The sequence below is a fragment of the Cololabis saira genome, chromosome 24 (genome assembly GCF_033807715.1).
Source record: "Cololabis saira isolate AMF1-May2022 chromosome 24, fColSai1.1, whole genome shotgun sequence".
Classification (NCBI taxonomy): Eukaryota; Metazoa; Chordata; class Actinopteri; order Beloniformes; family Belonidae; genus Cololabis; species Cololabis saira.
The window spans coordinates 422,185-493,716 of NC_084610.1; the positions used below are offsets into that span (position 1 = coordinate 422,185).

Genomic DNA, 71,532 nt, shown 5'->3' on the forward strand with positions numbered 1-71,532 from the left:
AAATAAATAGCAACAGTTGAGAAAAAAAAAATCAAAAAGCCCAAAGTGACTCAGTCATTGGTCATAGTTCAGAGTTCAGTTCAGAGTTCAGAGTTCATATGCTCCCTTGGCTTAGCTTAGCTCCAATGTGTTGGTTGGAGTGGTGATGGAGGGGCTGTGTGGGTTATGGAGCTGAGGGCCTACCGTCCTGGTAGGTAAGCAACTGGCACATGCTCTCCGGGCTAGCTTAGCTCCCTGGGCTTAGCTCGCCATTGTGTTTTAAGTCATCCAAGATCATTCAGGTCTGACAAGAAACCTGGCCTGAACACAAAAAAGGCCAATAATAAATAAAGATATTTCCAAAACAATAATTTCAAAAAAGTCGTTCTATAAATCATGCAAATCAAACAGTGGTATTTACAAATCAAAATAGTCTTCAAAACCACGATCAAAATAACCAAAATCAAACAAACAAAACATTTCAAAACAGAGTAACTCACCAATTCTCTATAGCTCATCAGCTCATCAGTAATATCAGCGGGTCCTTACGAGTAAATGGAGTCTAAAATGTGAATATTTGATAGTTAGGATTTTTAGTTCAAATGATTAAATGTTTGTAGAGAGAAAGCATACAGACCTGCCACAGCCAGTGATGTGCACCTCACTGTCTGTGGCAAAGTGATGGCTTTAAACTATTGGTGTGGTGTAGTGGCAATCACTGATTGGAACCTGGTGTGAGTGATTAAGTGAGTGAGTGAGCTGGTGAGTGTAGTAGAGCAACCACACAGTTTTTGTAGTAGTGCAGTGGCACAACCACATTTTAACACTGGGTTACATCCTCCCCCCCTAAATCCATGCACGTCCCGTTGCATGTTACACTACATGGATTTCGGGATGGGAAAAAAACACTCCTATTAGTTAATGCATCAGTGTAAGCTGTAGACAAACTTTGGAATAAAGATTGAACAACATTTATCAAAGGGTTGCCCAGCTGAGGATACTGAAGCCTTTTAGGCGCCTGTCTGCTTCTATCTGAACGCCTAAGTGATCTCTCTGCATCAGGTTGAGTTGAAATGACTGTAGGTTCAGTAGATTTCAGGTTCTTCTGATATTTCTCTATCAGGTGAGTTTGCATCAGGTAAGTTTCCATCCAGTTCAATATTGAAAGCTTGGTTTTCCTCCACAGTTTCTGGTAAGTTGGTCCTTTCCTCAGGTATGTCAGGCAAGTGTTCTATTCCGATAGGTTCAGGTAAGTGTGTTTCAATAGATTCAGGTAAGTTTATTTCAATAGGTTCCAGTGAATGTTCCACCCCAGCAGATTAAGATGTGTCCTCCATTTTAATGGATTCGGGTAAGTTCTCATCTTCAGTGGGCTCAGGTGGGTCCTCCACAGTACTGCGTTCACAATATTGCTCCTCAACACTTGTGCAAGTCTTTGTATCAGGATGGCGTCCTGCAGTGAGCTTAGTTATTGGCTGAACATAGCTTGGTGAGGCCCAATAATCTGAATTCTCCTCCGCTGGAAAGTCGACATCGACAGGGTCGCTTACGATGTCACTAGGGTGATGACGGGTTCGTGGCCTACGGACAGAAACAAGCTGAGGGCATTCTTCTTCCACTGATGTCACAGGAAGAAACTGTTAGGTCCAAATCAACATTACATAAATTCATAACGAGTAAGCACAGAGACTACTTTGGAATGGGTTTTTAGCGCACTCCTGCAGGATGGGGGAGAGCAACAGGAGTGCAGGGCAACGTGTGGCCCTCATTGAGAACTCCTGAGCTTCCCCAAGATTCTCCTCCCAGAAGATGCTTTTATTAAGAAACTTTGACAGGAAATGATCATATAAGGACAATGCATAGTAAACAGTAGACAGTAGACAATGGGTAGTGGACAATGGGTGGAATTGATAACGTATGATTGAGTCCTGACATTACAGTGGTCACAAGTCTTTCCCTGACCCTGCACCCCAACCTGGGACTTGCTGATTGGGCCGGAGCTTCGGGAGCTGCGTGGTGGCCTGCGGTCCCCACCCCTGGTCATCTCGCTGCTGGCCCCCCCTTCTCCTCCCTTTTCTCTCTTTTTTCCTGCAGGTGGTCGTGGGTGGCTTGTAGCTTGCATTACGGAGCACAAGTCTTTCCCCGACCCTGCACCCCAACCTGGGACTTGCTGATTGGGCCGGAGCTTCGGGAGCTGCGTGCCGGCCTGCGGCCCCCACCCCTGGTCATCCCGTTGCTGCTTCCACCTGCCTGCTGTGCTGTTGCCGTCCCTGACCCACCAGTCTGGCCCTCGGCAGGAGGGTCCCCCCTTATGAGCCTGGTCCTGCTCAAGGTTTCTTCCCTCCTAAAGGGGAGTTTTTCCTTGCCACTGTTTGGCTTAAGGTTTTTCTCCCACTAGGGGAGTTTTTACCTGCCATTGTTTATGTAATAACTGCTCGGGGGTCATGTTCTGGGTATGGGTCTCTGTAAAGCGTCTAGAGACAACTCTGTTGTATTAGACGCTATATAAATAAAATTGAATTGAATTGAAAACCTGTCACCAGGACAGTCCAAAACCTGAGTAGATCAGGAAGTGGCTGATGTGGCTTCTGTTAGCCAAGCATGTGACAGTTTCACAATGACAAAACAAGTTAAACGGTTGATTTACCTGACAGAAACCCACAAGGGAGGAGCAGATCTCTATGAAGGGTGCGTTTTGGCCCATCTTTGTTCTCTGGCCTTACGGTGTATACCGGAAGATCTTTTGCACGACTGACCACTGCATAGACATCGGCTTCCCATTTATCCTCAAGTTTATGTTTCCCACGAATGCGTACGTATCTGACAAGGACTCTATCGCCTACCTCGAGGTCTGAGGTAGTTATCCTTTTGTCAAAACGAACTTTATTCCTTTCTGCCAGAACACAACGCAGAGCCCAATCCAGTTACAATAGCATTGCAGATCCTGAGGCATATTCAACAACCATATAGTGATTCAATTGTGATTGAGTGTCCTTGATAATTTCAGTCCTATTAATGAAACCGTATTGTTTCAGAAAATCCACAACCTCATCATAATCATCCATTTCCTCCACTCCATTTACTAACACTGCATTTGGAATTTTGAAATTTTCAAATATCTCCATCTTTAAGTTGATGGTACCTTTACATTAATCAATAACCTTCTCCTGGCTGGCTCGCCAAAATTATGTAACATATACCGTATGGGAATAAGTAGTTTGACTGCTATCAGAAGTAGTGGTTTATGAGAAGGAATTACATTGAACGTAAAGAACCTCAGACACTGTAAATATGCTTGAACCGATGTTATTATTAAATAAACCAAAATAAAATAAATAGCAACAGTTGAGAAAAAAAAAATCAAAAAGCCCAAAGTGACTCAGTCAGTCATTGGTCATAGTTCAGAGTTCAGTTCAGAGTTCAGAGTTCATATGCTCCCTGGGCTTAGCTTAGCTCCAATGTGTTGGTTGGAGTGGTGATGGAGGGGCTGTGTGGGTTATGGAGCTGAGGGCCTACCGTCCTGGTAGGTAAGCAACTGGCACATGCTCTCCGGGCTAGCTTAGCTCCCTGGGCTTAGCTCTCTGGGCTTGGCTCGCCATTGTGTTTTAAGTCATCCAAGATCATTCAGGTCTGACAAGAAACCTGGCCTGAACACAAAAAAGGCCAATAATAAATAAAGATATTTCCAAAACAATAATTTCAAAACAGTCGTTCTATAAATCATGCAAATCAAACAGTGGTATTTACAAATCAAAATAGTCTTCAAAACCACGATCAAAATAACCAAAATCAAACAAACAAAACATTTCAAAACAGAGTAACTTACCAATTCTCTATAGCTCATCTGCTCATCAGTAATATCAGCGGGTCCTTACGAGTAAATGGAGTCTAAAATGTGAATATTTGATAGTTAGGATTTTTAGTTCAAATGATTAAATGTTTGTATAGAGAAAGCATATAGACCTGCCACAGCCAGTGATGTGCACCTCACTGTCTGTGGCAAAGTGATGGCTTTAAACTATGGGTGTGGTGTAGTGGCAATCACTGATTGGAACCTGGTGTGAGTGAGTGAGCTGGTGAGCTGGTGAGTGTAGTAGAGCAACCACACAGTTTTTGTAGTAGTGCAGTGGCACAACCACATTATAACACTGGGTTACATTCAGATTATTGGCATCAAGAAAAACATCTCAGGATTAAATAAAACGTTCATTCAACAACATAAAATGAAACTAATGACGGTTTGTTTCTTAACGCCACAAAAGCTGCAGGAAAGTAGTTTATTTTCTGGGTGAGGCTTCCTGTAATTATCTTTGCATAGGTTGCTAGGCAACTGTATCTTTGTCCATCTTTGGTTGATTTTGGGTTACATGAATCAGATACATGATGTACTACAGATATGAAGCAGAGCAGCACTGTTGTGGTTTCTGGTCTTTATTTCCTTTTATATTTGGAAAGTCAGTTTTCTGGGCGTTAAAGTCTTCTTCTAATGGCTATAATAATTCTGAATCATCTATTAGACATGAATAAAAAATACAAATTCCTTTGTTTTGATTAAAAGGGTGGAGCTCCCCCCACGGATGGAGGAAGCAGCTCTCTCAGACAGTTGAACCGACTACAGTGATCTGGGCTCCAGAGCCGTCTGTCTCAGGGCCCGGAGGCCGACTCGATTGCCAAGCAGCCGACGTGGAGCGGTTTGGAGACGAGGTCACGTGTTCTCGTCATCTCACAAGTACCTCCACCCACGAGACATAAAAACTGATCTACAGGGGGTTTTGGGCTCAAATGTCGCCTACGAGCTGAAACCTCTGATCCTGTTCAACAATAATAAACCTCCAACAGTTCCTAGAAGGACCGGACAGTCAAAGTTTAGGTAGGTTTATGGGATATTTAAATGAAACAAACCAGAATGACAGCATGATGACATCCCACCAGCAAGGAGGAAGTTAGCTGCTAGAAAGTTTCCCACGAAGGACAAATATCGGAGTAAATGTAGTGACGAACATGAAGATAACTGGATATGTGAGTAAACGTGGTTTTGGCAACTTTTGGAACTTATGAGTGAACTTATGAGTGCTTATGGACATTTTGAATATGTGTATTCAAATATGTGTATTCGACTTTAAAGCCGGCTCAACCCGAAATCAGTTTTAATGTGCCTCTCAAAACCCTGATCAGCACCTGGAAAGCCCGGGAGGCGTGAGTTTTATGGTTCTTGGTGATAAGTTTCATTTAGAGCGGTTCAGAGCTAAATTTGTGTTTAAGGAAGTTCCTGTTCGTATTACTGTGCATTATCATCATTATTGTGTTCGTTTATTTTGTGGCGCCATTTTCCGCCAGTTATTCACGTTTTAATCGCCGTGTTTGCCATCCGGTCTAATTGCACGTGGCGTGGCGAGGGCGCCGCCATCTTTAAATACCATAGAGCCCCGCCATCTTTAAATACCGCAGCCATCTTTGGTCGGCCACGTGCAGCCACGTTGTTTTGAACCATAGATGATTGTTTTGTATGTTTATTGTTTTGATTTCTTTTTCCATTCATGCAGTTAATGTTTCATTTTTATTATTGTTGTTTTTCTTGTTAGTTGAGTGTCTTATGTTTTAACGCAGTGTGCCATCAGGATTTATTCAATGGTGTCCTTTCCATCTGCTTGACACCTGGATGTGAATAAATGCTGATTGATTTTAATGAGAAGTTGTTTGTGTTGTTTTATACAAATTCTGGTCACAATGGCTGTTTGACAGAGCTAGAGCCGAACTGTAATTGCCTTCAACCGTTATTCTGTAAGTGATAATAGTAAGATTTGCTACTCTGCAGAATAATATCTATTTTTGTGACTGATTTCCGCTGTGAAAGTTATCATTTTTCCTGGAAAACCAGGTGGTGCCCCACGAGGATTAAATCATTTTGATAATTCAATTTGATAAATAATTTACTTTATTAATTATTAATAATTGTCGAATAAAATTATTAATAACTCTTGATAACTGTAACAGCGGCTACCTGTGTTGCACAACATTCATCAGCGTTAGACCTGAAACAGGAAAACAGAACCCCCACCTCCACCGGTCCCAGCTCTACCTCCACCTGCAGCGGTCCCACCTCCACCTCCAACCGGGACGTGTCGGCTCACTTTAGGTCTGTGAAGCTGCATCTGAACAAATCACCATATTTCTGAAGGAACATTTACTTTCAGTGGTTCAAAGTTAAAGTCCGGACCGGACCCAGACTGAAATGCTCGGCAGGACTTTAACAGAAACGCACATCAACCTATGGAAACAAATCTCAAGGAACTGAGGTAACTTTGGAAAGAAGAGCCGACCAGAACGGCTCAAAGATGGATGAACTTTACTAAATGATCTTAGACCACACGGGGGGAAATGAAGAGTAAAACAATGACCATCACAAACGTGACACTTCTACACGCCGGAGATCAACGACCAGGTGAAACGCCTGGAGGACTCCGGTCCGGCTGCTTCTGGTCTCCGTTCATCAGATTTCTAACCAACATCCTCGGTCATTAAACCTACCACCTCAACGCGCTGCGACAGTGAAATGTCTCACTGTGTTCTGACCTGTGAAGGCAACGCTGATGACATCGGACCGGCCTTCCTATTCCTGGAAGCTCGATGACAAGATAAGAAAAGATAAGATAATCCTTTAATAGTCCCACAGAGGGGAAATTTGCAGTTTACAGCAGCAAAGGGGATAGTGCAAAAGCAAGAGGCATCAGTAGAAAAGTAATAACACAGTAATAATAACACACTATAAACAGTAAACTGGTATATACAATAATAATAATAATAATAAGAAAAATAAATAATAAGAAATACTAGTATATAAATAAATAACAGACGGATATTTACAGATGGATATTTACATAATTGCACGTTGCAGTGAATGATATTGCACATTATTTCCCTTTATGTACATTTATTGTCAGGTTGTTATGTGGTCTACTGTGAGCAGTGCTGGTTGTGTAGTCTCACAGCTGCATGGAGGAAGGACCTTGGCTTTGACCTTGACCTTGACGCGTCTCATCCTGGAAATAAGACATTGACCTGAACTCAGGTTTGAGCAGGATGACGATGTCGGTGGATCAATAACTGTCAGCAGTCTTGCAACTGGTCTCATGATTCAAACTCTCGTCTCTTTTTCGATTCCGAGTCATGTATACTTTTACTTATCAGTCCAACTAGTTCAACATTCGCTGTTGTATGAACACAAATGATGTCGACCGCATTCCAACGAACAGAGGAAACATTTCAGTCTGAGTGTTCAAATTGAACAATATATGAAATTACAATCTAATTTATAATCATGATTATTTTTTTCAGAACAAGCTGACTTGGATCTGCTGAGTGACGACGTCCTCAACCTGTTCTCTAGTAGGTCCTCATGAACCCGCCCTGATAATTAACGACGTCATCAGTTATCATAACGTGAACTAACACTTAACTACACTTTTAATTATGTAACTCCATTCTTTTTATTTTAAAGTTGATAAAAAATGAGGAAAGTAGAATAATTCACCCCTAGTTATGCAATATTCTGTGCAATAGTCCACCGCATGTGTAAATATGTGTAATTATCTGTAGATAGGATCTCAGGTCTCGATTTGACTATTTAAAAATGCACCTTAACCTTTTTATATTATTTATATTTCTTGTATCTGTTGGCACTGTCTTGCACTGGAAAAGTGATGCTGTTTTAATCTCACTGTACCCATGCATAGTGACAATAAAGTATAAGTTCTATTATGGATGGATTTGTGGTTAAACCACAAATCCATCCATAATTAGGGGTGCATTCGTCTTTTGTGGTGGAGACGGGATCATCAGGCTTGTTTTCCTGCCTCGTTACCATCATCGATGTTTACCAGAATATTATACGCCCGACTGAAGCTCGGTTAAAAATGGCTGCTGAAACACTTAAAATTAAATAATCGGGACTTTAACAGCGCTGCGGGTAAACAGGTATTTAATCTTTTGAATGAACAATAACCATGAAAAATAACAGAAAAATGCACCGAAACTCCTTAATAAAGGCACATCCCTCTTGTTTTCAGCTCTCTGCGGGTTGAATCAGTCGGCTGGAGAAACTGACGCTGGTTCTGGTTCTGCAACCTGGTTCAAAATCCCAGGGCGGTTCACGGGTCTTGTGAGGCTTGTGACCCGCTAAGACTACATCCAAGGAAACGTTCACCTGGCGTTCTCTCTCTACCGCTTCAGGAGTCGCAGTTTTACTCCTGAGGTGGGACTTGGAAGTGGAGAACTCCTTCAGCCTTGGGACGGGTCTACAATAAAGGTAGAAGAAGTAAAGCGTTCGTACAGTTTCCTCCAGGACAGTTCTTCCTCTTGTTCTCGAAGACGTCTCTCCTAACATCTGGAGGTGTTTGGTTGTTTGGTGCAACGTGTTGCTTTGCAATGAAAACTGAAAACTGCTCATGAAGCCTAAGAGCTGCAGACCGTGTAGCTCAATGTGTTCAAGTAAAAATTGTTGTAGGTTCAGTTCTTGCAAGACTGATTCCTCTCATCCTTCAGCACCTGAACTATGGTACAATTTTTAGAGTTCAATGTCATCGTGCCCAGCTAGAAGATGCTCCTGGCATCATGGAGAGGACGACGAGAATGAAGAAACCCCACAAATTCTTGATGGGACTTTGAGAATCTGGACCTGACTGACTGATTACCACAGTTCCCTCCTCCCAGACAAGCTATGCTAGGTTTGACAGCCCTGGATTCCCGTGGACCCCCTCCTTCCTGCCTGGCTTAGCTATCAGTCCAAACTAAGTAATCCCGACAGATTGTCCAAGTTAGCAACAGTAACTACGGGGGAGGCACTCACTGAAAAGTACATTTGCCAACTAGTTAAGGTGCAAGATAGAGCTTTGTGTCATCAGCATAGAGGCGAAAGGAGATGCTCCGTCTTCTAATAAAGTTACCTGGTGGTAGTTTATGAAGGCAGAACTGTTGTGATCCCAGAATGGGGCCCTGAGGAACCCCATAAGAGTCAGGAAATGTCTTTACGCTGAAGTGTATGAGAAAGTCAATGAAAATGTCCTCTGAAATTTCACCCGTTCAACTCCATGAGCATCCGATCACAGGTGTTCCTCTGATTGAAACGCAGGGTTGTCCCTCCCACAGGAGACGGCTACAGCCCCCTGGGTGTCCGGCGTTGCCGAGGACCCGTCCCAGTGCAGCTGCTCTCTCAGAGGCAGAGTCCTCGGCCGGAGCATCACCGGTAACTTGTACGAGCAGAAAATGATCCCAGACACGATGGACAGGGCCGAGCCCATCACCCCCACCCAAATGCCCCAACCCACGCTCTGCGATTGCGGCGCCGTGGGCAGTTTGAACTCGGGCGGGAAGGTGATGGTCTGGTTGGTCACGACCGAGCTCAGATTCCACAGGAGAGGCACTAGTGACATCACAGCGGCCAGCAGGCACAGCGCCCCGGTGGTGACGAACCTCAGGTTGATCTTTGAGCTCCTCCCCAGGCCGAAGTAAGCGTTTCTCATGGCGTAAACGCCGCTGGCGTTCCCACAAAGGCCCACCAGCAACGACAGCATCATCAGAACCTGCCCGGCCGCGATCTCCGGGGGGGTGAAGGTCTCCGTCAGCCGGATGGACCTGCAGTACATGACCCTGAGGCCGTCGCTCACCTCCGTGTGGCTGTTGAAGCAGGCTCTCCAGAGCCCCACCCAGGCCACGCCCGAGGTGACCACGCCCCGGTCCGACACCTGCCACACCCGCCACTGGACCAGCCCCAGCGCCATGGTGGTGAGCGTCCAGCCAATGAAGGACAGCCAGAGGGCGCCGAACTGGGAGTGGGCCGTGTGAGCCAGGTAGGTCATGGCTGGAGACGCAGCGGGACCTCAGGCCATCAAGGACGTTCCTCCGACCCCAACCGGAGCTCAGGACCACGGGTTTAGTGCCACATTTGTAAGACTGGAACGTCAGATCACTCCACCCTCCTGCTCCAGGTTAGTCCCTCTCTCCGTCAGCAGGTCACCTTTTCTGGTCGTAGTCTTTGGTTGCCAGGGTTACCTGGTGGACAAGGAACAGCCGGACACACACACACACACACACACACACACACACACACACACACACACACACACACACACACACACACACACACACACACACACACACACACACACACACACACTCATTAGCAGCAGAAAAACACACCTCTGACCGAGTCAGAGGTATCAGAGTAGTGCTGGGCGATATGGACCAAAAGTCATATCTGGATATTTTCTAGCTAAATGGCGATACTCGATATATATCGATATTTTTTCTGTGCCATCTTCTGTGGGGTCTGCACAATATCAAAATGTATAAAACAAATGAAATAAAAATAAACTGCCTGCATATATAAAATAAAAATGCTTCTTGAATAAAATAAAGCAAATATCCCTTTCCTGCATAACAATTAACTGAAAATACACTGTGCAATTAATACAATGTAGACAGTAACAGGCAGACTTTTCCACTGAGGTTGACAGTTGTGCAAATAACAAAACATTTGTGCAAATCTCAAATAAGACATTCAAGTCAATTTGTCACAAAATAAGCTATATCAAAATCATAATAAAAAAAAATATATATATTTTTTTTAATCGATATAAACGATATTGTCACGTTTGAAAATATATCGATATATATTAAAATCTCGATATATCGCCCAGCCCTATATCAGAGCATCATAATCCAGCTAGTTTGTGTTCTTCCCTCTTTAATTTCGTTACAACTAAGAGTTTAAATTCTTTATAACTGAACTATACACCGGGTGAAGGAAATGGTAAAGGAAAAAACAGGCCCAAATGTGACAAAAGGAATAAAAAAAATAAGAAAGAACCTCCAGGAAGTAAAATATTCACCGAGACATGCATAAAGCATTACTCACAATGGAAAACAAGGTGCAATAAAATGTCCTGAAAGGAACAGAAAACCCCACCTTAAATGCTTGAAATGGATAATCGATAAACACAGAAGTGAAGTTAGTTTCGTGTCAGAGAAGTTAAGCCCTTAAAGCTTTGCTTGGTTGTGTGACGGACTTTAAAGTTCAAGAATGAACCATTTACATGAAGATTAGATGAAATCTACAAAACAAACTACCGCGCTCCCGAAGCTGTGGTTTTACGATGTTTGGACTAAATCAATCATTTCCCAGCACGCCCACTGATCTGTTTGACTTGGTTTGAATTTCATAACTCTGACGGTAAAAAGGTATAAAACTCTACATCATCCATCAGTTTTTATTTGATCTTTTTAAAGTCAAAAGACAGGAAGGTTTCCGCTGATTTGGCTCCAAACGTGGAGGTAAACCTGAATGAATACAATAAATATGAATCCATTCCAAGCAGCTTTAAAAAGGAAAAGAAGTTATAATTTCATCCTTATCGCTGACTTAAAATCCATCAGCTTGTCCCTTCAGGGGGGATTTGCGGACCTGGGTTAATTTTTACAAACCGAAACAGGAACAAGATATAAACTCACTTTTGACAAAGTTAAACGTACCTGAGAGCCGTTCTGCCGTCTCCGAACACAGACCTGGAGCTGACGCGCCGAACGGGAAGGTTTTAACACTTCCTCATCCTGCAAACACGAACACAACTTCCCCGTCAATCATTGACAGGATACGGGCGGCGATGGCTGCAGCCACTTCTGCACACCTTTACCGCACTTCTTCTTCTTCATGTTGGGTGGAGACTGTCCGATGCATCAAGAGGACTCAGCAGAGCAAACGGAAATCTGTTTTAACTTAATTTGTCATGACAGAAATAATAAATCACACGTGTGGATGAGAGAAAACGTGACGAGTACGATCCTCATCCTTCCTCCTTCAGGACGATAAACGACAGCGGTGGCTGCCAGATCCAGTAAAAGAGCTTATGTTGAGGATCTGAATCTCTCACTTATGAAAAAGATGAGCATACATCAACAGGTAGAGGAGCTTTTAAAAGCAAGGCCTGATGGAACATCTCTGTTTTAACTGGTTAGCAGTTCTGAAGCTGAAAGAGGAGTCAAAAACTACAGTAGAGGTATTTGTTATTCAAGTTCGATGTCTTCATAGAAAAGGATTAGAGATCTATAATTATACTTTAAAAGATCAATTATATTTTTCTGGTGTAATTTTACTGATTTTTATATATATATGAAAATAAAATGTAAATCAGCATACGAGGGGAGAAACTGGGAGGTGGACGGGAGACGGGGTCAGCAATCGTCTCAAATCGTTTGTCGCCTGGCAACAGCGATGGAAGATGGTTACCATGGTTACCAGCCTGCACCGCCCAGACTGCTCTGCATGGGGGGGGGGGGGGCTGAGCTGAAGCACAGCAGAGAGGGAGGGAGGGTTTTTAGTAAGTGAGGTAAGCTTTTAAGTTAATTTGATTTCAGGTTCCTTTTTAACATTTCATCATGAAGGTGATCCGTCAACAGAAATATACTTTTATAAACAACGCTGTAATTCCTTTCATGTATCTACTGTATTTAACGATTTAACAGTTAATCTTGAGACCACAAAGTCTGTTTTATTATTTAATAAACCCTTCAAAGGGCATCAAAATCAAACCGCTCGCCCTGTAAAGGCTGAAAGCTAAAACCTATTATAGACAACAAAACATCAAACTCCAGCTCATTGTTCAGCGTTTTTAATGCCTTGAAGATGGTAAAAGAGCATCCGCACCACAAACATGAACCCCAGGAGTGCAAACCTCACGGCTTTAAATCTACGGTCATGAACCTCACAGGGATAAAGGTCCATGGTTTGAAACCCACTTGGATAATCTACAGGTGTGAACCCCGAGATAATGAACCCTAGTGTTTGAATCCAAGGGTTTGACCCCCAGGGGGATCCGGGTACGTGAAGGTGATGAACACCAGAGTGGTGGGAGGCTGTTGGAGGCACATCTGAAGAAATCAACTACCCACTATCCCAATCAAGGATAAAGATAAATCTCAAGCATTTGTCAAAACCTGTCAGGATTTTTGGATCGCAGCCTCAGGTCAAAGCAGTGAACTGAAGCCCAGTGAGGTAAAGAGAAAATAAAATCCTGGTGCATTTCACTGTACAGAAAACACTACATTTGCTCCTATAGAACAAAAAACTGAACAAAAAAAGGAGGCAGTGAGCAGATTAGTGGGTATCTTGTCTGAGGAGACGCTTTTAAAACCGACCGTTAAATAAAACACCTTTTTTTTTTGGAAACAAACTGAAGAGAGAAGAAAAGAGCACGTCTTGATTGGTATTAAATTAATAGGAAAACACTTTGTCTTTCTTCATAAAAGTCTTTAAAAAGGCTACCATAAATTACTAGAAAATATTACTTTAAACCCGCAACCACTCGATCCGTAATTACAACCCCGGCCTGGTGCAGGACCGCTGCCGTTGCCAGGACAACCGCTGGCTTTCATCTGCACTCATGTTTCACTTGATTCTCATGAAAACCAACGAAAGGTTGATCCATGGAGTCGGATATTTGAGCGAGCAACAAAAAAACAACACTTAATGGTGCCTAAAATACTGTTACGCCATAAATACGCAGAATCTTCCCCCCATTTCTGTTCATCTGTACAATCGAAGCCGTCCGGACCAGTTTTCTCCTGAACTTGGACTCGGTAAAGGTTCATGTAGCTGCGACTCGTCGTCCGTCTCGGCCCGTTTCCAGGATGTCGTCACGTGTTCCTAGCTGAGGCTCAGAGAAGCCTCCACTCCTCCGTCATGCTCTCACGGGTAGTGAGCAGGTAAATATTTGATGTCCTGAGGCTCTTAGGTCCAGGGAGGTTTTGGTTGAGAGGATTAAACCTGATGAGCAGTAGAAGTCAGTACTGATAAACATGAGTGAAGGATGAACGGCCTCAGAGCAGCGGCCTCTGCTCCAGCGGCAGGCTGTCCATCAGGCACTTCAGCTGCTCCTCCCCCAGCTTCACTTTGTCCTCCAGCTTGCGCTGCTCGATGATGAGCGCCGACTTCATCTTGACAAAGTGTCTGTAGTCGTCCAGGCTGCCGGCGCCCAGGTGGGCCTCCATGATGCCGGACACCAGCCGCTCCCTGCGGTCCAGGTTCTCCTTCAGCTCCTTGGCGTCCTCATGCTGCCTCATCAGCAGCTTGCGTTTCTCCGTCAGGGTTCGCTGGAGGGACACCAACATTTTCACGTCAGTAAAAGCATCTTCACGAAGACCCACGTCAACCTGAGGGCCGTTACCTTCTCCTCCGGTGGGGCCTCGTCCTCCAGGCCGTTGAGGGCGTTCTCCACGCGGGCGAGCCGGCCCGACAGCGACAGCAGCAGACTCACCACCTTGTCCAGGTCGCCCACGAACATGCGGAACTTGTCGAGCTGGTTGGGCTGGCAGAGACGCTGCACCGTGGCCTCCACCTCCCGGCCCAGGGCCTCGTTGTCCTGCACGTCCTCCTGCAGGCTCTGCCGCGCCTCGCGCAGAACCTGCAGCTTCCTGGCCAGGCTGAACATCAGTTCCTGCTGGAGACACAAACACAGCATCTCTCTTATTGTTGGGGGAACGGAGACCCGAGACCCGAGACCCGAGACTCGAGACCTGGGACCCGCTGAGACCGAGCTCTCTGACTCTGGGCAGCACCGTCGTCTCCAGAACGTCTTGATGGTCTTGAGGTTTCATCAGTGTTGGGACTAACGCGTTATTTAGTAACGCGTTACAGTAACGCCGTTAGTTTTGCGGTAACTAATACTCTAACACATTACTTTTTAAATTCAGTAACGCAGTTACCGTTACCAAACGGTGCGTTACTCCGTTATTTCTGGCTACAGTGAAGCCTTTTTTCCCCACACGGAGACCGGAGGAAACATAGTGGGTGTGTGTGTGTGAGTGTGTAAGCATTCAGAAACATGACGGTCATGAGCCAAGAGAAGGCGAGTTTCGCAACGGGAGATATTGTCATTACAGTAATCCCTCGTTTTTCGCAGGGGTTACGTTCCAAAAAGAACCCATGATAAGTGAAATTCTTTTTACAATTATTATAGAAGGTTCAAATTGCGGAGATCAACGCCGCCCGTACGTACGTAGGTATGCACGTATTTCACTGCTCTTCTGACTGAGCCGCTGCATCCTGACTCTGCAGCGTCTTTTTCTCCTAAAGCCGCGGTGCAGGGGTGTTTTTTCCAGAGAAGAACATAGTTATGGGTCGTTGTTTTCGCTCTTTTTTCTTCTGGGCAAAAAGATTCTTATAAACCGACACCATGGATTATATCTGAGACTGTAATGAACGATTCATAAAAGGTTCTTGAGCTGCTGCTGAAGCTCATTGGTCGTTCTCAGCTTGTTGCTAAGCGACCAACGTTATTGATACAGTAAGTGAAGAAGCGGGGAGACTGATAAGCCAATCAGAATCCAGAACACAAGGGACAATGCAAATCCATACAGTACCTGCTGAAATGAAGGCTAGAGGGGATTAATGGGAGCATTTAAAATAATGTTTTTATTTAAAGTAACTAAAAAGTTACTTTTCATAGTAACGCATTACTTTTTGGTCTAAGTAACTGAGTTACTAAATGAGTTACTTTTTAATGAAGTAACTAGTAACGGTAACTAGTTACTATTTTGCAGTAACTAGCAACTACAACACTGGGTTTCATTGTAGCTGCACAGATTCAAGACTAGGCCTGTGATTCTACTTAATTACCTCCCCTAAGAAGGTAAACCTACTTCAGACCATCACCGTCCTCTTGCCTCCCAATATGACAGTTTTTCCACCACCTAGTGGTCGTTGCTTTAAAACATTTAATTACATTTGTGAGACTCATAAATGCAGATCTGTCCATATGATGAATAACAGACTATTACAAAGTAAAGGTGTTATAACCACGGTGTTCTGAGATATACGTAACTTAGTATCAGAAGGAATAACGCTGGACTCAGATGAAAGTTGGCAGAGGTGAAGTTGATATTCCAGTGCAAATAATAATAGATAATGTAAGTATTGAAAGAGTGGATCATATCACATTTCTTGGCGTGATAATTGATAAAAAAAGCAGTCTTTGAAATGTATAAAAGGGAAGAGGAGATAAATTGATGTAAAGAAATGAAATGATTGAGGGGAAGAGGGGTTAAGGGAGTAACTTTGTGTTATGGTTGTCTTTGTTATATGTGTGTTGGCGGGGGATGGAAATGAATAAGCTTTGCTTCTGCCATCCCCTTTTAAACAGTGTTTGTTTTGTTATAGTGTCTGTTGTTGGTATTGTTGTTTGTTCTGTTCAATGGTGTCCTGTAACTTTCTGTTCTTGTTTTGTAGTACGAGAGTTGTGGTTTTGTTGGTTTGAAATAAAAATGATTGAATTGAATTGAATTGAAAGTTCAGATTAACCAGCTTTCCACCAGTCCTTAAACGCACCATGTATGGACAAATCTGGCGAGAAAAGAGTCTCAAAACTATTTGTACGTATTTATACCCTTGTGTGCGTGTATCAGGCGATTCCTGCGTATTTAACGATTTGTGTTTGTGTAGGAGGTTTTTTTGAATTCTTAATTATGGTTTTGTCCGTAACTTGGAGCAAGTTACGCACACACAAATCTAATAATACGCAAGTACAAATGTTTTTAGTTGATTTTCTCTCAATACCGGTCTCTTTGGTTTCCGTTCGTATTATCCGTTTCTTGTTTTCTAAGGAAACAGCTCATCTGTCCAGGACAGTTTGATTAGTTCTTCTTAATGATTCTGTTGAACCAAATTGTTCAAGTTAAGTTGTGTGAAGTTGTGTGTCAGAGTCGCTCCTGTAGTTTCTTGTGCTGGCCCCCCCTTCTCCTCCCTTTTCTCTCTTTTGTCCATGTTGCAGCATCCTTTGCCGGACACCGGAACCTGCAGTGTGGGAGTGAGGGGGGCAGGGTAACAGCCCGGGCAGGCGGGGGAGAAGGTTTGTCCGTCAAGACTCCTCTCCCTGGCCCTGCCCCTTTTCAACCCTTCCCCGACCCTGCACCCCAACCTGGGACCTGATGATTGGGCCGGAGCTTCGGGAGCTGCGTGCTGGCCTGCGGTCCCCACCCCCGGTCATCCCGTTGCTGCTTCCACCTGCCTGCTGTGCTGTTGCCGTCCCTGACCCACCAGTCTGGCCCTCGGCAGGAGGGTCCCCCCTTATGAGCCTGGTCCTGCTCAAGGTTTCTTCCCTCCTAAAGGGGAGTTTTTTCTTGCCACTGTTTGGCTTAAGGTTTTTCTCCCACTAGGGGAGTTTTTACCTGCCATTGTTTATGTAATAACTGCTCGGGGGTCATGTTCTGGGTATGGGTCTCTGGAAAGCGTCTAGAGACAACTCTGTTGTATTAGACGCTATATAAATAAAATTGAATTGAAAAATTGAATTGAAATTGCAAAAGCAACTGATTTCCATTAGTCAGCTTTCAGTTAATTATTTATTATCACATTTCTCAGTAGTATTTCAAGGACCCTTGTGGGTTTTTCCCCCCTTCCTAAATAGGAAGTTAAATTTGGTGTTGTACCTTTTTACTGGCCAGGTCCACGTCCAGCTCGTCCTCCGAGTCCTGCTCCTCCAGCTGCTCCTGCATGTCCTTCATCTTGATGAGCAGCTCGGCCTTGGGGGCCGACGTGCTGTAGTAGGAGGAGCTGGGCACCAGGGAGGCTGCTGCCGACGGACACGCGTCCTCGTCCTCCCTCCTGGCACAAACACAGAGGCAGACTGGTGTAAACCGCTGCAGTCCTGTAGCCGTAACCCTCGGCAGGAATGGGACTCGGCGTTAAAAACGTCTCTACTCTAAAATCGTCGTACTTCGGACTCCAAGCTGTTCTGACTGTTTCATGAAGTTTTTGCCTCTGTAACATCTGAAATTAAGTGAACATTTTAGCTTATTCAAGCCAGTTAAACTCTTGGATCTAGGGTTGTTTTTTCAGCCTGTGTTAGTTTTAGTCTAGTCTTTGGCTCAAGCTATCATTTTAGTTTTAATTAGTTTTAGTTACATTCATTCTACTTTTAGTCATGTCTTTTAGTCTAGTTTTAGTCAAAGATCTTATTATATTATTGTTACCTTATAAACTCAAGAATACGTTCATTCCAGATTCAGAAGACTCTAATTTGAGTTTACAACATATTTATTTTTCCGCATTTCTCCCCATCTTTTTCTTTTTCAACGACACATTGGGTTTTCTTTTCCACGTCTATGTAGAAAGTGTTTCCAAAGATGGATCTTCTTCTTCTCCCCCCCAGAGCAGATCCCCACGTTTCTCTATGTAACTTAGTTTTTAATGGACGTGAACCTAGAGCTCTGCGTTAACGGCATCAGCCTCTAACCTGCAGCTGCATCTTCTGGATCTGATTCCCCGCTGCAGCGACTGGATTGAGGACTAACGTCACCCAGCAGAACTAAACCAGAGAAACTACTGAAAACATGGACATTAAACCAGAGAAACTACTGAAAACATGGATATTAAACCAGAGAAACTACTGAAAACATGGACATTAAACCAGAGAAACTACTGAAAACATGGACATTAAACCAGAGAAACTACTGAAAACATGGACATTAAACCAGAGAAACTACTGAAAACATGGACATTAAACCAGAGAAACTACTGAAAACATGGACATTAAACCAGAGAAACTACTGAAAACATGGACATTAAACCAGAGAAACTACTGAAAACATGGACATTAAACCAGAGAAACTACTGAAAACATGGACATTAAACCAGAGGAAACTACTGAAAACATGGACATTAAACCAGAGAAACTACTGAAAACATGGACATTAAACCAGAGAAACTACTGAAAACATGGACATTAAACCAGAGAAACTACTGAAAACAAGGACATTAAACCAGAAACTACTGAAAACATGGACATTAAACCAGAGAAACTACTGAAAACATGGACATTAAACCAGAGAAACTACTGAAAACATGGACATTAAACCAGAGAAACTACTGAAAACATGGACATTAAACCAGAGAAACTACTGAAAACATGGACATTAAACCAGAGGAAACTACTGAAAACATGGACATTAAACCAGAGAAACTACTGAAAACATGGACATTAAGGATCTTTGGTAGAACATTTCGTCTCGTTTTGGTCAACGAAAATGAAGACACATTTTAGCAGAGTTTTTATTTTGTAATCTACATTTTAGTTTTGTTTTTATTCCTCTACGATATTGCATTATATATTTAATTATCGTTATCGTCACATGACACATGATTTAGGGCCAATCCCAATACACCCCCTACTTTCTACCACTAGCCCTAAAAATGAAGCCACAAACCTTAGGGCCCTTGTAATGTTCCCTAGGGATTGGGACACCACTTGCTCCGTCACTGCGTGGTTTAGGTTCGGGTACGTAAGCGACTGCGTAGTTACGTAGGTACATACGTCACACCATATCAGGAATCCCAGAGCCAAAAGCTATTTTAATTTCAGCTGTAGCGCTGTTAATATGCCACTTTATTAAGTTTTAATATTTTTTCAGGCGTAAAAGTAACCGTTAAGATCCCCAACCTGGGCTCAGTTTATCCAAATAACGCCTCTTAAGAAATTTGCTCAGATGTTTTCGGGATGAGAAGAGCCGCCAGCGATTTATGGTTCCGCGTTAAATTGACGCAGAGCCTACGGCGTAGGTTACGCGGCGACGCACACCGTACGGCGTAGGCTCTGCGTTGGTGTAACGCAGAACCATAAATCAGCCTTTATTCTGGCGAGATCAGTCACTGAGTGAATATTATGAAAGTAAAATATATTTCTTGCTAGAAATGTAATCAAAATGCATTTTTATGCAGAAACTAACTCAAAATATTGATTTTATTCACTAAAAAATTAGAAATGTCCGCCATGTTTTTTTGTTTGATTCAGTCTGCAAATGATGACGTAATTGCATTCTGGGAAATTTTTCTGGCCCTCGATCAGCGAGTCAGCATCTGAAATCCCTTGCTGTGAAGGGCTAGATTCATACTCACTTGCCCTCGTTATGTCCACTAGCCCTCGTTATGTCCACTAGCCCTCGTTATGTCCACTAGCCCTCGTTATGTCCACTAGCCCTCGTTATGTCCACTAGCCCTACATGAAAAGAGGAATTGGGACACCACTACCCTCACGGGAACGTGCAAAATCTAGGGGTAGGACTGAAAAGTAGGACTAGGGAGGATTGGGAGTGGGATTGGGACTGGCCCTGGTGATGATTTTCATTCATGGAAGCAACTTTACTTGGATCATGAACAGTGAGGTAGGGACTAAGTTAGTCCAGCAGGGGGCAGACTGACGACTCTAAAAGCCCAACTGATCACTCACTCTTTTCTGCTTTGAGACCAAAATAGAGTTAAATTGTTTCCCTACAAGGATGTTTCCACATTTCTATGATTAAAGAGCTCAGGCAGAGAAACCCCAGGTCTCACCTGTCTGTGCTGCGGGGGGAGGAGCTGGGCATCCTGGAGCCCAGGGACCTCCTGCGCTGCTGCTTCCCCTCCAGGACCTGCTCCTCCGGGGGGAACAGCCCCTCCATCAGGTCCATGGTGGTCCTCCTGCCGCTCTGGTCCAGGATGTCCACCAGGGACTTGTCTTTGCCCATGATGTCCCTCGCCAGCTCCTCCCTCTTGGCGTCCTCCTCCGAAACCCCGGCTGTCCTGGACTCGGGGCCCGGTGCCGAGGCCCCGTCCTGGTCCTGTGAGGCGGGGCGGGTGTAGGCGCTGAACAGGGAGGAGGCGGGGTGCTCTGCCGTGCCCAGGGAGGGGACGGGGGGCGGCCCGGGGACGCTGCACGGCCCGGGGATGCTGCACGCCGCCGTGACGGGAGGCAGGTACGCCTGACCCTCGCGCTGCCAGGAGCTCTCGCTGCGGACGATCTTCACAGGGACTTTCCTGGCCGAGCTGCTGGCGTCCATCACCGCCGAGGGCTCTCCGTCCCGCCTGAGGAAACAGAACCTGAGATCAGAGCCACTCATTACCATGTCAATCTAATGTGTTTCCCCATGATGCAACATTCTCCTGCTTCACTCGGACTCAATGATAGAAAAAGTCAGACAAGAAAAAACACACAAGAAAGAAAAAGATTGAAATGCATATATTTGCTTTGAGTTTGACCAAACATAGTTTAAAAGCTTGTAATCAGAGCGCGGACGGTGATGGAGGTCCGGAGGCACCGCGGCTGTGTGGTTTTAACTAAATTACAGCCTCCGGCTGGACCCGCCTCAGACTACAGGAACTAAACTAACTCACACACAGTTAAATTCATTCAAGTCCTCCTTAAATAACCTTCACCCGTGAGGAGTCTCTTCTTCTTCCTCCTAAACTCAAAGCCCGTTCGGGAGCAGGAGGGAGAAGCTGAACGCGACCCGGGACGCTGAGGCGGGACGCAGCGCCCCGGCTAAGCGGCTTACCTGAGCCGTGAGTCATCCTGCAGAACCGCGGGCGGTTCGTCCGTCAGCCTCAGTGGAGCGAACTGTGGCGAAGGAGACCTGGCCCGGTCGGACCCGGGGAGCGGCAGAGCGGCCGTCGGGCCGGAGGAGGGAGGTGGTGCCGGCTGCTCCCGCTCCACCTCTGCACGTCCTCCGCTCCCGCCCGGTGCCGGCGTCGCGCCGGGGCGAGGGGAGCCTGCCGGGGAGGCGTGGGAAGTGGCGAGGTGCTGGCTGTCAGAACCCGGGCTGGACCGAGGCCGGAGCGCTGGCGGGTCGGAGTGGGCGCCAGCTGAAGATTCCTGGGGGAAGGATGTGGTGGGAGGACCTAAATGGGGCCTGGGTGGCGGCGGGAGGCTCCTGGCCGGCTGCTTGGAGCCGGAGTCGGGGCTGACGCTGCGCCGGCCCGGGGAGAGTGCGGTGTGGGCGGTACTGGCAGGGTCTGGTTTGGACCTGTGGTCGGGGAGTGCTGGGACCAGGCCCTCCACCGACCGCCGGCTGTGGTCAGGTGACCTACTCTCCGTCGTCTCACTGCAGCGCAAAACAAAAACAAACGCAGTCAAAATTCTGCAAAAAAAAAAAGTCTGTCAAGCAGAAATGTATGGTTAGGTTTTAGGTTAGTTTAGTTTATTTTCGGTCATGAAACAAAAAAAAAAACAAAGAATAAAAATGACAACAAGAAAACAAATACACTGTTTAAAGAAAACATTACAAAAAAGTTTCCAATATACAAATAAACAAATAACATCTAGACCGAAAAAGGGGTAGGCTGAAGCAAAGCTTATTATTTGCCTAACCTCAAAAAGATTAATTAAATTAATGAAATAAAAGCAAGAAGTAAGAGAAAGACTGCCGGTAAAACAAATTGCCTCCATGGGGATAACAAAGATTCCTCAAGAAATAAAAGAGATATTTAAAATAAAGGTGCAGTCTACATGTTTCCTTCATCCTTAAAAAAATCAAAGCAAATCACCAATTAAATAAATACCCAAATCAACATAGCAAGCATCACCACTCATTAATTTAATATAAGGAAATCATCCTTCTTTTCAATGTTTTTTTAAATAAGGTTAAGGTTCTACATAATTTCAAATCCCTATCTAATTTATTCCATACATCCACCACTGCCACTGTAGCATCTCAGTTTGGTGTTGGTTCTGATTGTTGATTTGGTGGTTGATGGTTCTGGAACTTTATTTACAAATGTGGACACTTCTTCAACGCGTCCTCGGTTTATTTTGACGTTTGTGCAGCAAATACGAGCAACAAAGTCACGTCAGTCTAAACTGAAATACTGAAGATACAAATGTCCAGAGAGGAACAGGAGATGGAATCAGCAGCTCTGGGTCTCTGTCTGTACCTGCATCAATACAGAATACAGACGCGCTTCCCCTCAGAACCGCTTCTAAACCAACATTTTTGAGCTCCTTTAATCGTTACTGGCAGCTTAATGCACTTAATAAATCATCAGTGATGTCTGAGAAATCTGCTGCAAGCAGAACACGGAGACTCACTGAAACCTGGACGTAGACCGGATCCATAAGTGTTTCCTATCCTCCAGGACCAAAGCTCATCAATAAAAACTCAGAGCGCTTCCGTTGTGAACAAACCAGCTCTGCTGCTTTCAAACAGCCTCACAAATGTCACGTTTTCTGTCCCTGATACGACGGCAGAGACAATCAGAGACAATCTGTGTCATAAAAACAGCAAAGTAAGTGATATTTGAGTCTCTACATGTAATCGACCCTTAATCATGTTTAACGTTAAAGGAGTCTCACCTGCTCTGCTGAGGATCTCTCCATGCGGGGGGGATCTCCTGGAAGACAAAATAACAGAGTAAGTCCAAAATAAAGGATAATGTCAGGTTTTTTGGTCATGAAGCCTGGAGGGTCAGTAAAGTTGCTTTCGTCAATGAAAATTATGACTAAATATCGTCGTCAACGAACCTTTATCAGCACAGGAAAACGAGACGAGATGCAACGAAAATGCTGGTCATGTGACCATAACGATAATTAATAATAAATATATGATGCAATATCGTAGACGAATTTAAAACGAGACTAAAATGTAGATTACAAAATAAAAAACTCTTCGTTCCGCTGCTGGGTGACGTTAGTCCTCAATCCCAGTCGCTGCAGCGGGGAATCAGATCCAGAAGATGCAGCTGCAGGTTAGAGGCTGATGCCGTTAACGCAGAGCTCTAGGTTCACGTCCATTAAAAACTAAGTTACATAGAGAAACGCAGGGATCTGCTCTGGGGCTGGAGAAGAAGAAGATCCATCTTTGGATACACTTTCCTACATAGACGTGGAAAAGAAAATCCAATGTGTCGTGGAAAAAGAAAAACACAGGGAGAAATGCCGAAAAATAAATATGTTGTAAATAGAGCTGGGTATCATCACTGACCTCCCGATACGATACGATTCCGATACACTAGGTCCCAAGACGATACGATTTCCGATACGATATCGGTATTCTAATTACAATAATGGAATAACGTGATCCTTCCATTGCTATGCCAGAGAAGCCTCACCCTGACTGGTGGAAAGAAGCGGCCTGCTCACTCCTCAGGTTAAGGAGGAGACTTGAGCTCAGTGTAGGGCCTCCCGGGGTTGGTAGAGGGAGCAATTCCCAGGACTGACTTAGCAAGGAGTACTGGGTGATAAAACGGGGGGGAAAAAAATCGGGATTAAAAAAAAAAAAAAAAAGAAAAAAAGATTTATTTTTTTTTTAAATCAATACTTGGATTTATGTATCGATAATTGTTCCTACACATGTATATCGATAAAATATCGATATATCGATATTTTTAACCCACCCCTAGTTGTAAACTCAAATTAGAGTCTTCTGTATCTGGAATGAATGTATTCTTGAGTCTATAAAGATAACAATAATATAACTAGACAATTTCCTTGCAGAAATTTCGGGAGTGCCACGGCGGGCTGCTGCACATTTGTGTACATTATTGCATTTTGCAAGCAATAAAGGTGAAGGACTCACATATCGGCCCATCAGAAGAAGGGGCGGGGCTAATATGCACCAATGAAGGTCAAGGACTCAATACCTATAATATAAATATTTTTTTTCTTTTTCTTTTTTTTTCTTTTTTTTCCTATGATTAATTTCTATCTATCATCACTTCGTATTTATGACTGTCTGGTTCCTCCTCCACTGCTTATCAATTAATTAGTTCACAATATAACAACCACAACTAGTCACAATTATAACAATAACTAAGCACCGGACTTTGCATTGCTGCAATCTCAAACTTCATCTACACACCCCGTACAGACCCCCCCCCCCTCTTTTTTTTTTTTTTTTCTCTTTACTTTCACTTATTTTATTTTTGCATGTACCATACTCATGTACTGGCAGCACTTTAATATTCAACTATTTTTTTTTTTTTTTTTTTTTTTAAGATTTTTTTTGGGCTCTAGTGGCCCTTTATTGGAGATGCAGACTGGAAAGGGGTAGAGAGAGAGAACGGGGAAGACACGCAGCAAAGGTGTGCGGGCTGGATTCGAACCCGCGACCGCTGCAGGAGGAGGACTGTAGCCTCAGTATATGAGCCGCCTCTTAACCCACTGCGCCACCGAGCGGCCCAATATTCAACTATTTATTACTATTTATCATGTACCACAGCAGATACAAAATAGCACTACAGCACTTTAGTTCTCAAACCATTCATTTCCCCAGCACGTTTTTATTGTCATTTTTATTGTGAATGCATGCCATGTTATGTGTGCTATATTGTTTTTCTTTTTTTGTGATTATTATTATTGTTGTTGTTGTGATTTTTGCTGATTACATCTGGCAGGGGGACTACCGATGTAAATCAGCCTATGGCTGCAATCTGGGTGCATCTACATTTTATTTTTTTATTAAAAGAAAATGTTGATTGATGTACACTGTCCCTACCAAAATAAATAAAATTGAAATTGAAAATTGAAGGACTCAATACCGAGTCCAATGACACCACCCATGACTCTCTATGTCAAACCATTCAAAAGTTATTGGACTATAACATATCGGCCAATCAGAAGAAGGGGCGGGGCTAATTTTCACCAATGAACATCAAGGACTCAATACCGAGTCCAATGACACCACTACTCTATGTCAAACCATTCAAAAGTTATTGGACTATAACATATCGGCCAATCAGAAGAAGGGGCGGGGCTAATTTGCACCAATGAAGGTCAAGGACTCAATACAGAGTCCAATGACACCAACCATTACTCTGTATGTCAAACCATTCAAAAGATATTGGACTATAACATATCAACCAATCAGAAGGAGGGGCGGGGCTAATTTGTATATATAATATACAAATTTATATATACAATAATAATGGGATATATATATATATATATATATATATCCCATGAACCGGTTCCCAGCAGGACTGGTGATCGTCAAAGGTCAAAAGGTCAGGGTTCAGATTTCTCCATTTTCCAAGTTAAAGTATATGAAGCATGGATCTATAATATTAACTGGATGGAACATCGAAAATGGCCGCCCATTCATTTCAATGTAAATTGCTCACCCAGCGCATACGCTGAAAAAAATTCTGACTTCCGGGTTTACTTCCGCGTTATGCGGCCCATAGAGCATGCGCATTTGAGTCACCTCCCATGATGCTCTGGGGCCTCCCATCATGCCCCGGGGCAATGACGCGAATATTAATATAATATGTATTAATATAATATATTAATTAATGTATATTATTACATGTATAGTATTACATATATTATTAATGTATTAATATAATATAATTATATAATATATATTAATATAATACATCCGTGGAATGCACGGACACGGCTGTGACGTCAGCCGTGACGTCACGGCCAGAAAAATACTTTTCTTTGACTTTTCTGGCCGTTAGAAAACATTTTTGACGGATATAAAGTCCATGACTTAAAAATATAGAATACAAAGATTATTAGATTATTAGATAATTGCCGGTGATTACAGCTGGAGGTGTCCTGTGAACAGTTTTAGAGGCTTCTCTTTTACTATTGCGGTCTATGGGGAAAAAAGCTTTCTGTGCCCCATAGGATTTTTGGTTGCAGTACCGCGGCTGGCCACTGGAAAAAAATCGGCATGCCTTCTGAGTGCGAGATTGGGGGGCTGATATGAAGTCCGTACTGACAGTCATGTGACCAGTTCTGGCTCAGTCATTCACTCAGCAGCTGAGCTCTGGTTGCTAGGGGCAACAAGAACCTCAACTTCAGAACATTCCGGGTTGGCTCTGAGAAAACCCCAGCTTTTGCCTTGTGACAAGTTCTCAAATAACTCCGATTTGTGAGAAAACCGTAGCTCCTACCAGAAAAACAAAGACATTGTGAGAGACACAGAACCCGGCAGATTCTGACAATCTTAATTTTATTCCGATATTCCTTAAAATGTGTTAGTAACGGCAGTTCGAAAACAAAGTGATATTTTTTTGAAGAAAACGTTTAATTACATTGCAGTCAATGGGGACTGAGGCAGGAATTGGCGCAGCTTTAGCCCCCCCAGTTTAAATTTTGTGCATACCCCGCCTGTCAAAGTCACATTTTATGAATCCCAACATCTATGTCTACATTCTGACCAAAAATTATCTGTCAGGCTTTCACGGTTTGGCCGTGAGCTCGAGTTACAAATAAAAATTAAGGTCATTTTTTTACTGTCTCTGCCACTCTAGAAAATTAGAGCTCCACTCTAGATTTGACAAAAAAGGGATTTCCAGTCCTCGCTTGAGCGCTCATATCTTGAAAAGTGTACATTTATTTTTTTTTAATTACATTTCTACGTGCAAGTATGAGAAAGATACATGCCCGCTTAAAGGGGACCTATTATAAAAAAACAAGTTTTTTCTTGTTTTAACATATATAAAGTGGTCTCCCCTCACCCTGCCAGCACAGGGAAGATGAAATCCCATGAATTTCTGCAAGGTCTGTACCCCCGCCCTGCAGAATCTTCCAGTGTCATGTGACTTTCCACGGCCCATTCTGAATCTGCGCCTATGGTGACGTCACCATAGGCGCTCATTTCCATAGGTCGGCCTCCGCTGCTGAAACCACGCCCACGACCAGCTCTCTCCGCCGGCTGGAGCATCAGCCATTGTTTAGAGGCGCTGGCTGTTTCAACAGCGAGGGACAGTTAAAATGAGGTTTTGCATCGACATTTTCCCGTCATAAAAGGATCAGTGCCCACAGTACGGAGCCGGCAACTGCACACGAGTCAGCGGTAAGTGACGTTAATTTTTTATGTTATTTATATTTGTATGATCTTTGCATGGGCTAAGTATTTAGCTTATCTCCGGAGCACCGGAGCTGCTCACGGACCGGACCGTCGAGGAGCCCCGGGCCCGGAGCTCCGTGCTCGGAGCTCCGAACCCGGGGGCTCCGGGGGAGCTCCGGGCCCGGAGCCCGGAGCCCGGAGCCCGGAGCTCCGAACCCGGGCGCTCCGGCGGAGCCCCGAGCCCGGAGTTCCGGACTCGGGGCTCCGGCGGCTCTATTAGTACCGTAATACATTTTTCTTCTCTTTATGGTTTCAGATCTGCCATGCACCTGAAGCTTCAACGACACCTTCAGAAGACGCACGGTCCTTCCTTGAGCCAGCAATAGTGCATAAATGTTATTTATATATTTTAACAATAAAGTTGCCATTTGTGAAAATTCAGTGTTGTGATTTCTTTAGTTAACATGATTCATTTGTCTTGTAACATAAATGAAATGATGAATTGGAGTAAAGAACTGTGGTGTAAATGTTTAGAATTAAATTAAATCTTCCTGTGTGAAGACGAGGTGACAAAAGGCTGATTTATGGTTCCGCGTTACACCAACGCAGAGCCTACGGCGTAGGGTATGTGTCGATTTAACGCTGAACCGTGGAACACGCTTTGTGTACGCAGCCGCTGCTCTTCTCCCCGGAGCGACGCTTTGTCTCCTCGCCTGCTACACGTCATTCAAGCAGCCAATCAGCACAGATCCTCATTATCATAGCCCCCCCTCACCTCAGAATGAAGCACAGAAAAAGGCTTTAGAAGCGGTAAAACTAGAGACATGGCCCACAGGCTGAATTTCTGATTTATGTAGAAAAAACAAGCTTTAGCTTGTTTTTAAGACATTCAAGGCCTTTTTAAAATACACATTAAATGCCATAATATGTCCCCTTTAAGGCGCACGTTTCTACGTTTTTACTTTTCGCGTTTTCTCAAAGCTGCGGGACTAGTTACGCGCCGAAGTTTTGTCCGGAAAATGAATAATACACGCGCAGGATAACAATAGTGCCTCTGGCTGTGCCAAGAGGCACTACTCCTCCATTGCTATTGCATAGCTATGGAGGAGGCGTGCCACTTGGCGCAGCCTTGGCACTAATAATAAGATAACCTTGTTTGAATTGTAAAATGGGTTTGGCTAAACACAATCTTTGACTAAAATGGTCCTGGACAATTCGGACTAAAATAAGACTAAAATGCTCAGACTTTTAGTCGACTGAAACTTGACATGACTAAAAGGAGAATGAACGTGACTAAAACCAATAAAAACTAAAATGATAGCTTGACCCAAAGACTAGACTAAAACTAAAACTGAAACACTAGTGGTCACCTGTGCGTAGAAGTCTGCTGAAGGGGAGGATCTGGACCGCTCGTGGATGCAGATGTTCTTCTCGTCCGCGCTCGCATCCAAGATGTTCTCTGCCGAGTGAAACCGTCCTTGTGTCTTGGCTTCTGAGGACTTCTGCCTGGTCCACCGGGCCTGGTACTCGGCGAAGGTCCCGAGCCTCTGCTGGTCCAGCAGGACTTGCTTGTGTCCAGGGTTCAGGAGGTTGTGGTCCGTGGCTGCCGGAGCTTCTCCAGGCCTCCCAGGTCTGTCCTCCTCATCAATGCTGGTGCTGGGGTTTGTGCTGGGGTTTGTGCCGGCACTCGTCCTCGGCGCGGGTCTGGCAAAGGCCGGCTTGTCCTCCGAGAACCGGATCTGCTCCTCCGAGCTGTCCACGCCCACCTTGTCCATCTGGTCCGGCTCGGAGAAGGAGTGCGTCCTCTTGGCCGGGTGGAACCGCCGGCGGCCCCTGACGCGCCCGCTGGAGGTTCTGAGCCCCGGCACCTCGGGGGCCAGCGGCTCCAAGTCCCGCCTCTGGAAGGAGGTGGCCTGCAGGACCCGGGCCTGGGCCTCCTTCAGATGGACCTTGTAGGTGTTGGAGAAGGAGGCGGCCGCCGAGCGCCACTCCTCCGCCTCCTCCTCGTCCTCCGCGTCACAGGTGAGCGTCGCTGCGCTGCGGCTCTTCTGCAGCTGCGCTCGCTTCTGCTGGATTTCTTTGCGTAAGGTGGTTGCGTAACGGTCGCCGCGGCGATTTGCCTTCCCGCCGGTGGCCATGACGTCGCTGGCGTCCTGGCAGGACGTGGGCGTGGGGGCCGGCTGCCTCTCTGCCAGGCCCCTGCTCTCCGCCAGGCCCCTGCTCTCCGCCAGGCCCCTGCTCTCCTGGGACAGGGAGTGCAGGAGGGGCGTCTTCAGGGGGGAGATCCGCTGGTCGTCCTGAGGCACCCAGGGGTCCTGGTGTCTGGAGAGACTGTTTGGGTCATGACTTTGATGCGTGGGAAAGAAGCGTCCCTCCCCTCTCTTGTGGAGAGAGAGCTCGTAGGTCAGCTGGTCGTAGTGGAGGCCGTTCCCGAGGCGGGACGCCCCGTGAGGCGCCTGGGCCTGCGGGTACTTGGCCTGGCCGCTGGTCTTCAGGGATCCCTGGAAAGCCGCTTGGCTGCTGTTCAGGCAGCGGAGCTTCTCCACCTCCCCCCTCCAGCCCTCCGTCCTGGGCCGGGCCCTGCTCTCCGGCATCTGGACCAGATGTTTCCCCGCCAGGCTGTAGTAGCGGCTGCGTCCCGCGCTCTCCGAGGGCGGGGGTGCAGTGGAGTGGCGTCCCTGCTTGCGGCTGAAGGCGTTGGTGGGCAGGTCCTGCAGGCTGCGGTAGTAGTTCCCCACACTCTGGGTCTGGGTGGGGGCGGCCCGGGCCTGCAGGTAGAACGGGCTCTCGTCGCTGTGCTGCCTCTGGTGGCACGGCGGCGGCGGCGCCGCCTGCTGGGACGGTCTGACGTCGCTGCTGGACAGAGAGAAGAGTTTGTGTTGGTGCAGCTGGCTGAAGCTCTGAGGTCTGGAGTCTGCCGGCTTCTCACACGACCTGCCGGGACTCTTGGCCGGACCCGCGGGCCCGTCGGGGTACGGGAAAACCTTGGTAGCGGCGAAGCTGTCGCTGCGCAGGGGCGGCACCGGGGGCGGAGGAGACTGGGACGTGTGCTTGTCTGGAACCTGCCACACGGGTCCGATGTGCAGCCTCCCCGCGACGGAGACCCGGGAGCCCGGCGGCTCCTCCCAGCCGGTCCCGGCGCTCGGCGGCGGGAACTTGTGGTCGTTCTGCTGAGGGCCCTCGCCCGGAAGGCCCTTGAAGAAGATGTTTTCGGTGCTTGTTCCCTTCCTGCCAGCTGCACTGGAGTCGTGGACCAGAGGGCCGGAGCCACCGGAGCCGCCGGAGAAACAGCTGAACGCAGAGTCCCGCTTGCCTCCTGCTCCAGAGGGCGGCTCGGCGCCGCTGGCGTACTTGGGAGGTGAGAGCCGGCCCGCCGGGTAGGGATGGGAGGGATGGGAGGGATGGGAGGGATGGGAGGGACGCTCCAGCCTCTCCATGTTCACCGAGTCCCGGGTGTTGTGGTGGCCGTGAGTGGACGCCTCAGACCTGTCAGGAAAATGAAATGCTGCTTAAAAACGGCGCGTTGGGTCCGACGGCAGAGAGCCAGAAGCTGCTGCAATGGCTCACCTTGCTTCATGTTTGGGTTGCCACACCGGCGCTGGGGCGGCCTCACAGCGGCCCGGCTCCTCCTCCGTCAGCTGGGACGGCTGCCAGGAATGAGGCCGTGAGTCCGGATCGCTCTTCCTGAAAACAAAACCACAGTCAGGGGGGACGAACCCTGCAGAGTTCAACGGCCCATCAGCACCGAGAGCAGCTCAGACACTTCTCCATCCTGTTGGGGGTTAATAATAAATAACAATATCTACACTTCAATAAGAACTTAAAAGGAGAGCCACAACCACTCTGAGTCTATTATTGGATGGTAAAGAAAGTTTACACTTCTTAACTCTGTAATAATAAACATACCGTAATTTCCGCACTATAAAGGCACTTCAAATACTTAATTTTTCTCAAAAATCGCCAGTACCCCAATAATCCGAGGCCCTTACAGTCAGTCAGGAAAGTATTCAGAACGCTTCACTTTTCCCACATTCTTTTATGTTACAGCCCTATTGATAATAGGAATAAATTCATTTTTTTTCCTCAGAATTCTACACAAAATACCCCATAATGACAACATGAAAGAAGTTTTGTTATGATTTTTGTAAATTTATAAAAAATAAACTATAAATATCACCTGTGCACAAGTATTCAGAACGTTTGCCATGAAGCTCAAAATTGAGCTCTGGTTCATTCTGTTTCCACTGATCTCTCTCAAGTTGTTTCTACAGCTTAATTGGAGTCCACCTGTGGTGAATTCAGTTGATTGGACTTGATTTGGAAAGACACACACCTGTCTATATAAGCTCTCACAGTTGGCAGTGCATGTTGCAACACAAACCAAACATGAAGTCAAAAGAATTGTCTTCAGACCTCCGAAACAGGATTGTTTCGAGGCACAAATCTGGGGAAGGGTACAGAAAAATGTCTGCTGCTTTGAAGGTCCCAGTGAGCACTGTGGCCTGCATCATCCTTAAATGGAAGAAGTTTGGAACCACCAGGAATCTCCCTAGAGCTGGCCGCCCGCCTAAGCTGAGCAATCGGGGGAGAAGGGCCTTAGTCAGAGAGGTGACCAAGGACCCGACGGTCACTCTGTCAGAACTCCAGCGTTCCTCTGTGGAGAGAGGAGAAACTTCAAGAAGGACAACCATCTCTGCAGCAATCCACCAATCAGGCTTGTATGGTAGAGTGGCCAGGCGCAAGCCCCTCCTTACTAAAAAGCACATGGCAGCCCGACTGGAGTTTGCCAAAAGGCACCTGGAGGACTCTCAGACCATGAGAAAAAAAATCCTCTGGTCTGATGAGACAAAGATTGAACTATTTGGCATGAATTCCACGCGTCGTGTTTGGAGGAGACCAGGCACCGCTCATCACCTGGAGAACACCATCCCTACAGTGAAGCATGGTGGTGGCAGCATCATGCTGTGGGGTGTTTTTCATCAGCAGGACCTGGGCGACTAGTCAGGATTGAGGGAAAGATGAATGCGGCCATGTACGGAGACATCTTGGATGAAAACCTGATCCAGAGTGCTGTTGACCTCAGACTAGGACGACGCTTCATCTTTCAGCAGGACAACGACCCAAAGCACACAGCCAAAATATCAAAGGAGTGGCTTCAGAACAACCATGTCAATGTCCTTGAGTTTCCCAGCCAGAGCCCAGACCTGAATCCCATCCAACATCTCTGGCTGTACACCGACGCTCCCCATCCAACCTGATGGAGCTTGAGAGGGTCTGTAAGGAAGAATGGGCAAAACTGCCCAAGAATAGGTGTGCCAAACTTGTAGCAACCTATTCAAAAAGACTTGAGGCTGTAATTGCTGCCAGAGGAGCTTCTACAAAGTATTAAGCAAACGTTATGAATACTTATGCTCATATGATTTCTTGTTATTTTTATTTTTAATAAATTTACAAAAGTCGCATCAAAACTTCTTTCATGTTGTCATTATGGGGTGTTTTGTGTAGAATTCTGAGAAAAAAAAAAGAATGTATTCCTATAATCAATAGGGCTGTAACCTAAAAGAATGTGGGAAAAGTGAAGCGTTCTGAATACTTTCCAGACTGACTATGTATGTATGCAGGAATCTTGTTGTGTTACTGACCCAGACCCAGTTTTATGTGGTACCTGCAGTTTTAGTGACTTTGGTAGCGACGCAGCTGCTCCACTTGACTGATGGTCGACCGTTCAGACACATTAAAGTCAGTCCTTGGTTGGATACAGGTTACACCGTCAGACGTTAGATAACAACCATCATCCAACATCTAGTCTATGTAACCTTACTGTAATTAGACGTCACGCCAACGTTAGGTTTTTAGCGGAAACCCATGTGTCCAATTATAATCAAATGTTGTTCCAACCTCACACTAACTTCAGGTGTCGCTATCGCTGGCAACGATGAGCCAATCAGAGAACAGGACGCTCACCTCCTCCATTTTTTTGGTGGATTCGTGGATGACAAGTGATTTAAAATGTATTTTTTCAGTTTTAGTTACAACTGAACGATATTCTGAGTTATTGTGAAAGAGTAGAATTAATTTTCAACTTACCAGACTGTTCTGTTTCGCTCTATACGTTTTATCATGCGCCTTATGTATGAAAATAGACCCGCTCATTGATGTTGCGCCTAATGGTGCACAAAATATGGTAAAGTTGCTTCTGATTAAAACTGTCAAATCTTACAGAATGTTCATTTTCTTCTTTCATGTCATAAAACCCACAACCGCTGTTGATCTGATTTACCCCCAAACACCATCATTTACCTTCAGAACACACTGCACCTCATCTCCATCAACAGCTCTCCCAAAACCTTCCAAACACTTTAACATATTAATATTCACGGTCAAGGAACCTTGATTAAATATGTTTTATGGATCTTCTGACCTCAACATCCACTCGGTTTAACTCAAATATTCTTTTACCTTTCGACTCAAAGCAAATGTGAACGTACCCTCTGAAGCGGTTCTTCCTGGAGAGCATGTTGGAAAGCAAACGATTACAGATATTTGAGAGATTATGGACAAATTCTGCAGCACATTGAAAACAATATATACATAAATAAACAGAGTAAAGGACAAACAAGCAGCGGGGGAGGAGGCTGAACATCACAAGATTGATCGGAGCTTCACTACAACAATCTCACACCTCTAAAACCAGACCAATACGACTACGAGATCCACGACACGTCTAACAGCACACGTCACGCTAGCACCAACCACAGACCAACACGTCACGCTAGCACCAACCACAGACCAACACCGCCAGCGTCACTAGACGATACCTCATGGAGCTTCGCAAGATCTTGGTGAGAAAGTTCCTGGCGACATGAACCTCGGTTTCTGACGGCATCGTTTGTGGTGACACCACATCAACCATCTTAGCCCTGACGGTGGCGGTGAAGGATGAGAGGGACGACAAGATTAGATAAGACGCTTGAATTCATTTTCACCCTGATAACCAGGAATAACAGACCTGAGACTCGGCACCAGCAGACCGAAGCAGGGCCGGGGGAAACCAATGTTTCTAAAACCATTAAATCGGGCGATTATTTCATCGATTAGTCGACTAATCTAACGAGTAATTGGATGATTATTCTAACAATTATTTTTCTGTTGCTCGCTTTAATAAAAAGCATAATGTATCAAATAAATATAAAAATTCCTTAATAAAATAGTTTAATAAACAACCGTTTTGCACAGCAAAATGAAAATATAGAATAAAATTATACAAAATAAAAAGTCCAACAAAAATCTCTCCTGTACAAAATTACAAGATTAAAAAAACACAATGCAAAACCATTTTTCATGTTAGAAATAACGTATTTGGTAAAACAGCACTGTTTCACATGAAATTAGATATTTTTATGACATAAAAAAGGTAGGAATCATTTTCCGGGGGCACTTTAGCTCCTGCTAACCAGAGTTATGACCAGAAAACAAATGTAGGAGCTGATGCAGAACATAACACGAGACCAGGGGGGGCTGGTCTGGTATCAACTCCAAAAGGCATTTGGGGCTAAATTTAAAGTATTCACATACTTTTGATGACTTAGGAGTGTTTTTTGGGTCTTTTTGCAGGACTTTTCAGTCTCCATTCTGAAAAGTGGGAACTGTTTGTTTTGTGTGACCTACGTGTGCGTGGCGATGCGTCGACACAAAATATGACGTCAACGATATTTTGAAGTCGACGTCATGGACACATGGCTGCAGGCCGACAGGCCAGACACCGCCGGTGCTGCTACACTCGTCTCATCAGGTCTCTTCTCTTTCCCCGCCAGGACCGACAAACCTCCTTCAGACACTTTTGGACCTGAAGCGTAGATTCTCACAGCGTGTCCTAACTGCACACGAGCGTCCGACTATCGCGTTGCACTGCGTGGCATCGGACGCTCTCTGTCCTGAAACACTGAACGCGTTATGGGCCCACGTTATTTTGATTGACAGCTGAAACTCGCTTTTTAAAAGGCTGATTTATGGTTCCGCGTTACACCAACTACGGCGTAGGGTACGTCGTCGATTTTACGTGGAACCATAAATCAGCCTTTATTCACCGCACTACCCGCCCGTGCGCTCCTGAAAGAAACTCCTAAAATAACTCCTAAAAGAGTAAAGAGACAAGTAAAAGATGCGTGAGTACTTGTAATCTTCCTACGTTTGTACTTTCTAAACAGAAAACAAGCTTGATATTGTGATATTTAAATGTTCTTTTTTCTTTCCTGCCGCTCACGTTGAACACCGGTTAAAGTGCTGTAGGAAACAGTCATGATGAGGAACGGCTGATCCAGTTAGTTGAAATGAGAAGTTATCTCTATGATTCCTCCTCATTTCACCACAAAAACCTCAATAAAGTGGCAGAAAGAAATATTATCCTATTATTATATTATTATTATATATTATCTTATTATTATATATTATTACCAGAACCTTCCAGCTCCCTGTCCATCTCCCTCCAGCAGCTGCCACTTTATTGAGGTTCATGTATTGAAATGACTGTTTCCTACAGCGCTTTCAACCGGCTTTCAACGCGAACGACAGGGAGAAAATAGAAGCAGGGCGTCCGACAAAAGTCCAGCTCAAAACGGCGCGCCACGTTGCACTGCGTCGCTCGCAGCCAGTTAGGACAGTCCAATAGAAAATAAAGCATTGGAATTGTTTTTGACGCTGATGCTCGCTCGCGTCGCAGCAGTTAGGACACGGTGTTATTGCTCCGACGGTTACGTCACAACTGTAATCAATCTCCAATCAATCTCCAATCAATCTCCGCAGTAATTATTTTGGCTCTGGCTGCAGTTGTACATGCTGAACGACTGTTGGGTGTGATCACTGAGAGGAGGCTGATCTGTCGGAGCCTCACGATACTCAGAATGTCCCAACTGTTAGTCTGGATGAGCTGTGATCTCAGACGTCCCAGAGAGGAGAGATCTCTGATCCAGCTGAGAGCGTACCTGCTCCGATGTAACCGCTAACCCCGCCGGAGCGCCACGGAGACGCTGCATTCTTCCAGCAGAGGAATGCAGGGAGGTATTTTCCCTCCCCGGCGTTCCCTCAGTTCAAACGAGACATCTACGCTGGCCATCTCCCAGGAGGCCGAGACGCTTCCTATCAGACTTTCTAACAGTATTTCAGTCCTGGTTTGTTGCTCATGAGCCCTCAAGGACGGGGAACAACCCTAGAAAGCTTGAAGAACCCGCAGCGGCTTCTTCTGTTTTCCTGCTTGTTTTCAGATCAAATCCTATCAGAAATGAAACAATAAGACTTGCTCTGAGCTGAGACACCATTTTACTTAAGAAGCTGAGATTTCTTCATAAAACACTTGAACATTGGGTCAAACGTCTACTTCTCAAGTCGTTGGTCAGAAGTTGAAGTCTGTTGTCAATGTTTTTAAAGTTAAAAAGGTTCATCATCGTTTGTTAACAACGGATGAGTATTTCCCTCCAGACGTTCACGCTGAAGCCTAAATCCACTTTCTCTGATGTTACAGACTAAAGCACAACCTTTAGAAATAAAGAGGCTCTAGAAAAGCAGGAGACATCTGTTATTAATTGTCGTCTCTGAGTTTAATCCTAAAGTGATACTTGAGACTTGATGCATCGTGAAAGCGAGAGCTGCTGCCTCCCAACAAGCTGCCGCACAATGGAAATGCAAATGCTCCCTTTGTGAGAGCTGACGGTGTCATTGTGAGAGGATCCAGCTGGTCCACACAGATATCCATCGGTGGAGAGAAGCCCCGTCTCCTCCCAGGAAATACGAGCTGGACTCATTCAAGATCTGAACCCCAAAGTGAAACACAGTTGGCTGCTGGGAAATATACGACGGAGAGAGAGAGAGACAGAGAGAGAGAGAGAGAGAGAGAGAGAGAGGCTGCTGGTTATGGGGACGAGTGAGACCTTAGTACCTGAATGATGTAAAGAAGCTCACAGGAAAGCCTAAACACACCACCCGCCTGGTAGAACAACCGTCAGCATCAACATCATCCTCCTCATTTTGGTTTGCCGACGTTCATCTACGCACTTTTTATTTTTATGTTGTTTTTGTTTACCGGACTTTGACCGGGCCGTCGTAGCGTACGTGTTCTGCTGTCAGCTTCTCTGTTGGGGATTATTGTCCAGTTTCTGGTCCCAGATCATGACCCCTCCACCGCCGTGCCTGGCACCAATATGCTGCATCCAGTTTCCAGCACGTTGTGTTTGTAGTTTAGGACCAAACTGTCCCGTTTGACACTTGTCAAAACACAAAAATCCAGAAGCCTTCAGCTTTTTAAACCTCCGACCCGGGATGTACGCCACACCCTTGAGGAGAACTCGCTGGAGCCTCTTTAGTTGGTCTTTAACTCTCCCAGCTCCACAGAAAACACACCTGTCGGGTTGGATTTGTGTCTCACAGGAGGAGAAAGTGTGACTTTGTCCAGTCTAAAACATCGCATTAAAGCATTAAACCAATGAACCGGAAGCACAATAAATAAATAAATATATAAATAAATAAGTTAGGCTCAAATATTTAATAATCAAAACAAATCAAGCTGTTTCAATGCGGAAGACTTAAACTGCATCATCATATCAGCGTTTCTTCTTCTGATATTCAGACTAAACGTTAGTGGGGCCGAACTAAAGAGACAATTAGCTGAAACAGCTGATACGGTGGAAACTTACCGACTAGGAATCAGCTTTTTGCTTCTGTGAGCGTCTCGGCTGCACGATAACAACCGCCCTCTCTACTCCTGCACGTCCCTCTAAAACACTCCCGGCTGTCCGATGGTCCGAGCCTCCGTCACGCTGGAGAAACTCCACCACTGAGGCGTCCTCCCAACACAACGCACTGCACCTTGTGCTCCACAGGAGATTTCTTGGGGATTATGGGAGGTGGGGGGCTGGATTTGAGGCAAAGGGGAGGAGTTATTGTCCTGTCCGGCGTCCTCGCTGTAATCTAGTGTTTGTGCTGAAGTGGCTGGGCCTTCAGGGAGGCTGCTGGGAAACCAAATCAACATAAACGCCGTCATGAGACGGAGATTAAAAGATTCAGGTCATAAAAATGCATTTTTAGTTTTGTGAAGAAAAAAAAAGGCCAACTTTTAAGGTTTATCCTCAACGCCTCATCGGAGATTTCTTTCATCTTTGGCAGTAAAAGTGTTTGGTCTCGTCGCTGGGTGAGGTCCACTCCCTCACGTTTTCATACTTCCTAACCAGCTGAACATTTATGTCCTTGTCAGGAAACAGAGGAATGTTTGAGAGAGATATGAGCCAGTGTCAGACGGAGGAGGTGGAGGACATCACCCCCGCAGCGTGGAGGGGTGCCAGCTTAAAATACCAGCAAGGCGACGGGTGCCATTACTCACTCAGGGCTGGTGACGGCGTGCGTCACTGTTTATCACGCAACAAAGTTTGTTAAATCTGGCCACTCTGAAGTTGCATGCTGAGATGGAAAAGAACGGATTTTTCTTCTTAAATAACACAAAGTGTGATTGCGTTGCGGTTGACGATAACGATGGCACGAGGTCGGAGAGTAAAAGTGGTCTGACATCAGACTGTTGGGACAGATGTTTTTATATTTTAGACACGTTTATTTACTTTTTTGAGGCAAAGTTACTAATCTGTTATATTTGGTTCAGTGTGATAAAAGTGCATTAATACGTCAGGTTTTATCCGTCACATTTGTTAGAAATTATTCTTCTGTGTCGCTGTCTGTTGAGACTTTAAAAAAGAAGGGAATGAAAAAAACGTCACCACTTTGAACCTATTTAAAAAAAAAAAACAACTAAAAGTTCAGCAACTTTCCAGGTACTGATGCGAGCGTCTCGTCAGCCAATCAGATTCCAGCTACAGAGTCAGGTGGTGTCTGAAACTGAACATATGGGCGGATCCTGCGGCGCCAGGCAGCTCCATCCACCGTCCCAGAGGATGGAATAAGTTTAATTCCTCTTTAATTCAGAATTAAAATGAAATCTGATTTAAAATGAGTAAAAATGACCTAATTCAGAATGAAAATGGCCATTCCGAATTAAACTTAATTCCGAAGTAAGTTGGTTTATTCCGATTTTAAATCTGAATAGAATAATTCTGCGATCATGTAAACACTCATTCCTCTTTAAATTAATTCCGGTCTTTCTTTCTGCTCGTCCCCTCGCCCGTCTGTCTCCATGACGCTTATATTCCACGCTGGGCTGGTTTTCCAAACAAAGTTTCAGCAGTAAACGCTGGTCAAGAGCAGAGACCATTTACTTAATAAATAGCTTGGAGGACCTGGAAATAATTAAAAGAACAAAGGAAACATAAAAATTGTGAGCTTTTCAAGGTTGTAGCGGCTAAATTTGTTTTTCTTCCGGTAGTTTAACTTCCGGTCTCCCCCCTATCCAATCAGAACCTTCCCAACCCCCAGACCTGTAGAGGAATTGGAGAAAGACCATCAAACGTTAATAAACGTAAATAATTTGGAATTATATCATTCGGAATAATTCATTCCGAATTAAAAAACATCATGTAACCGTGGCCATGGTAGCTGGTCCAGGTTCCAGAACCGGCCTCCGAGTTCCCTTAAATGACCTTTCAGGGGTCACGAGGGACCAAAAATAAAGTCTTTTAACAAAGATAAAAAGTCTGACTACTGCTGCTTACTCCCAGTTTACAGTTTGCTAGTTTACCCAGCAGGTACTGTGACTGGTTGTTTATTTGGCCCATCATGCATTGCTGCAAAGCTTTTAATTTATCGTTTTTAATGAAATCACTTATATTATCACCGTGATTTGGGGGCCAATTAAAGGAAGGATACGCGATTTCTGCATGTAATCAGGTCTGCTGATTTTAAGCATCAATTTAAAACAAAAACACGGTGCACTGACTCCTCCCTCCAACGCTGTCCAACAAAGACACCGAGCCTCTTTAGCTCCTCACCTACTCCACGGGAACGCACATGAACCTCCCTGTCTGTGATTGGCTGGAGTCACGGCTGTTGCTCCGCCTCCATTTGTTTCCAGATTAAAGAGGACGATGAAGACGGAGCGAGGACAATGTTCAGAGGCTGTGGATGTGAAATCACGCAGAATTGCTTACTCTACCTTTAAAATCCAATTCAAGTCCAACTGAAAGTTTGAGTTGCAGCTTATGATTAACACTTGAAATCTTGAACTACTGCTCGTTCGCCTGTCTGCTCCCATTTCTGTGAAACAACTCGATCTGAAATCTCCGCTGACGGACGAACAGACGTGATGATGATGATGCCGTTGGCACCCGCTCGGTTTGCTTTGCGTTCTGTAGTAAACATCCCTGGTCTACAGAGGTGTCAAGTAACCAAGTACAAATACTTCCTTACCTTATTTAAGTAGAAATTTTGGTTATCTATACTTCACTGGAGTAATTATTTTTCAGACGACTTTTTACTTTTACTCCTTACATTTTCAGACAATTATCTGTACTTTTTACTCCTTACATTTTAAAAACAGCCTCGTTACTCTATTTCATTTCGGCCTTTAAAAGGAACCCTGGCTATTAAGACATGTAGGTCTTAAAAGATAAATGTTGGTATCAATTATAACAATGTGATATAAAAAACCTTGTTGATGTCTTTGTTTTTATAAAAACAAAGACATCAACTACGCCGTAGCCTACGCCGTAGCCTACGCCGTCTACGCCGTAGGCTACGGCGTAGACGGCGTAGGCTACGGCGTAGGCTACGGCGTAGGCTACGGCGTAGGCTACGGCGTAGACGGCGTAGGCTACGGCGTAGGCTACGGCGTAGTTGATGTCTTTGTTTTTATAAAAACAAAGACATCAACTACGCCGTAGCCTACGCCGTAGCCTACGCCGTCTACGCTGTAGCCTACGGCGTAGACGGCGTAGGCTACGGCGTAGGCTACGGCGTGGGCTCCTGCGTAGCCGGCGTAGCCGTGGCTCTAGAGCTCGCAGCGCTCCACCATCCGCTCTCGCCGCCGCCGGGATGGAGACGCCGGTCGGCAGGAGGCACGTTTGGGTGGGCATAGCCCACCCCTGCCCCCCCCTAAAACCGGCCTTAACCCTAACCCTACATGTTAAATTATATTTTCAAATTTTATAAAAACAAAGACATCAACAAGGTTTTTTATATCACATTGTTATAATTGATACCAACATCTATCTTTTAAGACCTACATGTCTTAATAGCCAGGGTTCCTTTTAAATAAAAACTATCCAGTTAAATTGCTCCATCCGGATAGAGTGAATTTGGTTGTGGTTGTTTCAGATGTTCTTGTCCAGTTTTGTTCTTACATCCGTTCCCTCAGATTCCTGCAACTAAACTTGGATGTACATTCCAATAAAGGTTAGGATAAATGATAACATGCCTCTGAAGTTTGACTTTTTGCACCATTACAATACTTATAGGCAACTAGTCATCATATCTGCTGCTCTCTGAAACACATGTTAATGCTCAATAGTACACATATATGCTTCTTTAATATATTTGCATTATACTAAGATGCATTCATTTTCAACGGCTTTTGTCCTTAATGGCTTTTCCCCCTTACATTACTTTTACGGTACTTTTATACTTTAAGTAGTTTTGAAACCAGTACTTTTATACTTTTACTTGAGTAAAAAACTTGAGTTGATACTTCAACTTCTACAGGAGTATTTTTAAACTCTAGTATCTATACTTCTACCTGAGTAATGAATGTGAATACTGAAGACACCTCTGCCGCTGACGGACGAACAGACGTGATGATGATGATGATGATGATGATGATGATGATGATGTCGCTGGCACCGCTCGGTTTGCTTTGTGTCCTGTAGTAAACATCCCTGTCTAACTGGACTAATCCACATGTTTGTCCTGGTGTCTTGTGGTCTTATTGAACCGGTCTGGGTAGTTCAGGTCGGTAAGTGAACTGCTGAACCCAGTAACTGAAGTTAAACAAGCTTATCTTGACAAACGTTTCACTACAATGCATCATCAAGAAGACAAGAACACAAAGATCCAGGAGCAGAAGCGTTGCACGCTTTCAGGAGAAGCCAGGACCCACGGGTGCAGGTGATCTCTGGACCCTGACTAAGGTCGCCGCTCTTTTCCTCCTTCCCCTGGCCTTTTCACCTCGGCCGTGACACGTGTTGCTGATTCACCAGCTTGCTCCTGCTGGAACCCAAACAGCCACCAGCGGCCCGCGGGGCCGATCTCGCCCCGGTGAGCTCCAAACACGAGTGCACAAAGGAAAGTGCCAGCGTCATCACAGCTGGGCTTATCGGTGTGTCACCGCCCGCAGCGCCACAAAAAAAAAAGACTCACGAGAGCAATTGGACGCGTTACAAACAGAGTGAAAACAGGAAAAATGAGCCACATGTGAGACATGCAGCAGAATTAAAGTGATGAACGTGGACGGCATCAGTGGCGAACATAAACACAAAGGTTTGTCACATTATTAACATTTACTTTCATTCAGTTACTAAATGGTTGCAGAGCCACTTTAAACTGTCACCTCTCAAGAAGACAGAAAAAGACGCTGTTTCTATTCTTTCCATTTCTATTCTACAGTAGAATTAATAACTTTTACGGAGTAGAAATGAGACGTTAAAGTCAAAAGTAAAGAAATAAAATTAGAACATCAGTAAATATTTCTGTTCATTCACTGGATGTGATTTTAAGAGCTGAAAATTAGTTTACAACAAAGCAACATGTGAAGAAAACCCCCAAAACCTTCTCATTAAATCTTATAACAAACATGTTCTGTTGTTACAACTACGTATTTAAACATCAAAATTCAGGTTAACAAGCCCACTTTTCTGTTAAAAGGGTTTTGAAGCAAGTTTGTTGACTAATGAGCGTAAAATTCGAACGCAGCGTATAAATAAACGTGTTAACGCCTCCTCACAACACCAGGTTACCTGCACTTATGTCATCCGCTTCTTTTCTACTTTGAGATCCTCAGGAAAGTTTTAAAAGAAACCTCTCAAGCAGCCGGGTGGGTTTTTCTACTAAAGTTATATCTGGTCCTCCGCTGAAATGTTGTCCCGATGAAGACAACCTGCCGTTATCTTCCATCAGTCATCACTTCCTGATGTAATCCCACTCAGGAAACAAAATGATTGGATCACAGATGACAGAAGAAGACATGAGAGGGGGGTACCTGAGACTGAGAATCTTTATCTTCTAAAAGCCCAACATGTCCAGAGGGAAGAGAGACCACCGGGAGGTCAGGAGAGCCCTCAGCTCGCCCCAGTCACCAAAGCCCCTGAAAACAATGGGCTGTGCTGATACGGCCGATCCCACTAAGCAGTGTCCACTCACCTAGGCAACACGGGCCGTACCAACATGGGCCGTACCACCGCCCCCCCGGGGGGGGAAGCGGCCCGGGCGGCCGGCCCGGCCCGGCTCCCAGAGCCACTCCACGACCTCCGGAGCCAGTTACAACCGTTTCTCCTCCCACTTCAAACCCCTACACCTGCTCAGATCCACCGTTTCCACTTGAGCGGCTGCTGAAAGCTGCACGCGGCCCCGCGGCCCCCCCCGGCCCCCCCCGGCCACCCAGCCCTGCAGAGCTCAGCTCACGCCTGGGGCTTTAGAACCAGTAATTGGATTCAAGCTCTAAGACTCTGTTGCCATTTGCCTGTGTGTGTGTGTGTGTGTGTGTGTGTGTGTGTGTGTGTGTGTGAACCTGACTGGACAGAAGAGGCACATGTGGTGAAAGGGTTTTAGGAAGCAATTAAAGAGGTTATTCTTACGCAGCGATAACGCCAACACTTCAAAGCTGACCGGTGAAACAAGAAGGTTTTTATTGTAAAAAAGAAAAGTGTTTTACTGAATCTGATATTCTTGTGCAAAAATGCAGAAAATAGGGAAATAAAACTAAGAATGAATATACAGGACTGTCTTAGAAAAGTTGAATATTGTGATTTTCTGTAATGCAATTACAAAAACAAAAATGTCATACATTCGGGATTCATTACAAATCAACTGATCATGGCTTACAGTTTAAGAAAAGTCAAATATCCTATCTCAAAAAATTTGAATATTCTGGGAATCTTAATCTTAAGATGTAAGCCATAATCAGCAATATTAAAATAATAAAAGGCTTGCAATATTTCAGTTGATTTGTAATGAATCCAGAATGTATGACATTTTTGTTTTTTTAATTGCATTACAGAAAATAAAGAACTTTATCACAATATTCTAATTTTCTGAGACAGTCCTGTAAGTGGTACGATAAATCTGGAAAGTCGCCTGGTTCTTTAGCAAAGCTGAACATCACTGACTACGTTTACATGCAGTCAAAATTTGGGTTATTGCTAATATTCCGGTTACTGAAATATTCAGAATATTCCGTTTACATGGTAATTAATCATTTGGGATATCTGGATCAAACCAGCGACGCACGGAGAACATCATGACACAATTCCCGTCATTTCTGCTTCTTCTTCCTGTATCCAAATTCAAAACTAATGCTGCTTCGCGCAACTTTTCTCTCACCTTCTTGTAAATCTTCTATCCCGGTACTTTCTACCATCTACAAATGCAGAAATGTTCATATCCTTCATTACATTTATGAAGTGATTAGTCTCCTCCTGGTCTTGTGTTTCTCCGTGTTTATAAGAACTTCCTGGACTCAAAAGACCTGGGGCCTTATGTACTAAGAGTGCGGCGCACAAAAAACGTGCGTACGCCACTTTCAACGCTCACGGTCGGATGTACAAAGAATGACGTGAACGTAGAAAGCTGCGGTCCTTCACTCACATATTAAGGCTGTTGTACGCACTTTTCTGAAGTTCTCTCCGTTGGCGACACTCACTGGTGATGCAGTGAAGTGCAGAATATGAGGAAACTAACGTCAACAATAAGTTCACGACCACGTGAAGGACACGACAGTCCCCACATCACCAGATAAGTTACACAAGAGTGGAGCTGCAACAATCTCACAATCAACCACATGATCTGAACAAACAACTAAAGGAGCTCAACGATGGAACCTGCAAATCCTGATGGAGCTTTGGCTCCGTTAGAGGAACCTGCTGATGCAGGATCAGGAGCGAGTCCTCAGGCACCAAACTGATCTGCTGGTCCAGGACTAAGACTGGACCATCAGCTGGTTTAGTCTGGATCTGCTGGTCCAGGACTAAGACTGGACCATCAGCTGGTTTAGTCTGGACCTGCTGGTCCAGGACTAAGACTGGACCATCAGCTGGTTCAGGTACCAAGAGGATCCTCCTGGATCTCTGCCCTGAACTGGACCAGCTGCTCCGGTTCAGACCAACATGATGCTTCAGCTGGAGCTGCAGGTCGAACATCTGTCTGTCGTCATGACGACCGTATGGGACGACTACTGGAGATAAAAGCCAGATCCTAAACATCCCATAACTGTGTCTGGACAGAAATACATTAAAATTAATTTTGAAGCAAAAACCGGTGTTGTGCCAAAAAGTGATTGCCTGCCAGAATCTGATTTCTTCTGATTTGTGGCCGCGGGAGCGCGCACAGCAGCCCGTTGAGCGACAGCGCTACAACGTTTCAGTTTCAGATTATGAAGCTCAAGAATGAGATCAAGTCATATTTAGGCAGAAACAACCTTTCATTAACTGTATTTGGCCTTCAATCACTTTTTGGCAGGTAAAAAGAGCCATTTTCAGGGGAGAAATCAGATTCTGGCAGGGAATCACTTTTTGGCACGAAACCTGTCTCTCCTCCTGCGGATGCAACACTCCGAGTTACAGCAACTTTGCTCTTTATTTCTCACGTTTGCACCTCGATAATCCCGTCGGCACAAATTGTCTTTATTTCTGCAGCAGAGGAATCAGATCGTAATGCTTCATGTTTTAAATATAAATGTATTTTGTTCACATTGTTATACTTATGAGAGTGGTGATCGCGGACATCCATAATGTAGACTCAATAAACGTGTACATTGGTCTTAATCCGTTAGTATATAATATGCATGACAATAAAGCAGAACGAGGAGCCGTTTTTCATCCACCAAAAATTCTGGTGTCGGTTCTTAAATTACAAACAAGAAAAGCAGAGTGTAATGATGCACTAACGCTGCCCATAAACATTAACAAACCCGTACGATCATAATAAAACCACAACTCTTCACCAAACGCAACGCAAAGCAAAGAACAGCATAATGTAGGTGTCAAACTGAATCCCAGAAGGGCCGGTGTCCTGCATGTTTTAGATGTTTCCCTGCTTTAACACACCTGATTCTAATTAATCATCATCACCAGCTTGTCATCAAAGTCTGAATAGTTCTGTTGATGACACAGTCACTTGTATCATGGTGCAATGTAGCAGGGAAACATCTAAAACCTGCAGGGACACCGGCCCTCGAGGACTGGAGTCCGACACCCAGCTCAGAGCCGATGTTTTCTTTTTTTATTTGTTTTACCTGTTTTTGTACATTTCTTGTTAGGATGAGCAGTTTTTAATGGATAATTATCTTCATTATCATATTCAAACATATATTTGAGGGAGGAGACGGGGCGGAGTGTTGTGCTCCCGCATGTGCGCTCAAATCCACGCTGATTGGGATGTACAGAGAAACCTGCGTGGATTTGGGCGTACGCACAGTTTTGTACATATGAATTTTTGCGGTTTTGTTAATTCCACGCACGAATTCACGTTGAAATCCACGCACTCTTAGTACATGAGGCCCCAGGATTCCTTGCGAACAGAGCATGTGCAGAAAACAAATTCCTGTTCCGTTTGATGGGGATATTCCGTTTGGCGTTTACATGACCCAATATTCGGGTTTTAAAAGGAGTAACCCAGGGCTCATATTGGGGTTTTTAAAAACCAGAATATGAGCAAATTCGGGTTATTCAAAGGGGTTATTGGTGCAAATTCGGGTTATCGCTTATATTCGGGTTTTAAAAGGGTTATTGATGCATGGAAACGCAGTCACACGGGGCGTCCGAAATGTCATACTAAACAGTATATACTAAAAAGTATACTTAAGTTCGGCACACTTTTGGGTAAATATCAGTAGTGTGCATTAATTCGGACGTACTATTAAGAGCGCACACGGCACTTCCTGCCGTTGGGAGGAAGTGACGTGTCACAGCAGCAGCAGCAGCTGTTACCATGGTAACAGCAGCAGCAGCAGCTGTTACCATGGTAACAGCAGCAGCAGCAGCTGTTACCATGGTAACAACAGCAGTAGCTGCTGTTACCATGGTAACAGCAGCAGTAGCTGCACCGCTCTGCTCTTTCCCGTTTATCCTGGCGGAAACAAGATGACATTATTATATACAAATATTATAATATTAATATTATATACGGTAATAATATTATACGTATCACGTATACGTATCACTTAGCAACCAAACGCCGCTGCATTGCATTGTGGGAAGTTTCTGCTCGGCTAGTGTCCATCAATCCACACTAATACATTTCTCCAGATTGAGTATGGATAGTACATACTATTGAGTACGTACTAATGTTTCAGACGCACTAAAAAATCTCACATACTGTTTTTACTGCTCATTAGGGTAGAAGTGTGGGATTTCGGACGCAGCTACAGAGTATCTTGTGGAGTGGACATGGCCTCGCCCCCGTCCCCCAGAACCGGCAGTAACGCAGCGCTGGACTGAGAGGGAGCTGGACCCCGCTCGCTCTAATTTACGAGTCATTATCTGCTCTCTGAAATAACGGCCCTGGCTTCAGCTCAACCGCCTCCACAATAAGGGCTTTTGTTTAAAGCCCCCCCCCCGGGTAAACCGGCACCAAGAGGCCCACGTTCAAGGCCGGGCTGCTGCAGCTGATTCTCTAATAAGAGGTATGCAGAACTCACGAAGCTCTCAGCTGTTCAACACTTCACTTCCTGTCTCACCAGCCAGCCAGGGCCTGGAAGAGCTCGTACAAGCCGGAAAACTGCACCTGAACTTTGAGTCTAAATCAGTTGTTGAGACGTCAGAAAGCTTCCGCCCGGCTGAGGGAGAGCGGTCTGGTACCTCCGGACCACCAGGGTCAGGGTTTTGTGGGATCTCTTCACCAAGCAGATCGCTTCCTGCCGGGAGCCGCTGAGCCGCACGGCGTTGACGCTCACCATCTGGTCGCCGGCCTGGAGACGGACGGCGTCGGCCGCGCTGCCTTCCTCCACCTGGACACAACGACGGAGGAGGACGTCAATGACGGGAATATCTCCTTTTATTAAAATATATATAAATAAAAACACACTCTCGGAGGATGTTTCAGCCCAAGACATAAAATCACGTTTGAGCGCTGGATAAAATTGTGAGAGAAGCATGACTTCATAGCAAATTAGACGCGAAAGCAGACCACCAGAAAAGTTTAAAGCAAACAATAGATGCACCGATCGATCGGCAACCGATCAGTATCGGACGATAATGCCCCTATCGGTTTTGATCGGAGTTAAATAGTTCAAACAGGCTGATCTGATGAGCATTAAAACAACCAACCGCCGCCAGCGCGTGCGTTCCCAAACCTCAGACCCAGGTCTCCTAAGGGGACGTTGCCGTCTCTACAAAACATCAACACTGAAAATGGCGTCTCCTGTACGGGAGTTTTACAATGTCCTAAAACAAGTTTGAAGTTTGCAAGGTGTGTCCAAAGGAAGTACCCCGACGAGGAATGCTACAAAATAATTTCAACACAAAGAAGCTGATAAGACATTCTCTAAAACTCTAAAACAGTGACATATCTGCTGTTGTGTGTGTTGTACACATTTATTACCACAAGAAAGCTTAAACTATTAAGCTGCACGAGTCCAAGTCGTCCAAGAGTCTTTAGATCAGGGGTCGACAACCCAAAATGTTTTAGAGCCATATTGGACCAAAAACACAAAAAACAAATATGTCTGGAGCCGCAAAAAATGAAAAGTCTTGGAAAAGTCTTAGAATGAAGGCAACACATGATGCATGTATCTATATTAGTTATAACTGGGGGAAGATTTTTTTTCATTATGCACTTCGAGAAAAAAGTTGAAATTTCGAGAAAAAAGTCGAAATTTCGAGAAAAAAATCGAAATGTCGAGATTAATGTTGAAATGTTAAGGAAAAAGTTGAAATGTCGAGAAAAAAGTTGAAATGTCGAGAAAAAAGTCAAAATCTAGAGAAAAAAGTTGAAATGTTGAGATTAAAAAAGGAAAGGAAAAAGGAAGAAAAAAAGGAAAAAAGAGAAAAAAAGGAAAATAGAAAAAATTGAAAGAAAAGGAAAAAAAGAGGAAAAAATTGAAGAAAAAAAGAGTAAAAAATAGAAAGAAAAGTAAAAAAAAGAAGAAAAAAAGTAAAAAAAAGGTCAAACAATTTTGAAAAAGCTCCAGGAGCCACTAGGGCGGTGTTAAAGAGCCGCTCTAGAGCCGTGGGTTGCCGACCCCCTGCTCTAGAGGGTGAAATGTTGCATATCACCTCAGACTGAAATAAAACAGACAATTCATGATACTTTCTCATGTCCTAATTTTTAAACCTAATATTACAATGTCAGTGTTGTACATGAGACGACAATATTGACAAAGTTATGGGTGTCAGGCTGTGATCGGTGATATCGGGATCGGCACATCCTGCTTTTGGTGATCGGCCCTAAAAATCCTGATCGGTGCATCTCTAGCAAACAAGACGTGCAGAGGCTGCAACCCGACGCTGTGTTTAATATTTAAACCTGGAGTAATGGGAGTAGTGTGCAGGTGACCTGCCCGTGAACACACAGCCATGCAGGTCCCTAAAGTTTTAAACGTATCGTTGGTTCTGCAGATCTGACGCCGCCTGTCACCCTGCAGCCGTTCAGGTCTGGAATTAAGGATCAGACACCGAGGCTTCACCTTTTGCACCTCGATCTGACTGAAATTATGACGGCAACACGTCACATTTCTGAACTCTGCAGCAGGAAACAAATCCACTCTGACACCTTTTCCTGAAACTACAGATCCAAGTTCATAAATAAAGCAGTTACATCAGTATTGTACGCGTGTGACAGTCAAAACGAGGACCTTGGTGATGAGCAGGGGCTCCCGGCGCTCGCTGCCTCCTCTCAGGGTGAAGCCCCACGGCGCTTTGCCCCGGAGCAGCACCTCCACCAGCTCTTCCTCCTCCTCCACCAGCTCTTCATCCTCCTCCTCCTCCTCCTCCTGCTGTCCCGCTCCTCTCCACCTGTCCACCTCCTTCCACCACTTCATCCTTCCAGCTGAAGCTCTCAGGTGGTCACGGTAGCGCACGGCATCCATGATGCCTCTGGTTCAGAGGGATCCATCGACCCCTGGTTCATTCTGAGGGACCACACATTTCTGACACCAAAACACAAGCTTTTATCACTTTATTGAAACATTCAACCCAAAAAGATAGATAGATGGTATATTAATTGTTCACTCGCAGAAATGTGAATGTTCCTACTTGGACTGGTAAATGTAACTGAGCTTATATTTAGTTATTTTGGACTGTTAGTTGTATAAAAGCAATATTTTAAACACAAAATGAGTTGGTGAAGTTCGCTTCTGATTCGATATGACATGACACTGTAGTTGGAAAGCTGAAAACTATATTAAAATATCTCTTATGTTGTCAATTGCCCATCAAAACACACATTGTGGTTTGTAAAGTCTTTCTTCTGTTTGTGAAAACGGGTAAAAGACCGATATTCCGGCAGTTAAACCAGAATAAACCGATTAAAAACGTCAATACTAACTGGTCAATTTAGGACATCTAAGTCAAAGTGAATTATATGAATTATATTGGCAACAAACTCAGACTCATTGAGATCCTCAACTTTAGTTAAATTTGAGTTAAATACAGATTTATTAAAAGAAATTCTCTAATGAATTGGTGAAATTCAAGCGAACTTCGTCTCCGTCTGAGCAGCTGCAGCTCATTATGATTAAACTTAAACTTCGCCACAAACGTTTTCGTATGAAAACATATTCAACGTTAAATCGATTTTGTGTGACTTTTAAGAGCTTAGATGTACTTTACAAATATTAAAAAGTGAAGAATAAGAAAACAGCTTAACCCACCTGGACTCTTCTTTGCATCAACTCGAATACGATGACGTAATTCGGGCGTCTTGTGTTTTAATGAACATTTTAGTGAATATTTTCTCATTCTTTGAGGTATTTTCACAGCTATTCCCTCCTTCAATCGTGCTAACAACTTTACAGCTCACGGACACCATCATCATCACCACCTCTTCCTCCTCCTCCTCCTCTTCATCATCATCATCATCATCATCATCACCACCTCCTCCTCCTCCTCCTCATCTTCATCATCATCATCATCATCATCATCACCACCACCTCTTCCTCCTCATCATCTTTTTTTTTGGGGGGTGGGGGGGGTGGGTTGAGAGCAAAAAAAAAAGATACATTTATTGACAAGCTATGGGAAGTGTATTAATAAAAATTAAGAAACAAAGACATCGTTTCATACAAACTTTTGGCAATATGATTTTTTTCACCCATCAGTTTAAGAGACGCAAAATACAGTTTACATTCATTTTTCAGATGTACAATGGAGGGTTTGCTGTTATTCCATTTGCATTTATGTATGTGATATTTACCAAGTAAAATAACTATGTTGACCATGTTTGATATATTTCTTGGAAGATTATCCATATAAATTATTTGGTTGGACTTAACCAGCTGTAGTTTCCTGCCAGAATTTTAATGAGATTAAAGAATAGAATAAATGCTCAACCGTTTCCGGCTCTTCTAGGCAAAACCCACCGGGTTCTACAACAAAGTTAAATTCAGTAGCTGGGTATACATTGTTCAAAATCTTAAATTGCATCTCTTTTATTTTTGGGGCTATTGGCCATTTGATAAATGTACATAATTTATTGGTTACTGGTTAGTTAAAATCAAAAAATATTTAGCATTTTAGAGCTTTTCTAATAACCTTGTTATTACATTTCTGGTCACTAACGTGTAATTCATTAAGTTTTATTTCTGGAATTTTGACTGAAACATTTGAGTATATGACTGTATTCTGTATCAGCTGTATTAAAGGAAGTGGGATGGCTTTTAGAATATGATGGATTCTCTGGAAGAGCAATTTTTATTATACTTCTCAATAAATGAATGAAACTGAAGGAATTGGCCATTTTCATCCATTAGATCAACAACAAATACAATCTTTTTCTGATACCATTGTTGATTAAATAAGGTTTTCCTATTGATTGCAATGGTCCTGTTATTCCACAAGGTGGTGGCATGTGGTGGTGTGAAATTAAATATCATTTTCCAGTACCCCTCCTCCTCCTCCTCCTCCTCCTCCTCCTCCTCTTCCTCCTCCTCCTCTTCCTTCTCCTCCTCTTCCTCTTCCTCCTCCTCCTCATCATCACTGCAGTCACGTCAGGTCGTTCAACCTGATCCATGACGCCATCGCGCCCCCTGGCGGCGACGTGCTGCAACACACCCACACTAATACTAATAAAGTAATAAAACCAAAGGAATTGATGCGCAGAAATCATTTGATCAGTTTTAATAATTGTTAACAGAAAAGAAAGTAAGAACTATCTGTTAACTTAGATAATAAAGAAATAACAAATCCACAGAATATTCCAAATAAAATGATTTTATTTTTAGTTTGTAATGTGACCTCCCACAGAATCAAGCCCAGATTTAACCCTTTAATCAGACTGAATATTAATTAGGATTCTATACTTTAATTAAGAAGGAGTGATGTAAAGGATTTTATGACTAATATTTATCTTTAGAATATCAATTCAAATCATAAAACAGTAAGCTTTACGTTCGTACAACTTTCATGACATATATTATCATGCATATAATATAATGTAATGATACAGTGAATAACTTTCATCAGTTCTTCACGTTTACTTTTGTTCTTCCTCTGCATAGCTGAAAGTTCTTGTTGCTAACATTTAATCTTTTAAAGCTGACCCTTTGAAATACAAGTTTTGATTTTATACCCATTAATTAAAAGCAGAAATCCCTTTTTCAACAGTGCCCTTCAGCATATCATAGCGGTGCAAAGGAAACAGTCTTGCCCCGTTGGTGTACAGATTAACTTCCCTCTTCAGCTCCCATGGCTTTCCTCCCAAGATGATGTCTCTCTTTTTCAATTATCTCACGATTTAGTCATCAGAAATGATCAGATGTCTGCAGCCATGGTTTGGAGCGATGATTTAAGGATAGTACAACCTGAGAAGACAAGGACACGGGACAAATGAACCATCATAAATCTCTGTTGGGGAGGTCCGAAGGCCCTGTCGTATGAACCTCAAACAAATCTTAAGCCTGACTCACTTGGCCAAGGCCATGGAGATGCGGGCGGCGTCTGCGTAGCGGCGTCTGGCAGTTCTGCGTCTCCGGCCTTTAGCGCAGGTCTGCGTTTGCAGGAGGAAAAGAAGCTTTCAAGTTCAGAATAATGTCTCTAACCTGCATCACGTGACGGTTTTTGTCTTTCTGGTCCCGCTATGCAACGATCCTGATGGTTTTTACACTGCTCGTGAACTTACTCCTGATCGTAAATGATAGTAATTATTGATAGAAATGTTTACCTTGGCGCACGAGCTTTCCTGCAGGACGCACAGCTTCACTTCGCAGTGCAGGAAGACCTCGTCGTTGCCTGAGAACTGGAACATCTTGAAAGAGAAGTGGTTGGACGTCCCCACGCCGTTGTTGGCCAGCTCCACCGTGTCGTCGTCCTGACACCTACAGGGGACACGACGGCATCAGCACCAGAGCTTCAAACCCCTCGCTCGCAACGTCTCGGCGGTCAGCTTCGTCTCACCCGTTTCTGATCAGGTCGTATTTCACGCTGGCGTTGGTCGCCCGCTCGCCGGTTGCCCAGCAGGAGTCGATCACGATGGCAAGCGCGTCGCTATCCAGCCCCTCGGTCTCCACCCCCACCCAGACCTTCTGGTTCAGTTCGATCTCAGAGTCCGGCTTGATGAGCTCCGTGAGGCCGGAGTCCGTGTAGGTGTTCATCGAGAGGGTGTAATTCCAGACGCTAGACGTGATGTTCAGCATGACAGAGCTGCAGAGCAGAAACAATTCAGAATCCAATTTAAAATTTTATTACTTGCATATAAAGCCCAAAACGGCTTAGCTCCACATTATTTGCAAGACCTGATAGTGCCTTATGTTCCTGTCAGAGCTCTCCGTTCTCAGAGTGCAGGTTTACTCGTAGTTCCTAGAGTATCCAAATGTAGATTTGGAGGGCGGTCGTTCTGCTATCAGGCACCATTACTTTGGAACCAACTTCCAATCTGGGTTAAGGAGGCTGACACCACCTCCACCTTTAAAACTAAACTTAAAACCTTTCTGTTTAGTAAAGCCTATAGTTAGTGTTTAGTAAACCTCTAGCTGGTGTTGTTAACTCTCTAGGTAGTGTAAACTCTAGTGTGTTAGAGTCGAAGTTTCTTGTGCTGGCCCCCCTTCTCTTCTCTTTTTTCTCTTTTGTACATGGTGCAGCATCCTCTGCCGGTGGCGAAGAGCATCTCTGAATGCACAACACCGGATCCTGCAGTGTGGGAGTGAGAGGGGCAGGGTAACGGCCCCTTTTGGGCGGGGGAGAGGTTCGTCCCTCAAGACTCCTCTCCCTGGCCCTGTCTCTTCTCAACCTTTCCCCGACCCTGCACCCCAACCTGGGACTTGCTGATTGGGCCGGAGCTTCGGGAGCTGCATGCTGGCCTGCGGTCCCCACCCCCGGTCATCCCGTTGCTGCTTCCACCTGCCTGCGGTCCCCACCCCTGGTCATCCCGTTGCTGCTTCCACCTGCCTGCGGTCCCCACCCCTGGCCATCTTGTTGCTGCTTCCACCTGCCTGCTGTGTGCTGCTGACGTCCCCGACCCCCCAGTCTGGCCCTCGGCAGGAGGGTCCCCCCTTATGAGCCTGGTCCTGGTCCAGGTTTCTTCCCTCCTAAAGGGGAGTTTTTCTTGCCACTGTTTATGTAATAATTGCTCGGGGGTTTATGTTCTGGGTCTCTGGAAAGAGTCTTGAGACAACTTTTGTTGTATATAAATAAAATTGAATTGAATTGAATTGAAAACAACCCTCCACATCAGCTGGCGAGCAGCACCGCGCAGGCACAGAAACCCCCACCAGGAGCTCAACACACCTGTCCTTGATCCTGAAGCCCACGGTCTCCACCTCCGGGTGGTCGTAGGAGCATGAGAAGTTGAGGGCCACGGGATTGTGGCGGAAGATGATGCTGTCTGAACTGTTCTTCGTCATGATGGTGTTCGTATACAGGAGTTGGTTGCCGTTCGTCTGGATCGGGACAATTAGACATAGTTTTAAAACGCAGAACACGACAGTCTAGAGACTGAAGGGATGAGATTAGTGAGCGTAAAAAGCTTGTAGTGTTTTTATAAAGAGACTGAAGCCAACACGGAAGTTAGAAAAGTTGCGTTTCCTCTGCCAACCACTAGGAGGAAAAGTCCTCATTTCAGTTCTTCAAGCAACACTTGAAACTAAAGTTGCTTTCGTCAACGGAAATTAGGACTAAATATCGTCGTCAACGAACCTTTATCACCTGAGGAAAACGAGACGAGACGCAACAAAAATGCTGGTCATGTGACGATAACGATAATTAAATATATAATGCACGGATTAAAAACTCTGCTAAAATGTGTCTCCATTTTCGTTGACCAAAACGAGACGAAATCTTCTACCTAGATCCTTAATGTCCATGTTTTCAGTAGTTTCTCTGGTTTAATGTCCATGTTTTCAGTAGTTTCTCTGGTTTAATGTCCATGTTTTCAGTAGTTTCTCTGGTTTAATGTCCATGTTTTCAGTAGTTTCTCTGGTTTAATGTCCATGTTTTCAGTAGTTTCTCTGGTTTAATGTCCATGTTTTCAGTAGTTTCTCTGGTTTAGTTCTGCTGGGTGACGTTAGTCCTCAATCCCAGTCGCTGCAGCGGGGAATCAGATCCAGAAGATGCAGCTGCAGGTTAGAGGCTGATGCCGTTAACACAGAGCTCTATGTTCACGTCCATTAAAAAACTAAGTTACATAGAGAAACGTGGGGATCTGCTCTGGGGGGGAGAAGAAGAAGATCCATCTTTGGATACACTTTCCTACATAGACGTGGAAAAGAAAACCCAATGTGTCGTCGAAAAAGAAAAACTCAAATTAGAGTCTTCTGTATCTGGAATGAATGTATTCTTGAGTCTATAAGGTAACAATAATATAATAATAAGATAACCTTGTTTGAATTGTAAAATGGGTTTGGATAAATACAATCTTCCACTAAAACTAGACTAAAATGGTCCTGGACAATTCTGACTAAAACTAGACTAAAATGCTCAGACTTTTAGTCGACTGAAACTTGACACGACTAAAAGGAGAATGAATGTAACTAAAACTAATAAAAACTAAAATGATAGCTTGAGCCAAAGACTAGACTAAAACTAAAATTGAAACAGGCTGACAACAACAATCCCTACTTGAAACGAAGACATTAGGAAAGATTTGATAAGGGATTAATGTATAGTAATATCAATTAGCATAGGTTAGCACTGAAACTCTCCCCGGCGAAGACGAGCCGTCACCGAGGCCTTGTCTTGTACGTTATTTTTACCCACCGAGATCTCCGCTCCGCAGGGGTCATCAAGATCAAAATCAAAAGTCACTATGTGGGTCTGGTCGTCCATACGACCCCTGCACCGTTTGTCCATCAGGTGCAGCTCGGCGTAGTCGATGTCTTTGTCCTGCAGCAGGCAGCCCACCAGAGAAATGCTAGCAGAGCCTTCGGTGCAGACCGTCTGACTGCCTGAAGGCCCGACAAGACAAACACATACAACCCCAAATCAGGAAACGCTGAGACCACATGGACCACACCACTGTTACTCCTGTTATTGTGTAATACTTTTATTCTGGTGACAGTCTGGATTTACTTTCCATCTGTACAAGCGTAAGTTCCCCACTTAGCAAGGGATAATACTGACAACGACAGGGGCAACCGGATTGTTCGACTCGGACCAGGAAAAAGCAGAATCTGTAGTCAGGACTGAAATGTTAACGTCTGTTTTTTTTAACATGAGAATGGATTCATCCGGGGCTTGTTGTTACACGGTACCTAAGGTGTCTGCGCTGACGTTGGCGGCGAAGATTGCTCGACACAAGCAGAGGGCTTCCCCGTCCTGGTCCTCGCAGAACTCGTGGTGGCTGCAGTACTGGTCCAGACAGGGGAGCTGAGGGTGGGCGGCTGCAGACACACACGGATCACCACAAATCAACAAACCAAAGACTGTCTCTTTCCCGCTTTCTTTAATCTCCAGTCAACTAACTCCGGGACACAACGGCACACCAAACTCTAAACTCCACCCTCATCGTGACCTTCAGAGCAAACAAACAGAGCGCAGGACTGGATCTGTCTGGAGCCTTTATAGGGCTGGGCGATATATTGAGATTTTAATATATATCGATATATTTTCAAACACAATATGTTACGAGACAATATCGTTTATATCGATTATTAAATTTTTTTAAATTTTTTTTTATGATTTTGATATAGCTTATTTTGTGACAAATTGACTTGAATGTTTTATTTGAGATTTGCACAAATGTTTTGTTATTTGCACAACTGTCAACCTCAGTGGAAAAGTCTGCCTGTTACTGTCTACATTGTATTCATTGCACAGTGTATTTTAATTTAATTGTTATGCAGGAAAGGGATATTTGTTTTATTTTATTCAAGAAGCATTTTTATTCTATATATGCAGGCAGTTTATTTATATTTCATTTGTTTTATACATTTTGATATTTTGCAGACCTCTATTAATAAATGAACCTGTGTGACATTTGGCACGAGGCTTTGACTTAAAACTGTTTTTTTAAGAGTTTGCCTTAGAAAAAAATGAAGCTAACAGAGATGCTATGCTCTAATGCTTTGGGGGAAACCCCAATTATGGCACAGAAAAAATATCGATATATATCGAGTATCGCCATTCAGCTAAAAAATATGGAGATATGACTTTTGGTCCATATTGCCCAGCCCTAGGCCTTTATCAACCTTCTCTCTCATGAAACTTATTGAAGCAGTGTTCTTACGGCAGTCGTCCATCGGCCTCCAGTCCTCCACAGGGGCCATCCTCAGGCTGCAGGCCTTGCCATAAGCCTCCAGGAAGTTGCAGACGTGACCGTCCACTTCTGGGTAAGAGCACATCGTTTCTACGCAGGCGTCTATGTAGGGATCCGGATTCACAAAGTCGTGGCAGGAAGTGAAAGGCGCCTCTTTCAGGTGGCGGCAGCTGTTAAAGGACGAATGAGAATCTGATATCAGTATGGAGCAGGATGCTGAGACTCAAGTGTGAGCTGCCGGTGCTTACTGCTCTGTAGCGATGGTGCAGTTGATCGTCAGCGGGTCGTCTTCGTAGACCGTCTCACATCTGAGGGACGGCAGAGAGGACATCATCAGGCACGTGGCACGCAGTCACGTAAAAAGACAGAACATGAGTAATCATGATAGGCCCAGACTCATCACAAAATCATATTTCTTCCCATCTTGGTCCCCTTTCATCCAACATCACCACTTCTTGTAGAAAACTCGGTATTATTTTTGACAAACACCTCAATTTCGACCAGCATATACATTCTGTTGTCCAATCATGCTTCTTCCAACTTAGAAAAATATCCAAAATCAGGTCATTTCTTTCATCTAAAAACCTAGAGACAGTTATACATGCATTTATTTCATCCCGGTTAGATTACTGCAATTCACTTTTTTCATGCCTCACTCAGCAAAATCTAAATAAACTACAGTTAATTCAAAATGCAGCAGCCAGACTCATTACCCGGTCCAACAGGAGAGAACATATCACACCAATTTTAAAGTCCCTTCACTGGCTCCCAGTCCGTTTTAGAGTGGATTTTAAAACTTTAATTATTACTTTTAAGGCTGGTATGAGGCTAGCTCCTGATTCCATAGCTGACCTCCTGACCTCACCCTGAGATCCTCTGGTGGGTCATTCCTGGCCATTCCTTGGTCTAACTTAAAGACCAAGGGTGACCGGGCCGTTTCTGTTTTAGCCCCTCGCTTATGGAACGACCTGCCGGAGGAGATCAGGGGAGCTAACACATTGTCTTCTTTTAAGTCACTTTTAAAAACTCACTATTTTAGACTTGCGTTTAACTGACTGTATTATTTGTCTGTTTTTATTATCTCTCAATTGTGTCTTATCTTAATATTGTACTAATTGGTTGTTTCCTGTTTTTAATTGCATGTAAAGCACTTTGTGACTTGTTTTTGAAAAGTGCTCTATAAATAAAGGTATTATTATTATTATTATTATTATTATTATTAAATATGTGTACCCAGGGAAGCTGTAAAGATGGGACTTTGCTGCAGTCAGGTTGGGGTTATGACACAAGCCCTCAACAGCGTCTGGAATTCCTGTTTTGGGTGAAAAATCACACGTAAATCAGAAAACTCTCTCTCGCTTAGCATCAGTTTGTTTTTTTTAGTTTTTTTTTTGGGGGGGGGGGGGGGGGGGGGGGGGGGGGGGGGTCTGTACCGGCCAGATGTGCAGTGTTTCCATCAAAGAAGATGGTGATGTTTAGCGCTTGTACCCGGGCCGTCACTCCGGTCTGGTCCTTGGAGAGCTCCAGGCCGTGCAGCACCTGAGCGGTGGCGTTGAGCTGCAGCGCTGGGCCGTCAACCTGCACCTGCAGAACATTCCAGGGAGGTTCACCTTCTGAAACCAGCTTTTCCAGAGCAACACTTCCTGCTCCGTGACATGGCCACTCACCTGAACTCGCCCTCCTTGTTCCAGGTACATCGTCACATTATCCTCCGGCAGATGCACAATCAGGTGGTCCAAAAACAGGACATCTCGTCGCCGTCGCTCCCGGAAAACTGCCAGGACGTGGAGGTCGAAGCTTCCAGAGTGGTTCAACAGGGTGTACGCACACTGGTTTTTGATGGAGGAGCCAGATCCTGCCCTATCAATGACGTGGGAGCCGGTGACGGAGCACACGTCGGGCCGGGGAGTGCACCTGAGGAACACGGAGACGGGTCTGTTTAGGTCTGACAGAAATGAATACGTTTACGTTGGGAAGTTCAGCAGGTTTGGTTGCAGCTTTTCTCAAAAGGCCGTAACACAGCACTCACACACAGGCCAGCTGACAGTCTTGCCGGGGCCCCGGACAAAATAATCTAAGATGGGTCCCCCTGCGCCCGGATCTCTCCTTCTCCTCTTCCTCTCCTCTCCCTCTGCTCTTCAGGTTTTTATACAAGCTAATGGACGTTAACATTAGAGCTAGCCAGTTAGGTTAAGTTACAAGGTTGGTAAACGTTGTAACTGTTTCTTACCTTGCTCTACGCTGACTTTATTAATTCCAGCTTCACCGTCACCACCTTTTTTTAAATATTTGTGTAGAGAATCTATGAGGCCTCTATTTTCTTCTTCTCTTCTTCTCTTTTCTCTTCTTTTCTGAGCAGCGGACTTGTGCTGACCGGACATTTTGACCATTCTAATGGTTGAATTAAATGATAACATCAACTTTTGATCAACGGCCAAACCATTTTAGTGTTGGGGGTTCTTGACCACAAGGACAATTAGGAAGAAAACAAATAACAAGCTTTTATGTAACTCAAACACTACATATTTTTTCCACAAATAGGCATATTTTGAAACATTTTGAAAAATGATTCCATAATTTAATGAGAATAAAAGGGGGGGGGGGGGGGGGGGGGTTGTTTTTTTTAATTTTATTTAATTACATTTTTTTATCAAATGAATAATCCACCCAACTATTATCTCTGCCTGCTTACTCCAGGTCAGTGTCATGGGGAGGCTGGAGGCCATCCCAGCTGTCTCTGGGGCGAAGGGCAGGACTTTAAATGAACGACGTTTGAGTTAAAAGGGATGTGTTGTTGTTTGTGTAAGGTTGCACTTTCCTGATACGAAGACCCACAACATTTATCTAACTTTTGTTTACAGAAAAAAAGTACTGGCTTGTAAGAGGGGACACAAACCTGTGCACGTGAAAGTAAATTATAGCAGAGTTTATATTTACCCGCTGCCATGGAGGCAATACTCGTCGGAGCTACACGTGCTCACGTTAGACACGGTGACATCAGAATTGCAGAGGAGCTTGGAGCAGGTGTCTGTCATCTCGTGCTCGGTATTCCTGTAAAACACAGCACCTGGAAAAAAATGGATGCAGGCAGAATGATATTAAACTTTAATAGTAATTTTGCAGTCACTGTCTTTATTTTTAGTCCTTAAGTTTGCTCTCTTGTTCTCCTCACCCGGTGGTTCCCCGGGAACTCTGCAGGAACTCAAATCCAAAGATTGACCCTTCGTCAATAGTGACCTTTTCATATTTCCGCCTCTTATATTTGTGATGTTACTGATAACAATTGTAAGGTTCTAGAAACAAAATACATAAATAAAAGTCAGAGTTCATGTGAAACAAGAAGTATGCTTATGTAAAAAAGAATAGGCTACTTTCGAAACAGCAGACCGTCGTACATAAATAAAAAAGTTTTTATTTGATCAGTAAAAATCCTTTTTCTGTATCGTGTGGGCCCCTCTGCCATTCAAGGGTAATGATTATACATGAGGGGAAAAAAATGATGCCAATATCTCTACACGTGTTGCTATGGTAACGCACTCTTGCTCGCCTGGTATACGTCCATACTTACAACAAAATCCTGATTAAAGAGACTCTTGGACTGGAATTTCACCCCTGCTTGAAGTCCAAATTTGTAAAATGAAATGTCAAGCTGAAATTAGAAGGAGACGTGACTTTTAGATAGGTGGAGCTGACATTTAAAAACTTTTGTTGTTGTGTTGTTTGATATGAAGAGACTCACATGAGTTCCATTTGTCTCATTCTGTAGATGAGCTTCAACCCAGCAGGTTAAATTAGATTCGATGTCCTTGAATTCTGATGCAGGGTTTGTTTCAATGTTTTCCACGTCCTGGCGAATGTCCAGAGACACTCGGTCCCCCTGGGAATCCGTTATCAAAAGGCAATCGGGATTGGCTCCGCCCGAGCAAAGGGACAATATGGAATTGTTGTAGGAGATCTGCAAAACAAAGTTTTACTGTAAGATAAGTGACACGGCGCCCAGGCCCGGCAGGACACGCCTGAAACCATCATGTACAATTTCTAATGCTGCTACAAAACCTTTCAGCCACAGACATGAATGAGGCAGAAGAAGAGCAGGTTCTGAGTTATTGCATGGAAACCTCAAGAACATTCAGACATGTTTGCAGGCAGAATGAGACGCTGAGCAGGTTTCATCGATGGGGATGCAGAGAAAAAGCCTGTCCTGCTCAGTGTCTTCAGCCGCCGTGGCTCCATTTACAGAGTCGGACCCGGTGTCGTGCCAAAAAGTGATTGAAGGCCAAATACAATTAATGAAAGGTTGTTTCTACCTAAGTATGATTTGATCTCATTCTTGAGCTTCATAATATAAACACTAGAGCTCACAGGATTGCTTTTAACTTTTTTAAAGGACCATTACAAGACAAAATAGGCATTTTTACCTGCCAAAAATTGATTGAAGGCCAAATACAGTTAATGAAAAGTTGTTTCTGCCTAAATATGACTTGATCTCATTCTTGAGCTTCATAATCTGAAAATCTGACGTTTTAGCGCTATCGCTGAACGGGCTGCTGTGCGCGCTCCCGCGGCCAGAAATCAGAAGAAATCAGATTCTGGCAGGCAATCACTTTTTGGCACAACACCGGTAGGATCCACTGAAACCATCACAGTTTGCACATATATATATATATATATATATATATATATATATATATATATATATATATATATATATATATATATATATATATATATATATATATACTGCACTTATTTTACACATGCTGCTGGTCAGGATTTAGGATGGAGAAGTATCGATTTCAATGAGGTCCTGATATTTCTGATATTTCAAGTCTGACGGCATTTTCCTGTTGAAACGGTTTTACTTCAGCTCAGGTTTATTAAACTATTTACCAAGTAAATCCATTTAAAAAACCATTTCTTTTGTTTTCTTTGTTTAGTTTACATGTGATGGCTGCTGACTGTTTTATTTTCTCTCCCATAAAAAGTTTAAAGCGTTCTCACGTGCATCGTTGAGTAATTACGTCCGTAGATGAAGAGGGGGCAGGTGCTGAGGTCCACCTCTCCAGAGCCGATGACGGTCACAGACCGGTACAACTCAACCTGGCTGGCAGCAACTACAGCGGGAATAAAAGAGGGAGAATAAACAACGTGAGAGGCCACACATCCATCTGTGAACCCGCGCTGCTCACGATGAGGCAGTGGTGTTCAGAGGTGTAAAGTAACAAAGTACAAATACTTTGTTACCTTACTTAAGTAGAAATTTTGGTTATCTATACTTCACTGGAGTAATTATTTTTCAGACGACTTTTTACTTTTACTCCTTACATTTTCACGCAATTATCTGTACTTTTTACTCCTTACATTTTAAAAACAGCGTCGTTACTTTATTTCATTTCAGCCTTTAAATAAAAACTATCCAGGTAAATTGCTCCATCCGGATAGAGTGAATTTGGTTGTGGTTGTTTCAGATGTTCTTGTCCAGTTTTGTTCTTACATCCGTTCCCTCTGATTCCTGCAACTAAACTTGGATGTACATTCCAATAAAGGTTAGGATAAATGATAACATGAACATGAAGTTTGACTTTTTGCACCATTACAATAGGCAACTAGTCATCATGTCTGCTGCTCTCTGAAACCAAGCAACCCAGTCTCATGTTAATGCTCAATAGTACACATATATGGTTCTTTAATATATTTGCATTATACTAAGATGCATTCATTTTCAATGGCTTTTGTCCTTTACTTTTATACTTTAAGTAGTTTTGAAACCAGTACTTTTATACTTTTACTTGAGTAAAAAACTTGAGTTGATACTTCAACTTCTACAGGAGTATTTTTAAACTCTAGTATCTATACTTCTACCTGAGTAATGAATGTGAATACTGAAGACACCTCTGGTGGTGTTTACCTGCCAGCAGGAGGACCAGAGCTCCCGGCTTCAGCATGGTGGTTCCCTGGAAACTGATGGAGATAAAAAAAAAAAAAAGTAAAATCAAAAGACATGCAGGGAAATAAAGTGGAATAATGTTCACTTTGAATCAGATGCAGAACAGGAAATCCGTTTCTTACCTGAGACAAGCTGAGGCACGCTGAGAAGGCTCCAAGACGAATGAGATGAGTCCTCTCCTCTGGCCTGTTTTATGCTCACTTCTGTTGTCTACACCCCTAAAAAAAATGTTTTGCTCCTCTGAGCGCCTACGTCGGATCTCATAGATGCTAAATTATGTGGCTCCACCTGAATTCCTCAGAAATATTTGCGTTGCAATGCAGAGTGACAGAATAATTGGTGTCCGGCGCCGTGACAAAAGAAGCTGCTTAATTGCAGTTTTAAAGAGTTTTGATGTTCGCTTGCGTGTCAGTGAGGTCGTCCTGAACTCAGTGTCCAAACCCGCTGCAGAAAACACTGTTGACATAAACAGATAAATAATCTCATCTCATCCATATTCTCTGATTTCTTTTATTCGGATTTGGCGCTGCGCTTTTATCGTCGGAGCTAAATTTAATCAGCGATTATAAAGTCTTTTCTGAGTCTTGTCATAGTTGAAAGGCTTCATAACTCAGCTCCCAGGCCTTCGACTTCAACCCAGATCTGTGTCTGGCTGTTAGCCATCTACCGTGCGCATCATGATGCCAGTTGGAAAAAAAATGTTTGGGGTGGGTTTCTTTTATTTATTTGTTAAATTTATTTAAATTTATCATATTTTTATTTAGCACCAAATATCCTTTACACCGACATTTATCATTTTGTGTATGTATAATTGACAGACCTGAAGATGCTTTTACACAAAAAAAGCTTTCAATGTGAATGATAAATCATAGAAATCAGGTGAACTTTTAAATACATCATCCATCCATCCATCCATCCATCCATCCATCCATCCATCCATCCATCCATCCATTTTCCACCGCTTATCCGTTCCCGGGTCGCGGGGGCAGCAGTCTCAACAGAGATGCCCAGACTTCCTTCACCCCAGACACTTCCTCCATCTCTTCCTCCAGCTCTTCCTCCATCTCTTCCTCCAGCTCTTCCTCCATCTCTTCCTCCAGCTCTTCCTCCAGCTCTTCCTCCACCTCTTCCTCCATCTCTTCCTCCACCTCTTCCTCCAGCTCTTCCTCCAGCTTTTCCTCCAGCTCTTCCTCCATCTCTTCCTCCAGCTCTTCCTCCATCTCTTCCTCCAGCTCTTCCTCCATCTCTTCCTCCAGCTCTTCCTCCAGCTTTTCCTCCAGCTCTTCCTCCATCTCTTCCTCCAGCTCTTCCTCCATCTCTTCCTCCATCTCTTCCTCCAGCTCTTCCTCCATCTCTTCCTCCATCTCTTCCTCCAGCTCTTCCTCCATCTCTTCCTCCAGCTATTCATCCATCTCTTCCTCCACCTCTTCCTCCATCTCTTCCTCTTCCTCCATCTCTTCCTCCACTTCTTCATCCATCTCTTCCTCCACCTCTTCCTCCATCTCTTCCTCCATCTCTTCCTCCAGCTCTTCCTCCAGCTCTTCCTCCATCTCTTCCTCCAGCTCTTCCGAGGGGAGTCCGAGGGGAGTCCGAGACGTTCCCAGGCATGCCGAGAGACATAGTCTCTCCAGCGTGTCCTGGATCTTCCCTGGGGTCTCTTCCCGGTGGGACATGCCTGGAACACCTCCCTAGGGAGGAGGGACATGCCTGGAACACCTCCCTAGGGAGGAGGGACATGCCTGGAACACCTCCCTCGGGAGGAGGGACATGCCTGAAACACCTCCCTAGGGAGGAGGGACATGCGTGGAACACCTCCCTAGGGAGGAGGGACATGCCTGAAACACCTCCCTAGGGAGGAGGGACATGCCTGAAACACCTCCCTAGGGAGGAGGGACATGCCTGGAACACCTCCTCTAAGGGAGGAGGGACATGCCTGAAACACCTCCCTAGGGAGGAGGGACATGCCTGAAACACCTCCCTAGGGAGGAGGGACATGCCTGAAACACCTCCCTAGGGAGGAGGGACATGCCTGGAACACCTCCTCTAAGGGAGGGTCCAGCCACCCTGCGGAGGAAACTCATCTCTAAGGGAGCGTCCAGCCACCCTGCGGAGGAAACTCATCTCGGCCGCTTGTATCCGCGATCTTGTCCTTTCGGTCACTAACCAAAGTTCATGACCATAGGTGAGGGTAGGTGCGTAGATTGACCGGTAAATCGAGTAGATTGACCGGTAAAAAGAGCTTCGCCTTTCGACTCAGCTCCTTCTTCACCACGACGGTCCGGTACATCGACCGCATAACTGCGGACACAGTTATGTGCCGGCAGAGTACTGCTTCCCCCTTCTGAGGATTAGTCTAGTGGCTACAGAGGAGGGCTTAGGTCTGGAGGACCCAGGTTCAAGGTTCAATGGCAACCAAGATGAACCACCTTAACCCTAATTGGTCCCAGTGGGTTTGTTCTCTCAGATGTAAGTCGCTTTGGATAAAAGCGTCTGTTACTGTTAATGCCGGGCTGGTTTTTGCTATGGGAAATATGGGTGACTGCCCAGGGCGCAATCCACGTGGGGGCGCATGAGCGCTCTCAAAAAAAATAAAAATAAAAATTTGCTCAGATTGCGCCGCACTCACCGCCGGGTAGAGCGCAGACTCGGCGCAGAGCCTCCACCACCACCTTCTCCCCTATTGGACACAACTGTCTCCCTTCTCTCCTATTGGACGTGCCGAGATGTCGTCACAGTGCAGCACGGTGAAATTAAAAAAGGTTAATAGCCCAGGCATGTATAGCCCAGTCCTGGGCTATACATGCCCCCCCTGGCCAACCGGGGCGCCAGATGGGGTGGGGAGGATCCGGCCGGAATAACGTGATCCTTCCACGCGCTACGTGGTGGAGGGGGAATAAAAACTTGCGGGTTGTAGATCAGAGACGATCAAGATGGAGGAAAAAATAATTTTGGCTGTGAGTCTGTGTGAGGAGCTGTGGGATACAAGACTGCACTCAGAATTGGTCTGACCCTTCCAGTGACGGTAGCAGAAGCAGAAAGGAGTTTTTCCAAGCTGAAGCTTATTAAAACATACTTGAGGTCCACTATGTTCATGTTCTGGTCTCTGGAAAGCGTCTAGAGACAACATCTGTTGTATTAGACGTTATATAAATAAAATTGAATTGAATTGAATATAAATAAAATTGAATTGAATTGAATTGAATATAAATAAAATTGAATTGAATTGAACTATGTCCCAGGAGCGTCTCTCTGGACTTCCATCATCAGCATCAATCATACAGTTTCACAACAGATTTCGTATGATCATGTAATTGATGATTTTGCTGCAAAGAAGGCTAGAAAAGTCAAGTTTGTAGATTGCACTTTACAACTTTACACCTGTTGTGAAAGGGTGAAAGAGCCAGGTTAAAAAATCTGCTACAGTCTGAGCACTCAATTCAGATTATGTAAATATTGTATTTTTTTTATTTATTCATTTTATTTTATTTTCATTATTTATACATTTGAATTTGTGAAGTATTAGTGTAATTTACACACAGTTTTTTTTAATACACACAGTATTTCATTTATCTGTCTTATTCATTTATTTATTAAAGATACATGGCTGTGCATTGATGGGATGTTGTTTTTTTCTTCTCAGTGCCGGAGGGGGGGGGGGGGGGGGGGGGGGGGGGGATGTCTGATGGACAGTTCGTCCAGGGCGCCAGGTCCAGTATAATTATTATCTCATAAAAGTTCTTGAATGAATGTTAGAAATGACGCTCCACCAGTCCATCTTCTCAGAAACCGCGTCACTGACCGAGGTTTTATTCTTTTGAGTTTCTGCCCTCAGGCCTTTTCGTAAATCTGAGTACACTGAAAAACAAGTCAAATGGTCACTGGAGATAAAAAAAAACGTATACAAATAGTAAATAAATAATCCCATGTGGATGATAAAACAGACACAACAGGTGTTAAACAGGTGTTGGCATGTGTGAAATGGCAGTAGCATCTTTGCTATTACTGATAGAGGGAGGTCATGTAATCTAATTGCACTGGGAGCTGCAGCAGTTTTACCATCAGTCTCATTTTAAACACTTAAATACACCTGTCAACTGTGCTGTTAACTGTATGAAGAAACAGGTTACGCTGGTTCGGGGTCGGCCCTCCGGAGCCTCCTCAAGCTGAAGCCACTGAAGCAGCCAACATTCCCTGTAATGTGAATATCAACTTTTAATTAGTCCCTGAGAGGGAGAAATGCAGGGATCTGAGTCCAAGGAAATCATTAGATTAGATTAGATTAGATTGTCCTTTATTTCTCCCTCAATGGGAAAATTTGGTTTGTGCAGCAGCACACTTAACACACACATGCAGGGGAAGGGCAAAAAAAGTAAAAAATACATGATTATAAAATATAAACAGTATATACATTGGAATAAAAAATAAAAAAGTAGTGCAGGACGGGAAGAAATAAAAACTGCAAAAAAAGCAGGTAGGATTTTTATGAGGTAGACAGATCGCACATGTTATCTACTGTATATGATTGACAGACAGACAGGCAGACAGACAGACAGACAGATACTTTATTAAACCTGAGGGGCATTCAAACATACAGTCATACAAATAGATAGATTGTGGTATGACCATATTGCAATGGAAATGTTGTGTTTCAGGAGATGAAGCCTTGAGGCTGAGTTTGAAATGCGTGCGTCTCTCGTGGGACTTAAGAGTCAGCTGCGATACAACAACTCAGACGTAACAGCCCGTTCTGACAGCAGATTAACAGACGTACTGAACATACTGTCACCTTTTGCGGTTGGTTCCTGGTTAGAAATATAACTTGGTTTGATAAATTTACCTTGACTATAACTTAAAAATAAGTGAAAAACCACCTGTGGGCTGGGGCAGCTTATTTAACCAACAGACATGTTGTTGGCTCTCTTCACTGCTGACTCGTCCTCTCGTCCACACTGCAGCACGGCTGCAGGTCCGTCACACAGACTCACAGCGTGGGGGGGGGCTAACTAAGTATTTTAGGGGCCAAACTGGGCAAGACTCTTGAGTGGCCCCCCTGTAGATCCGCCCCTGGTAACCGAGCTAACGTTGGAGCAATTCCAGCCTCCTCATCCGCTTGTTTATCCCCATTTATGAGGCAGGCTCATGAGCTCCTCAGAGAACCCGTGGGGTCATCACAATGGGTTTGCCCTTTTCTTCTCAAACGGTGTTTAGTTCTGAGATATCTCAGATAGCAGCAACTGAACACAGACACAGACAACACTAAGGTCAAGTTTTGCAAATGCTTCAGAGATTAAGGTGCATTGCTCTCATTTTGTATTTGGAATTTCACACGACCCCGCACCTGAGGAAGTCCTGCAAGACAGCATGCTTTCAGAATGAGCAAATGACTTGTTATCTTCAAAACTTTGAGACATTTTTTAACTTGTTTGTGACATAATCTCATGATGGAAATGGCTCTGAGTACTTTGCAGCAGGGCTTGGAAGAATGTGACAGCTGTAAAATGTTATATACCTGACCTATACCTATACCTGAGACTTTTTTGGGTGTGGAAGCTTTCATCTACCTGCTGCCTTGGGCTCACAGGGATGATAAAAGTAACTCACAATTACAGTCGTACCTTGGAACAAAGCTCCGAGATGGCCTGGGGTTGTCCGTGTTCTCAACAGGACAATGGAAAAACCACATACGAGTACAGGACTAGTCTGCATGGAGGTCTGAGGCCTCGTGTCAACTTGAAAATAATGATGAGTATAAATATTCCTTCAAACTGCTCATCCGAACACAGAAAACAGTAAAAGCAAGCAAGACAAAAAAACAATAAAAGATTAGCCAACCGTGAACTCAAGAAACTGGTGTCAGTAGATGAAACCATAAAAAATATTTTATTGTTGGTATTTTATCTGATATTAGTATAAGAATACATATTAATTGAATTGATTGATTGAAACATAACAAAGATCAATTAACATAAAAACAAGAAATTAAAGTGCTGTCCCGAAAACTTGTCTGAGGGGAAATGACAATGCTGGAGATGTTTGCATGGTATTGCTGAGAATAAAGGAAAAGCAACATGCGTCCTGGAGAGATGTCCCTTATTTGAAACAGGTGGTAAAAGTGTCAGATTCGGGAACTTCTCTGGTTTCTGTCCTGATGTCTTATCATTTCTGGCCAAATGTTGTGGAAATGAACTTACATGAGGGTTTGAGGGTGGATGGGGTGTCAACATGCATCCTGGAGAGATGTCTCTTATATGAAATAGGTGTTAAAGGTGTCAGATTCGGGAACGTCTCTGGTTTCGGTTTCCAGGTCTTAACATTGTTGGCCCATGGTGGGATACAAGGGGAGCAGCCTTCAGTTTGCCCGGTATGTTGGGAGTCTTCATCGCCAGGATCCGGGCCTTTTATCCGGTAAGCAATTGAATTTACAGAATCGCGGGATCTTAGAAGCACATTCCATTATTCTGGTACAAGGACTTTGACACCTGATTTTGTGCAATATTTCATTGAATCTGGGTAAATCCAAATCAGTGGACGGCATCCGAAAGTCTTCTTCTGTGTCTGTTCTCAGGGAATCTGCTTTATTCTCCTCATTTAGCTCAACGCTCTAAGCCAGTTCTGCAGGATGAGCGTTTTTTACAGAATTGGAGTCCCCCCACTTGTTTTTCCCAAATACACACACACAGTGTTAGTGAATTATTCAAAAAACACACAAAAAAGGCCTGAAAAAGGCACCACACACGGTGACCTTTGGCACTTCCGAAGGTCGCACGGGTCTGGACCTCGGCACAGTGGATGAGAGTCACCTCTAAATTAGATAATTCAGTCTCTCTCCCGATTTATACACCCTCCCTCTCTCTCGAATACACTATACTGGACAAAGGATGTTCCAGATGGGCTTTGTCACCTCTAATATCTGTTCACAGTGCACAGAGAACACCCCTGATAATTATATGCATGTTTTATGGTTCTGTACACCGGTACAGAGATTCTGGACGGAGATTTGGGAGGATTTATCCACATGGATCAACTACAGAATC

General features: G+C 44.4%; 3 protein-coding genes across 8 annotated transcripts; all 3 read right to left on the reverse strand.

The window, feature by feature from the left end:
* Positions 1-6,643: 6,643 nt before the first annotated feature.
* Positions 6,644-11,628, reverse strand: LOC133425188 (claudin-34-like). Its single transcript, XM_061715897.1, has 2 exons — positions 11,506-11,628; positions 6,644-10,026 (listed from the first exon to the last, which is right to left on the reverse strand). The coding sequence occupies exon 2, from the start codon at positions 9,831-9,833 to the stop codon at positions 9,078-9,080; it is 756 nt and encodes a 251-aa protein (XP_061571881.1). The 5' UTR covers positions 9,834-10,026; positions 11,506-11,628; the 3' UTR covers positions 6,644-9,077.
* A 1,518-nt stretch (positions 11,629-13,146) lies between these two features.
* Positions 13,147-43,997, reverse strand: LOC133425183 (protein Shroom2-like). Of its 6 annotated transcripts, none has more exons than XM_061715884.1 (11): positions 43,694-43,997; positions 34,392-34,493; positions 34,062-34,079; positions 31,141-31,257; positions 28,944-31,059; positions 23,127-23,164; positions 21,334-21,879; positions 20,354-20,863; positions 17,455-17,629; positions 14,196-14,468; positions 13,147-14,121 (listed from the first exon to the last, which is right to left on the reverse strand). In XM_061715884.1, the coding sequence occupies exons 2-11, from the start codon at positions 34,484-34,486 to the stop codon at positions 13,849-13,851; spliced, it is 4,161 nt and encodes a 1,386-aa protein (XP_061571868.1). In that variant the 5' UTR covers positions 34,487-34,493; positions 43,694-43,997; the 3' UTR covers positions 13,147-13,848. The 6 variants fall into 6 exon arrangements, with proteins under 6 accessions (XP_061571868.1, XP_061571869.1, XP_061571870.1 ...); XM_061715885.1 differs by lacking the exon at positions 43,694-43,997 and adding an exon at positions 38,259-38,563; XM_061715886.1 differs by lacking the exon at positions 34,392-34,493.
* Positions 43,998-52,979: 8,982 nt separating this feature from the next.
* On the reverse strand, positions 52,980-64,646 carry LOC133425185 (uncharacterized). The gene is made up of 19 exons (XM_061715891.1): positions 64,621-64,646; positions 64,460-64,512; positions 63,553-63,665; positions 62,291-62,506; positions 62,120-62,200; positions 61,724-61,844; positions 61,489-61,618; positions 60,219-60,465; positions 59,985-60,135; positions 59,785-59,863; positions 58,800-58,859; positions 58,522-58,721; positions 57,548-57,676; positions 57,054-57,241; positions 55,587-55,738; positions 54,258-54,503; positions 54,025-54,178; positions 53,771-53,850; positions 52,980-53,665 (listed from the first exon to the last, which is right to left on the reverse strand). The coding sequence occupies exons 2-19, from the start codon at positions 64,494-64,496 to the stop codon at positions 53,650-53,652; spliced, it is 2,400 nt and encodes a 799-aa protein (XP_061571875.1). The 5' UTR covers positions 64,497-64,512; positions 64,621-64,646; the 3' UTR covers positions 52,980-53,649.
* Positions 64,647-71,532: the final 6,886 nt, after the last annotated feature.

Excerpts from the sequence above, each read along its gene's own strand:
- LOC133425188 (XM_061715897.1), bottom strand. The coding sequence starts at position 9,833 with ATGACCTACCTGGCTCACACGGCCCACTCCCAGTTCGGCGCCCTCTGG.
- LOC133425183 (XM_061715884.1), bottom strand. The coding sequence starts at position 34,486 with ATGGTTGATGTGGTGTCACCACAAACGATGCCGTCAGAAACCGAGGTT. Across the intron at positions 20,864-21,333 it reads CAGGATGACTCACGGCTCAG|GCGGGACGGAGAGCCCTCGG; the intron begins GTAAGCCGCTTA and ends CTGTTTCCTCAG. Across the intron at positions 17,630-20,353 it reads TCCCCCCGCAGCACAGACAG|GAGGGAGGACGAGGACGCGT; the intron begins GTGAGACCTGGG and ends TGTTTGTGCCAG.
- LOC133425185 (XM_061715891.1), bottom strand. The coding sequence starts at position 64,496 with ATGCTGAAGCCGGGAGCTCTGGTCCTCCTGCTGGCAG. Across the intron at positions 58,722-58,799 it reads TGCACCATCGCTACAGAGCA|CTGCCGCCACCTGAAAGAGG; the intron begins GTAAGCACCGGC and ends GTCCTTTAACAG. Across the intron at positions 53,851-54,024 it reads AGGAAAGCTCGTGCGCCAAG|ACCTGCGCTAAAGGCCGGAG; the intron begins GTAAACATTTCT and ends CTGCAAACGCAG.